Below are 72089 nucleotides of genomic sequence, written 5' to 3' on the forward strand. Positions count from 1 at the left end.
GAGGTGAAAGGCCTTTATATCTAAGTAGGAGACATTTAATAATTGTGTTGTTGTTAAATCAGTGACATTGATCAAATCTATAGTTTGCAAATATTACTGTTTGGCAAATGACTATGTTGAATAATACAGACAACATACAACACACTTCTCTGTCTTATTACCGCAAGAGAAAAAAAGCTTTTATGAAAGAAACTGTGTGTGTGTGCGTCCGTGTGTGTGTGAAATCTTCTGCCCTCTTCACCTCTTCTTAATGTAAAACATTTTTCACTTGTCCAACTCTTTCAGATCTTTGTAGTTCACAGGTGTCAAACTAATTCCATAGAGGGCCGGAGTGTCTGCCGGTTTTCGCTCATCCCTTGTACTTAATTGATCAATTATGGTAACTGAGCCGTAGTTGTCAAGGTCTTAATTGGAAATAACAAAAAACAGCAGACACTCTGCCCTCCATGGAGTTTTTACACCCCTGGTGTAAATGAAGGTAAGGAGACAAGGTGAGGAAGCCACTTTTGACGTGGTGGAAGATGAGTTGGGCAGGACGCCTTTTGATTGACACCCAAAGTGGCAAATAGCCGGTGTGGTGATACTGATGTTTTGTCGGGACTGATGATTTGAAGACAGTTGCAGAATTGTAGCTAATCCTAACCCAGGTATGGAGAGAAGTGAGTTTACATAACATGTTAGGAGAACTAACGCAGCAGGTTAGGAGAATTAACGTAGCAGGTTAGGAGAATGAGGTTAAGGTTAAGAAAAGGGGTAGGGTTAGGCTTGACTAAAACACTACAGTTGTCAACAACTGTTATCCCTGACATGACATCTAGATGGAGCTATACTCCATCTAGACACAACCAGACAAAACATCAGTATCATAACAGGATGCCCAAACCAATGCCCATTCTCCAAAACACTGAAAATGATTAACTAATGTTAGGCTGCTACATTGACAGGCACTGTGAAAGACATATAAGGAGAGGTATCTGCATTTTAACCCAAGTGCCATGACAGAGCATATCAGTAGATATGTTCTCTACAGTTAATATATTAGGCACAAGAATATTGCTAGGTTAAGAATATTGAATCTATAACAGTAGATGACAGATTAACTTAATAATTATGATTAGATTATTACGAACAGCATAAATAATACGTTTAGGCCTACATTTAAGATAATACACTTCAAATGATGTGACTAATTACAGTACCATCTTTTATGCATTAATATTACTTGTGATTTTGTTTCAAGTAATTTTAGCATCAGATTTTCTGGGGACTTGGACATTTTCTTTAACTTTATTTAAACACAATTTATTCAACATATTTTAATCTGATTAAAAAATAGCAACAACTAACATACGTGCTGATGAATGTAACATTATTTCATTCCATCTGGATGTTTAAAGGTCAAATACTGTACCTCACGTGACCTAATTTGAGCTGACAGGCAGTCAAGGCCACCGACACTCGCGTCATTGAAGATCCGTGCTGCGCGCTCTAGTTGGGTTGCCGGTAGTACCAGCGCGGTTTCAGTGTGTATGCTTACCCGACGGATTTCAAAGAAGCCTTACTATTTTTCCAATATTATAAATATTTCGAGGGACCTAATCATATTACGTTAAATAAACTGTGTAACCATGTTTTACATGTTGACGAGTGAACTATCCTCTAACCGAGCGCAAGAATGTGTTAAGTTACCTGTCCTCATTTCGAGTATCTGTCTGAAACGTGAGTAACGTTATCTTCAAGACTCTCCGTGTTTGAGAGTCATTTTACACGGAAATATGTAAATTAAATTTCGGAATATAAAATGTCGAGTGCAAGAATTAGCCGTCGAAATGCGGCGACTTTATTTACACTATTTGCTGTGTGTCTTTTGTGGGAGCGCTCATTTGCTCAACAGGTGTACAACCTCGGTCTCTCAATTGAAGAGGGACTACCTGCGAGGACTATTGTTGGGGATATAAGAGCGGGGTTACAGACTCCAAGCAGTGGATTTTTTATATCTGAAAGTAGAGATTCATATGTTTTTAAAGACTTGGAAATTGATGCAGACACTGGAATAATTTCAACAGCTGTGGTGCTGGACAGGGAGAGCAGAGACCAGTATGAATTTGTGGCAGCCACTCTCACAGGTGATGTGATTAAGGTAAAAATAGTGGTTAAAGATGTGAATGACCATTCTCCTTTATTCTCCACTGAAAAGGTGGAGTTGAATGTGTCAGAATTAAGTCCTCCAGGAACTCGCTTTGAATTTGAGGGGGCTAAAGACCAGGATGAGGGTGAGTTTGGAACTCGGGGTTACCGCATCACTGAAAGTGAGATGGGAAATATTTTTAAGGTGAAATATCGTGAGGGGGTTGGAAATGTATTCAACCTGGACCTCATCCTCACTGACAAATTGGACAGAGAAACAAGAGATCTTTATTCCCTGACCATTGAGGCATTTGATGGGGGTATCCCACCTAAAACGGGTCTGCTTAAGGTTTATATCCACGTCTCAGATGAAAATGACAACCCACCTGCGTTCAATCAGACTGAATACCAAGCTTCAGTGTGGGAGGATGCTCTGGTAATGTCACCTGTGTGTCAGGTCTACGCCACAGATCTGGACCTCGGAGACAACGGGCTCGTAACTTACGAGATCAATCGACGCCAGAGTGACCCGAATGAATTCTTTGTCATCAACGGAACTTCTGGTGTCATCCATGTTAACAAACCCTTAGACTTTGAGACACAGCCATTTTATGAGTTGATTGTCAGAGCGAGGGATAATGGTGCCCAGCCGGAGTATAGCAGCACCTTCGTAGCCTTGAGGGTACTAGACATCAATGACAACAGCCCCATTATCAACGTAATGTTTCTGAGTGAGACTGGGGAAGCCGAGGTGTCGGAAGGGGCAGGTATGGGGGAATACGTTGCGAGGATATCAGTCTCTGACCCCGACCTGGGAGAGGTCGGGAGGCTCAGGGTCACCCTCGAAGGTGGCGATGGGAAGTTCACCCTGAAACAGACTGATGACTTCCTGTACGCCTTGTGTGTGGATGGCGAGCTGGACAGGGAGAAAGATGGGCTGTACGAGTTAAAAGTGGTTGCCTCGGACTTCGGTAGCCCACCATTGAAGAGTGAAAGCACATTGTTGGTGAGGGTCACCGACACCAACGATTGGCGGCCGGTTTTTGACCAGGACATCTACACTGTGTCTGTATCTGAGGATGTACCCCAGGGTAGTTCCCTACTGAGTGTGCAGGCCAGAGACTCAGACGACGGGGTCAACGCAGCGATCCTCTACTCCATCCTACAGTCAGACCAAGACCACCTGGTCAACGTCGACCCAGAATCAGGCCTCATTACCACGGCAGCCAGGTTGGACCGCGAGAGGGAGACGGAGGTGCGGTTCCTGATGGTTGCGGTCGATGGGGGGTCACCAGCCCTGTCCTCCACAGCCACCATCACCGTTATTGTTGAGGACGTCAATGACAACGAGCCTGTGTTCCAGCAGCAGCTGTATAACGTGTCCGTCCCGGAACACACCCAGATTGGGAACTGCTTTTTACAGGTATGTTGGCTAGTTTAGTGTGTGTGTGTTGCATAAATGAATATGTGAAAAAAATATTCTGGGCAATTTCCATGTAAAATGACCCATGAGCACCAACGTGAAGTTCATAGGAGCACATAACATTTGTTGTCAAATTAAAGCTTTAAGGTATTTGAAATGCATCAAAACACAATGTTAAGGCCCTTGCCAACCAATATCAACATTTTAATATCTAATTTTGCAGAAATTATTTGCCTTCTGTAAGTTAAGAAATATTGCCTAGTGTCTTGTCATTCTGTTACAAAACCCCACATACAGTTGAAGTCGGAAGGTTACATACATTTAAACTCAGTTTTTCACAATTCCTGACATTTAATACTAGTAAATATTCCCTGTCTTAGGTCAGTTAGGATCACCACATTATTTTAAGAATGTGAAATGTCAGAATAATAGTAGTGATTTATTTCAGCTTTTATTTCTTTCATCACATTCCCAGTGGGTCAGAAGTTTACATACACTTAATTAGTATTTGGTATCATTGCCTTTTAAATTGTTTAACTTGGGTCAAACATTTCGGGTAGCCTTCCACAAGCTTCCCATTCCTCCTAACAGAGCTGGTGTAACTGAGTCAGGTTTGTAGGCCTCCTTGCTCGCACACACTTTTTCAGTTCTGCCCACAAATTTTCTATAGGATTGAGGTCAGGGCTTTGTGATGGCCACTCCAATACCTTGACTTTGTTGTCCTTAAGCCATTTTGCCACAACTTTGGAAGTATGCTTGGGGTCATTGTCCATTTGGAAGACCCATTTGCAACCAAGCTTTAACTTCCTGACTGATGTCTTGAGATGTTGCTTCAATATGTCTGCATAATTTTCCATCCTCATGATGCCATCTATTTTGTGAAGTGCACTAGTCCCTCCTGCAGCAAAGCACCCCCACAACATGATGCTGCCACCCTCGTGCTTCACGGTTGGGATGGTGTTCTTCGGCCGGCTTGCAAGCCTCCCCCTTTTTCCTCCAAACATATCGATGGTCATTATGGCCAAACAGTTATATTTTTGTTTCATCAGACCAGAGGACATTTCTCCAAAAAGTAAGATCTTTGTCCCCATGTGCAGCTGCAAACTGTAGTCTGGCTTTTTTATGATGGTTTTGGAGCAGTGGCTTCTTCCTTGATGAGCGGCCTTTCAGGTTATGTCAATATAGGACTTGTTTTACTGTGGATATATATACTTTTGTACCTGTGTCCTCCAGCATCTTCACAAGGTCCTTTGCTGTTGTTCTGGGATTGATTTGCACTTTACGCACTAAAGTACATTCATCTCTAGGAGACAGAACCCGTCTCCTTACTGAGCGGTATGACGGCTGCGTGGTCCCATGGTGTTTATACTTGCGTACTATTGTTTGTACAGATGAATGTGGTACCTTCAGGCGTTTGGAAATTGCTCCCAAGGATGAACCAGACTTGTGGAGATCTACCATTTTTTCTGAGCTCTTGGCTGATTTCTTTGTATTTCCCCATGATGTCAAGCAGAGAGGCACTGAGTTTGAAGGTAGGCCTTGAAATACATCCACAGGTACACCTCCAATTGACTCAAATGATGTCAATTAGCCTATCAGATGCTTCTAAAGCCATGACATCATTTTCTGGAATTTTCCAAGCTGTTTAAAGGCACAGTCAACTTAGTGTATGTAAACTTCTGACCCACTGGAATTGTGATACAGTGAAATAATCTGTCTGTAAACAATTGTTGGAAAAATTATGCACAAAGTAGATGTCCTAACCGTCTTGCCAAAACTATAGTTTGTTAACAAGAAATTTGTGGAGTGGTTGAAAAACGAGTTTTAATGACTCCAACCCAAGTGTATGTAAACTTCTGACTTCAACTGTATATACATTCTCTCAAGGACTTGTCCGGAAGCCACTCCAGCATTGTTTTAGCTATGTGCTTAGGGTCGTATTGAAAGGTGAACCTTTGCCCCTCTGGAGCAGGTTTTCATCAAGGGTCTCTCTGTACTTTGCTCCATCTTTCCCTCGATCCTGAATAGTCTCCCAGTCCCTGCCGCTGAAAAACATCCCCCACAGCATGATGCTGCCACCACTATGCTTCACCGTAGGGATGGTGCCAGGTTTCCTCCAGACGTGACACTTGGCATTCAGGCCAGATTTCAATCTTGGTTTCATCAGACCAGAGAATCTTGTTTCTCATGGTCTGAGAGTCCTTTAGGTGCCTTTTGACAAACTCCAAGCGGGCTGTCGTGCCTTTTACTGAGGTGTGGCTTCTGTCTGGCCACTCTACCATAAAAGCCTGATTTGGTGGAGTGCTGCAGAGATGGTTGTCCTTCTGGAAGGTTCTCCCATCTCCACAGAGGAACTCTGGAGCTATGTCAGAATGGCCATTGGGTTCTTGGTCACCTCCCTGACCAAGGCCCTTCTCCCCTGATTGCTCAGTTTGGCTGTGAGGCCAGCTCTAGGAAGTCTTGGTGGTTCCAAACTTATTCCATTGAAGAATGATGGAGGCCATTGTTTTGGTACCCTTCCCCAGATCTGTGCCTCGACACAATCCTGTCTCGGCGCTCTACGGACAATTCCTTCGACCTCATGGCTTGGTTTTTGCTCTGACATGCACTTTCAACTGTGGGTACTTTTATATAGTCGTGTGTGCCTTTTACAAAATATGTCCAATCAATTGAATTTACCACAGGTGGACTCTAATCAAGTTGTAGAAACATCTCAAGAATGATCAATGGAAGCAGGATGCACCTGAGATCAATTTAAATGGATTAAATGTGTTTGTCCATATGACTGATTCTGTTCGACAAACCTCAAATGCAAATAGCGAGTTGAAACTGCTTCTTGTCAGAGAGGAAGTTGTGATGGAACATCACGCTAAAACATGCATTCTAATTCATTAATTTGATATAATTGCCCAGTCCTAACTGTGCTGTCTATCTTGTGAAACAGACACCATGATTGGTTCAGATTTGGATTGACCAAATTTCAACGTCCATGGATGTCCGGTGTCGGTCGGTGCTCAGTGGGTACAGTAAATGGAAATAGTGGGATCATGGGTAGTCGTCCTTAAGAGCTGGGAGAGGTAATATTAAAGGTGTCCGCATACCTAGGCCTTTCCTCAATTGCGTACTCCTCGTGTCCTCTCCTCCTCAAACCCATTGGTTTTGAGAAGGAGATGAGGAGAGAGGACACTTGGCGTATGCAATTGAGAAAAGGCCATAGGTTCTGTTTGCTCCTAGTAGAACTAGGCAAAATGAATGTCTGTGCTCGCAGACTCTCTAAAGACCTTGGCTTGAAAAACGGACATGCAATATTCGTTTTTTCCCTCTAGAGCCACTGTAGCAACAACAGCCAGTCATAATACACTTCATGGCCAGAGGTATGTGGACTCCTGCTCGTTGAACATCCCATTCCAAAAATAATATGGAGTTGCCCCCCCCCCCCCCCCCCCCCCCCCCCTTGCTGCTATTATAGCCTCCATTCTTCTAGGAAGACTTTCCACTAGATGTTGGAACATTGCTGCAGGGACTTGCTTCCATTCAACCACAAGAATTAGTGAGGTCGGGCACTGATGTTGGGCGATTAGGCCTGGCTCGCAGTCGGCATTCCAATTCATCCCAAAGGAAATTTGACAAACTGACTTGTAGGAAAGGTGGCATCCTATGACGGTCCCACGTTGCAAGTCACTGAGCTCTTCAGTAAGGCCATTATACTGCCAATGTTTGTCTATGGAGATTGCATGGCTGTGTGCTCAATTTTATGCACATTTATAAATTATTCTATTTTATTCAAGTTCAATTATAGTCTTCTTACTGTAAATTCATAGCCCTAATATAAATAATGGCACAGCACTTTTAAGCTTGTCTTGTCAGCTAAATGAACAAACCTACAGCCTTAGGCATGGAACATAGCCAAGTAACATACAGTAGGCAAACCCATTCTATTCTTCTGACATACATCTTCTTCATATCATGTTTCTTTAGACATGACTAAAATAAATCATGGATTTATTGTGATTTGGTATATTAAATTGATTTAGACTTTTTAAATGTAGACGTGCCAAAGGCACGCATCAGCCACTTGTATGCAGGTTGTATGCGTGGAGGCCTGTAGTTACGAAGTGTTTGTTAATTAATGGTCAATTACAATGAGACCCGATCGACTTTTGCATGACAATAACCGGCTGAGAAAATGTCATAACCGCCACAGCCCTGTAAATAGATCAGATATCCTTAATTATGCATTTCTATATAGTACAGATCAGGCACCCATGATCAAATCAAACTTAATTTGTCACATGCGCCGAATACAAGTGTAGACCTTACGGTGAAATGCTTACTTTCAAGCCCTTAACCAACAGTGCAGTTAAAGAGCTAAGGAAATATTTACCAAATAAACTAAAGAATAAAAGTAACACAATAACGAGGCTATATATATATGTACATATAGGTAGGGGTGAAGTGACTATGCATAGATAAACGAGTAGCAGCAGTGTACAAAACAAATGATGGGTGGGTCAATGTAATAGTCCTGTGGCCATTTGATTCATTGTTCAGCAGAGTGATGGCTTGGGGGTAGAAGTTGTTAAGGAGCCTTTTGGTCCTAGACTTGGCGCTCTGCTTTTTGAGGATCTGGGGACCCATGCCAAATCTTTTCAGTCTCCTGAGGGGGAAAAGGTTTTGACGTGCCCTCTTCAGTCTTTGTGTTTGGACCATGATGGTTCGTTGGTGATGGGGACACCAAGGAACTTAAAGCTCTTGGCCAGCTCCACTACAGCCCCATTGACGTTAATGGGGGCCTGTTCGGCCCGCCTTTTCCTGTAGTCCACGATCAGCTCCTTTGTTTTGCTCACATTGAGGGAGAGGTTGTTGTCCTGGCACCACACTGCCAGTTCTCTGACTTCCTCCCTATAGGCTGTCTCATCGTTGTCGGTGATCAGGCCTACCACTGTTGCGTCATCAGCAAACTTAATGATGGTGTTGGAGTCGTGTTTGGCCACGCAGTCGTGGGTGAACATGGAGTACAGGAGGGGACTAAGTGTTGAGGATCAGCGTGGCAGACGTGTTGTTGCCGACCTTACCACATGGGGGCGGCCCATCAGGAAGTCTAGGATCCAGTTGCAGAGGGAGGTGTTTAGTCCCGGGGTTCTTAGCTTAGTGATGAGCTTCGTGGGCACTGGTGTTGAACGCTGAGCTGTAGTCAATGAACAGCATTCTCTCACAGGTGTTACTTTTGTCCAGGTGGGAAAGGGCAGTGTGGAATGCGATTGCGTCATCTATGGATCTGTTGGGGCGGTATGTGAATTGGAGTGGGTCTAAGGTATCCGGGAGGATGCTGTTGTGAGCCATGATCAGCCTTTCAAAGAGCTTCATGGCTACGGACGTGCGTGCTATGGTGCGGTAATCATTTAGGCAGGTTACCTTCGCTTCCTTGGACACAGGGACTATGGTGGTCTGCTTGAAACATGTTGGTATTACAGACTCAGTCAGGGACAGGTTGAAAATGTCAGTGAAGACACTTGCCAGATGCTTTGAGTACATGTCCTGGTAATCCATCTGGCCCCGCGGTCTTGCTAACATCTCCTACCAAGAGCGTTATCACATAGTCATCCAGAACAGCTGGTGCTCTCGTCAATGCTTCAGTGTTGCTTCCCTCGAAGTGAGCATTAAAGGCATTTAGCTCGTCTGGTAGGCTCGCGTCACTGGGCAGCTCGCGTCTGGGTTTCCCTTTTGTAGTCCGTAATAGTTTTCAAGCCCCTCCACATCTGACAAGTGTCAGTGTCAGAGCCAGTCCTGTAGCATCCGCGCCATTTGACCACTTCCGTATTGAGCTAGTCACTGGTACTTCCTGTTTTAGTTTTTGCTTGGAATCAGGAGGATAGAATTATGGTCAGATTTGCCAAATGGAGGGCTGAGGAGAGCTTTGTATGCATCTCTGTGTGTGGAGTAAAGGTGGTCTAGAGTTTATTTTTTATTTTTTTCTCCTCTGGTTCCACGTGACATGCTGGTAAAAATTTGGTAAAACTGATTTGTTTGCTTGCATTAAAGTCCCCGGCCACTAGGAGCGCTGCTTCTGGGTGAGCATATTCTTTTTTGCTTATGGCCTTATAGATTTGGTTGAGTGCGCTCTTTGTGCCAGCGTCGGTCTGTGGTGGTAAATAGACAGCTACGAATAATATAGATAGTGTGGTCTACAGCTTATCCTAAGGTACTCTACCCTAGGCGAGCAATACCTCAAGACTTCTTTAATATTAGACATCGTGCACCAGCTGTTATTGACACACACACACCCCCACCCCTCGTCGTACCAGACGTAGCTTCTCTGTTCTGCCGTTGCATTGAAAATCCCTCCAGCTCTATATTGTCCATGTCGTCGTTCAGTCTCGACTCAGTGAAACACAGGATATTACAGTTCTTAATGTTCCGCTGGTAGGATAATCGTAGGTCATCCATTTTATTTTCCAATGATTGCATGTTAGCAAGTAGAATTGATGGCAATGGGAGTTTACTTGCTCGCCTACGGATTCTCAAAAGGTAGCCTGATCTGCGTCCTCTTTTCCTCTGGATCTGGGCCTTTTCCCGGGAGAGCAGTATATCTTTCTCGTCAGACTCGTTAAAGGAAAAAGCTTCTTCCAGTCCGTGGTGAGTAATCCCAGTTCTGATGTCCAGTAGTTATTTTCGGTCATAAGAGACGGTAGCAGCAACATTATGTACAATATAAGTTACAAACAATGCAAAAAATAATAATAAATAGCACAATTGATTACGGGCATGTAACACGTCAGCCATCTTCTTGGGCACCATTTTAAATAACTGATGTCAGTTACCATCATTCTGTTATCAGATGTTAACGCACTCGACTTACTGTTGCTCAATAACAAAATCAAGTTGTCAAATCACAACGGGGACACAATTATTTCTGCAGACATTTTGTCATCTTAATTCAGAGTAGACATTTAAGAGTTTTTGGAAAACTTTGTCACAAATTGAGGGAGAATTTTATTTAATTCTGTTACAGAGCTTTACATTTGACCTGTTCAAGTATGTGTTTTTGTAAAATTCAGTGAATTTTTGTAAAACAATTGTCCTTGAGCATAGTTGGTTGGTTTAACTTTGCAACCAATGGCTTTTGTTTAGCATGCATTTTAAAGTGAAAAATCTCAGTCTCGGTGTCACTGTTACCATGGGATTACCCTATGCACAGCAGTATAACATAATTTTTTTTGAATTCCCATAAGTATGTTTCTATGAAATTAAATTATTGTTTAAATAATATGGCCCTTTATTTTAAAAGGTGAGGCCTATCAGCCCAAATAACATGACAAGATTGTGGACAAATTATCAACTCTTGCGGGTGTGCAGGTGCGCGCGTGCGCACTCTCTCTGAGGGGACAGTGGCATGCTTTCTCTGTGTTCACAAAGCCACCAGTGTTACCCTGAGGGGCCCAGTGTTGTCCAGGCTGGATCCAACACACTGACCCAGTCCAGCCCAGTGTTTATGTGATATGACAGATCTGATGCTTGGTACCACCTCCCTAGCTTGGCACAAGTCAAGGACCATGACAATGAACCATTAATCACAAAGTCTGTCTGTGTAGTTGCCAATGGGCAGGTTTGAATGGTGGAAGAAACAAGGACAACAAAAATTCAGTTTCAGCAATATTGGGATGCTATTAAAAGCACCGTCCTTAATTTGTTTTCAGCCAAACAGCACTTGCTTTGCTGAGGAATGGGGTTGAAGAAATAGACATTAACACAAATTGTGTTCAAAGATTGAGCAGTAAGACAGCAGTTATAAAGTGCCACTACTGGGCATGCTGATCCTGAGCCCATACTTATTTTTTGAATGGAGCCCTCATTAGAATTCTTCTGAGTAGGACAATCTGTAAACAAATTAACTTCCGAAACGTAATTGCGGAAGACTAATTGCTATCAGAGGGGAAGACCGTGCACAATAAGTAGAAAAACACACATTGGAAAAGAAATGGCAGTGGAACAGGGGTATTATGACAACTAGTAAGGAGTCCGTTTTGCCTGATTCAAGGTGCACTATGCTCGTGTGTATGTATGTATGTATGTATGTATGTATGTATGTATGTATGTATGTATGTATGTATACATGTATACATACATACATACATACATACATACATACATACATACATACATACATACGCACACACACACAGTGCCTTCGGAAAGTATTCAGACCCATTTTTTTGTTACAGCCTTATTCTAAAATGTATAAAATAAAATCCTCAGCAATCTACACACGATACCCCATAATAACATATCGACAAAAAGGTTTTTAGACATTTTAGCAAATGTATTTAAAATTAACACATACCTTTATTTACATAAGTGTTCAGACCCTTTGCTATGAGAGTCGATGGAATTGTCCATAGAGCTTCGAGACAGGATTGTCAAGGCACAGATCTGTGGAAGGGTACCAAAAAATGTCTGCCGCATTGAAGGTCCCCAAGAACAGTGGCCTCCATCATTCTTAAATGGTAGACGTTTAGAACCACCAAGACTTCCTAGATCTAGCTACCTGGTCAAACTGAGCAATCGGGGGAGAAGGGCCTTGGTCAGGGAGGTGACCAAGAACCCGATGGTCACTCTGACAGAGCTCCAGAGTTCCTCTGTGAAGATGGGAGAAACTTCCAGTAGGACAACCATCTCTGCAGCACTCCACCAATCAGGCCTTTATGGTAGAGTGGCCAAATGGAAGTAAAAGGCACATGACAGACCAATTGGATTTTGCCAAAACTCACCTCCAGACTCTCAGACCATGAGAAACCAAGATTGAACTCTTTGACCTGAATGCCAAGCATCACGTCTGTAGGAAACCTGGCACCATCCCTACGGTGAAGCATGGTGGTAGCAGAATCATGCTGTTAGGATCTTTTTCAGTGGCAAGGACTGGGAGACTAGTCAGGATCGAGGCAAAGATGAACGGAGCAAAGTACAGAGAGTTCCTTGATGAAGGACCTCAGACTGGGGCGACAGTTCACCTTCCAACAGGACAGCAACCATAAGCACCCAGCCAAGACAAGACGAGTGGCTTCGGGGATTGGTCTCTGAATGTGCTTGAGTGGCCCAGCCAGAGCCCGGAATTGAACCCGATCTAACGTCTCTGGAGATAACTGAAAATAGCTGTGCAACAACGCTCCCCATTCAGCCTGACGGAGCTTGAGAGGATCTGCAGAGAGGAATGGGAGAAACTCCCCAAATACAGGTTTGCTAAGCTTGTAGTGTCATACCCAACAAGACTCGTCTGTCATCGTTGCCAAAGGTGCTTCAACAAAGTACTGAGTAAGAGTCTGAATACTTATGTAAATGTAATATTTCAGTACATTTTTTTAATAAATTAGCAAACCTTTCTAAACCTGTTTTTGCTTTGATTATGGGGTTGTGAGTGTGTGTGTGTGTGTGTGTGTGTGTGTGTGTGTGTGTGTGTGTGTGTGTGTGTGAATTAAGGGGGGGAAAAACATTTTCATAAATTTTAGAATAAGGCTGTAACCTAACAAAATGTGGAAAAAGTCAAGCGGTGTGAATATTTTCAGAAAGCACTGTATATTTCCACCTCCACATTGTTTTTCATTTATGATAGCCCTGTCTGACACATGACTAGACTCACCAGTAAATGAACAACTTTATAGCTTATATACATTGCAACAACAACAAAAAGTCCCTGAACCAGCATTGGGAAACGCTTGTAGTATTTCTCCCTCATTCTCCTCAATTCTATGTATACAGTGTCCCAGCTGTCAACTGTAATACAGTTGGATACGGTCAAAGAAAAGAGCCATGCAATGTCACACGACATGAGGCAGAACCTCTGCTTGGAATTTTCAATGTGATTGCATTGTTGTGCGTATAGTGTTAGCTGGCATGTCAAACAATGGGGTAGTTCTCGTGCCAGTGTGCCCTCTGTGTACACACACACAGCGAGGGGTCATTACATTTGCATGCATATGAGTAAGTAACAACTAAAAACTGTTGCAGACCTTGACCTGTGTCTCTCACACCTCATCTCACAGTCAATAAAGCCCGGCATGATATCACTTTTATGGTGGGAAGGGAAGGGCACCATCAAATGGAGACGGTGAGATGAATCTGTCATATGCGTTCCGAAACGTACCTGCAATCTCCCATGTTTTGCGTTGGGTGTATGTGTAAGACAAACGGTCATAAACTCCCATCAAAGAATCCCCAGGTTCAAAGGCGTTCTTTATCTAGCTTCTTGGCTCCACTTGTTATTTTATGGCCTGTATGTGGAATCACACTAGATCTTTGCTGGTAGATATTTGCTGCAGACATTGCAAGTCCTTTATAAGTGATGTCTCACGTGGTCTTTGCTTTGATCCAGGTCTTCTGCTCATACTCTTTGCCCCTGGGATAAGGATGGCTATTTATAGTCTTGTCTCACTGTCTCCCACCAGCTCACTGTACCTAGCACCACCACTAGTTATGGGAGAAGAAACTTACGTACCTACAATATTTTTTAAATGCTTCATTCAGAAATGACATTTGTCAACCCACTCTGTGTGTGTGTGTGTGTGTGTGTGTGTTGGTTATAATTGATGGTGCCACATCCACAGAGATGATACAATAACCTCTAAGATGAATCGGTCAAGGTGCACCAAACACCCTGCCTTACGCCTGGGTTTTATCATTAACGAACTAATGTCCAGCTAATGAGATGTGCATACTTGTAAAGGAAAGGGTATCTGTAAAGTGGAGATTAATACTACGAGGTTTATGGGGAAAGAACATCAGATTTAGGCAGACCTGCTAAGTAGACACGTCATTGTCAAAGCCCTAGGGGATATCGTCAGACTTTGTCCGAGGTAGTAACACTGTCGTCATTAAAAATTAAATGTATAGCATAAGTTGCTAAAACTCTTTTGTACTATTCCTGAATGATGCTTTTTGTTGCAAGTGTTGCGGTGTCTTCCCCATTCAGGTAGATGTTAGTTTATGGGATGTTAACTTGATGTGATGCCATCCTCTGACCTCCATAATGTGACCTTACAAAACGTGTTGTGATTAGGGTCTTGGCACCATTCCACCCAACTCCCTGGCTTTAGCGCTAAACCCAAACTCCAAAGCGATTTGCAGGTAGAGCTCCTGGAAAAGGTGCTCTCATCCTCTACCTAAGCAACTTACTACATTTGCCAAAACCATAGAAAGCGTATTACGCACACCTTTTGTATGGCCACAGATTACTATAATTCCTCTGTCAGAGCCAAGTCGAGGTTCTCCTGAAGAGCTATACCGGCGTAAACACGATTTCGGTTACAACCACATGTTCAATCCCTTCACGTTTCCGCTAATGCACACGCAGACTCTGCTGAGGTAATCCTTGGTGGTCATGATCCTTAGGGTCATCATTATCCAATTGTTTTGTCATGTGTTTCCTGTGCCCCTTGCCACGAACCCTCCCCCATAGCTAATGTCTTAACGAGATAAAGGAAGCAGCCCAGATGGGCAACCTGGTATCTCTCGTCAACCAACATATGGCGTCGAGATTGAGCCCCATCATAAAGGTCATAGGCCACATAGGAGCTTATGGGTCAGCAGCTAAAATACTGGGCCCTGAATTCTAACCTGGTGGTCCTGTATGGGGAAAACAACATTTATGAGAAAAGCTAAAGGGCCTTACCTGGCCAACAAACACGTGAAGTTAATAATTGGTTTTGTTGTGGTGTGAGTCACGCCCCACTCCCCTTTTTGGTTTGCGACCACAAGCTGAATTGTTAGAATTGGTTACATTCCTATGGATGTTTTAAAATATTCAAATTACACAGACCTATATCAACCTGTGCTTAGAACTTTGACTTCCAACCCATGTGATGGAGGATGTTTCCTTACCTTCTGCAGGTTGTGGCCACTGATGTGGATGGCAGGGATTTCGGTACGGTGCGCTACTCCATCTCTGACGGCTTTGATAAACAGGACACGCACCCTCTCTTCCAAATCAACCCAGACTCTGGAGAGCTTTGCATCTCACAGGATATCGACAGGGATTCGGGCCTGGCGACCTATGATTTATTAGTGAAAGCTGAGGATCAGGTGAGTTGAGAATGATCAAGTAGTTATATTAGTAGTTATACACTGTGTACAAAACATTAAGAACACCTTCCCAATAGTGTGTTGCACCTCCCCAAACCTTTTGCCCTCAACAGACTCAATTAGTCCAGCATGGACTCTAAAAGGTGTCGAAAGCGTTCCACAAGGATGCTGACCCATGCTTCCCACTGGTGTCATGTTGGCTGGATGTCCTTTGGGTGGTGGACCATTGTAATATATACAGTACCAGTCAAAGTGTTGGACACCTACTCATTCAAGGTTTTTAAAAAACATATTTTTTTACTATTTTACATTTGTCTTCACTGTTATTCTACAAAACTATGAAATAACACACATGACTCGTGTAATAACCCAAAAAGTGTTAAACAAATCAAAATATATTTTATATTAGAGATTCTTCAAAGTAGCCACAATTTGCCTTGATGACAGCTTTGCATTCTCTGAAGCAGCTTCATGAGGTAGTCACCAGGAATGCATTTCAAATAACAGGTGTGCCTTGTTAAAAGTTAATTTGTGGAGTTTCTTTCCTTAATGCGTTTGAGCATATCAGTTGTGTTGTGACAAGGTAGGGGTGGTATACTGAATATAGCCCTGTTTGGTAAAAGACCAAGTCCGTATTATGGCAAGAACAGCTCAAATAAGCAAAGAGGAGGAAAATAACACTGGAACATGCATGAGAGCACCAGCTGTACCGGAAGACTGTGTGATCACGCTCTCAACCTTTAAACAGGTCAACATTCACAAGGCCGTAGGGCCAGATGGATTACCAGGACGTGTACTGCGAGCATGCGCTGACCAACTAGCAAGTGTCTTCACTGACGTTTTCAACCTGGCCGAGTCTGTAATACCAACATGTTTTAAGCAGACCACCATAGTGCCTGTGCCCAAGAACACTAAGGTAACCTGCCTAAATGACTACCGACCCGTAGCACTCACGTCTGTAGCCATGAAGTGCTTTGAAAGGCTGGTCATGGCTCACATCAACACCATTATCCCAGAAACCCTAGACCCACTCTAATTTGCATACCGCCCCAACAGATCCACAGATAATGCAATCTCTATTGCACTCCACACTAGCCTTTCTCTCCTGGACAAAAGGAACACCTATGTGAGAATGCTATTCATTGACTACAGCTCAGCGTTCCACACCATAGCTTATTGATGAGTTGAGGGAACTAAGGACCCTGGGACTAAACACCTCCCTCTGCAACTGGATCCTGGACTTCCTGACGGGCCGCCTCCAGGTGGTAAGGGTAGGTAACAACACATCCGCCACGCTGATCGTCAACACGGGGGCCCTCAGCGGTGCGTGCTCAGCCGCCTCCTGTACTCACTGTTCACTCATGACTGCACGGCCAGGCACGACTGCACGGCCAGGCACGACTCCAACACCATTAAATTTGACGATGACACAACAGTGGTTGGCCTGATCACCGACTACAATGAGACAGCCTATAGGGAGGAGGTCAGAGACCTGGCCGTGTGGTGCCAGGACAACAATCTCTCCCTCAACATGATCAAGACAAAGGAGATGATTGTGGACTACAGGAAAAAGAGGACCGAGCATGCCCCCATTCTCATCGACGGGGCTGCAGTGGAGTAGGTTGAGAGCTTCAAGTTCCTTGGTGTCCACATCACCAACAAACTAACATGGTCCTAACACACCAAGACAGTTGTGAAGCAGGCACGACAAAACCTATTCCCCCTCAGGAGACTGAAAAGATTTGTCATGGGTCCTCAGATCCTCAAAAGGTTCTACAGCTGCACCATTGAGAGCATCCTGACTGGTTGCGTCACTTCCTGGTATTGCAACTGCTCGGCTTCCGTCTGCAAGGCACTACAGAGGGTAGTGCGAACGGCCCAGTACATCACTGGGGCCAAGCTTCCTGCCATCCAAGACCTCTATACCAAATGGTGTCAGGAAGGCCCTAAAAATTGTCAGACTCCAGCCACCCTAGTTATAGACTGTTCTCTCTGCTACCACACGGCAAGCGGTACCAGAGCGCCAATTCTAGGTCCAAGAGGCTTCTAAACAGCTTCTACCCCCCCAAGCCATATGACTTCTGAACAACTAGTCAAATGGCTACCCAGACTATTTGCATTGCCCCCCCCCCCCCCTCTCTCCACGCCACGCTCTGTTGTCATCTATGCATATTCACTTTAATAACTCTACCTACATGTACATACTACCTCAACAGAACCGGTGCCCCCGCACATTGACTCTGTACCGGCACCGCCCTTTGTATATTATGTTTTTACTGCTGCTCTTTAATTACTTGTTATCTCTTATCTGTAATTTTTTGCAACTGCACTGTTGGTTACGGGCTCGTAAGTAAGCATTTCACTAAGGTCTACACCTGTTGTATTCGGCGCCTGTGACTAATACATTTTTTATTTGAATTGCACAAAGAAACCGCTACTGAAGGACACCAATAATAAGAAGAGACTTGCTTGCGCCAAGAAACACGAGCAATGGACATTAGACTGCTGGAAAAAATGTATGATTTTTTTGGTTCCAACCGCCATGTCTATGTGAGACGCCGAGTAGCTGAACGGATGATCTCTGCATGTGTGGTTCCCACCGTGAAGCATGGAGGTGGTGTGGGGGTGCTTTGCTGGTGGCACTGTCAATGATTTATTTAGAATTTAAGTCCCACTTAACCAGCATGCCTACCATAGCATTCTGCAGTGATACGCCATCCCATCTGGTTTGTGCTCAGTGGGACTATTATGTTTTTCAACAGGACAATGACCCAACACACCTCCAGACCAAGAAGGAGAGTGATGGAGTGCTGAATCAGATGACCTGGGGTCTCATTTATAAACGTTGTGTAGGCACAAAAGAAGGCGTACACCACTTTCTAAGCAAACTTTGAGATTTATAAAAAAAAAACTAGCTTGACAGGAGAATGTGCGGTCCTCCATGGACACTTTGACCCATATGTACGCACATAAACTGGAGAAATGAGAAACTGCAACTCCGATGGCAGAAGGTTGAAATTCGAAACGCTTTGAAATGGATACCATTGTGTAAAATAAATCGAAACATTACCTCTCACAAACTCAGCAAAAAAGAGACATCCTCTCACTGTCAATTGAGTTTATTATCAGAAAACTTAACGTGTAAATATTTGTATGAACATAAGATTCAACAACTGAGACAAACTGAACAAGTTCCACAGATGTGAGTAACAGAAATTGAATGTGTCCCTGAACAAAGGGATGGTCAAAAGTAACAGTCAGGTGTGGCCACCAGCTGCATTAAGTACTGCAGTGCATGTCCTCCTCATTGACTGCACCAGATTTGCCAGTTCTTGCTTTGAGATGTTACCCCACTCTTCCACCAAGGCACCTGCAAGTTCCCGGGCATTTCTGGGGGGAATGGCCCTAGCCCTCACCCTCCGATCCAACCGGTTCCAGACATGCTCAATGGGATTTAGATCCGGGCCCTTCGCTGGCCATGGCAGAACACTAACATTCCTGTCTTGCAGGAAATCATGCACAGAATGAGCAGTATGGCTGATGGCATTGTCATGCTGGAGGGTTATGTCAGGATGAGCCTATAGGAAGGGTACCACATGAGGGAGGAGGTCTTCCCTGTAACGCAAAGCGTTGAGATTGCCTGCAATGGCAACAAGCTCAGTCTGATGATGCTGTGACACACCGCCCCAGACCATGACGGACCCTCCACCTCCAAATTGATCCTGCTCCAGAGTACAGGCCTCAGTGTAACTCTCATTCCTTCGACGATAAACGTGAATCCGACCATCACCCCTGGTAAGACAAAACCGCAACTCGTCAGTGAAGAGCACTTTTTGCCAGTCCTGTCTGGTCCAGTGACGGTGGGTTTGTGCCCATAGGTGACGTTGTCGGTGGTGTCTGGTGAGGACCTGCCTTACAACAGGCCTACAAGCCCTCACTCCAGCCTCTCTCAGCCTATTGCGGACAGTCTGACCACTGATGGAGGGATTGTGCGTTTCTGGTGTAACTCGGGCAGTTGTTGTTGCCATCCTGTAACTGTCCCCCAGGTGTGATGTTCGGATGTACCGATCCTGTGCAGGTGTTACACGTGGTCTGCCACTGCGAGGACGATCAGCTGTCCGTCCTGTCTCCCTGTAGTGCTGTCTTAGGCGTCTCACAGTACGGACATTGCAATTTATTTTCCTGGCCACATCTGCAGTCCTCATGCCTCCTTGCAGCATGCCTAAGGCATGTTCATGCTGATGAGCGGAGACCCTGGGCATCTTTCTTTTGGTGTTTTTCAGAGTCAGTAGAAAGGCCTCTTTTAGTGTCCTAAGTTTTCATAACTGTCAGTAAGCTGTTAGTGTCTTAATGACTGTTCCACAGGTGCATGTTAATTAATTGTTTATGGTTCATTGAACAAGCATGGGAAACGGTGTTTAAACCCTTTACAATGAAGATCTGTGAAGTTATTTGGAATTTTACAAATTATCTTTGAAAGACAGGGTCCTGAAAAAGGGCCATTTCTTTTTTTGCAGAGTTTATTATATTTGAGGAGTTCCCTGGAGTGCATACAAAAAAAACACACAAAGAATATGATTTAGGACGATAAATGCAAACTGAGATCTGTTTTTGCAAAACAACCCCTCATATGTTGTACAGTTTAATCGGGATTCATATTTAATTGGATCTGTAATTAAACAATACTTGCATGTTATGAAATGTATTCTAATAAATTATGTTTAAACTGATGCCGTTTTCGATGCCTCAGGCGGGCAGATACGAGTGTACAGTTACATATTGTTTTCACATGTTTGTTGAGCAGAACTGTCAATGTGATAATGGCCCTGTCATTGTCAGTTACAATCAGGGTAATTACCATACCTGAAGGTGTTACGCAATTTTGTAGCTTTAACAATCAAATGGGTGGGTATTTAAAAGGCATGCAATTACAATGTGTAATGACGCATAATGGCTGCTTTGGCACTGTTGGAAGATTTGGCGAATGGAAGAATTCTGAGAGAGCGAATTTCCTGAGACCAAGATTTACTGGCCAATGATGATGAGTGGCTTATGTGCCATTTCCGATTACCAAGCGCTGTTCTCTTGGATCTCTGTGCTGTAGTGGGCCCAGCTTTACTGAGAAGCACCAGCAGAAACCAAGCTGTGCCTGTCCCACTTCAATCCTTGGCAACCTCGTTAATAGCATCTGTGAGGACATGGCTGCTGGAAGGTTGTGACACACAAGGTGCAGTGGAGACACCGAGGCTGGGCGCACTCAGCTCCTGCTCAGCTGCAGCATCACCGACCCCGCTGGAACACGCAGCGACTAAAAACAATAGAAATGTCACAATTGTGTAAATAAATGTTTAAACCGAAATTGAATGCATTTGGTTTACTCGTCTTCAAATGAGGGAATACTAATTACGTACCTGGATCATCCGGTGCATCTTGCATGTCCGTGTCCCCCTCCACCTCCGTCACTACTCCACTCAGGAGGGATTCCCCTATAATACTGGCATGTCGCTCATCAAGGGGGTTGAGCTCCGATGTCCCTTTTCCCCCACCTGTGGCACAAACACTTTGTCTGTGTAAGGCCTTTTGACCTCCACTTTTGTCGGACCACTTCTTATTTCTGAGAGGGTCCGACCTTCTGAGCCAGCAGCATTCACAGCATCCGCCACATGCTACTACTCTAATGCTTTTTTGCCATTTGTAATGCCCACACCAAACAATATATTATTTCTTGGTTCAACTTCCCCTACAAGAACTTCCATTTTACGCTGGGTGAAATTTCTTTTTTTTAGCCTTTCTGTCGGGATTTGCCGTCATTGTTGTCATGCAGTCAGTATGGATGAATATTAATTAGGGGGGTTTCACTGACTATAGGCAACTATGGGAGTTAAAAGGGTGGGACAAGACGCTCGTTCACTTGCGCCAAATTTCGAGTTGATTATGGTTTATAAAGGGAAACTGGCATTGGATGTGCGTGTGCACTGTTATAAATCAGAGTATTTTTGTGAGTAAGCAATTTGCGTTTCGTCCGTACGCCACCTTTTGACATGAATCCTCCGCACAGTTTTATAAATGATGCCACTGGCCTCCACAATCACCCGACCTCAACCCAATTGAGATGGTTTGGGATGTGTTGGACCACAGAGCGAAGGAAAAGCAGCCAAGAAGTGCTCAGCATATGTGGGAACTCCTTCAAGACTGTTGGAAAAGCATTCCAGGAGAAGCTGGTTGAGAGAATGCCAAGAGTGTGTGAAGGGTGGCTATACTTCGAATCTCAAATATAAAATATATTTAAATTTTTTTAACATGATTCCATATGTTTTAATAGTTTTGATATCTTTACTATTATTCTACAATGTAGAAAATAGTAAAAATGAAGAAACGCTTTTTTGACTGTGTCTGTGATATATAAAATGGTGTACTTTTTACCCCTTTTTCTCCCCAATTTTGTGATATCCAATTGGTAGTTAGTCTTGTCTCATCGTTGCAACTCCCGTACGGACTCGGGAGGGAAGAAAGTTGAGAACCATGCGTCCTCTGAAACCCGACCCTGCCAAGCTGCACTGCTTCTTGACACACTTCTCGCTTAACCAGGAAGCCAGCCGCACCAATGTGTCGGAGGAAACACCGTACAACTGGCGACCGAAGTCAGCGTGCATGCGCCCGGGCCGCCGCAAGGAGTCGCTAGAGCGTGATTGGACAAGGACATCCCGGCCAGCCAAACCCTCCCCTTATCCGGACGACGCTGGGCTAATTGTGCGCTGCCTCATGGGTCTCCTGGTTGTGGCCGGCTGCGACACAGCCTGGGATTGAACCTTTGTCTGTAGTGATGCCTCAAGCACTACGAAGCAGTGGCTTAGACCCTTGCGCCACTTGGGAGGCGGTGGCGCATTCTTGATACACACAGGAAACTTAAGCATGGAAAAACCCAGCAGCGTTGCAGTTCTTGACACAAACCAGTGCGTCTGGCAGCTACTACCGTACCCCGTTCAAAGTAACATCTTTTCTTGCCCATTCACCTTTTGAATGCCACACATACACAATACAAGTCTCAATTATCTCAAGGTTTAAAAATCCTTATTTAAACTGTCTCCTCCACTTAATTTACACTGATTTTGAAGTGGATTTTGAAGTGACATCAATAAGGGATCATAGTTTTCACCTGGGCAGTCTGTCATGGAAAGAGCAGGTGTTCATAATGTTTTTGTATACTCAGTATTACCTCATATTTACAGTTTCACGTATCCCTTAGATTTTGTTCCTGTCACTGAATCTGCAGATAGTGTCTATTTTGAAAAAGGGTCAACTTGCAATAACTGTGGTATCAGTTTTTTTTTCTTCCCCTTCTTAACTAAGTTCAATGTGTTCACTGTAAGTCACTGTGGATAAGCGGTTATGCTAAATTACAGTACATGTAAATATCTTTGAATATTGTTTGTCTGATATTGAAACATTGTACAAGATTGCTGGTGTTTGTCACTGTCCTGGACGGTCTTACTGTTTTGTTAATATTCTACCCTATAATATTCTTCTCTCCCTCTTTGCCCAACAGGGAGGTTTGAGTGCCCAGACGTATGTCCACATAGAGGTGGATGACTTGAATGACAACCCACCGGTGTTCAACCCAGAGAAGTACGTGACCAGCGTCAGCAGCCACGCACAGCCCGGCACAGAGGTCCTCAACGTCATCGCAACCGACAGGGACTCTGGGGACTACGGTCACGTTACCTACCAGATCCTGGCCGGGGACCTGTCCTCCCTTTTCTCAGTGGATAAAACTACAGGTAGGATGACAGCAGAGATCTCTGGGATAAGAATGAAACAGGGTTGTGGTCAAATATTTTTTTCAATTCAGTGAATTAAGTCCTCGTAGAAAACCATGGGCAATTTTCAATACAGGAAGTAAATTAAAATTCACTTCTTGAATTGAAAACTGAATTGACCACAACTCTAGGTCTTGGTTGTTGTGTCGTGGAGGAACACAGTGTTAAGGGTCTGCTTATTGTAGTACTATGTTGTCAACTTGTGTTTACGAAATCCCCTCCCGTCCTCCATTGTATACCCAAACCACTTAGTGTTCTTACTGGACTAATTGTGCCACAGCCCAACCCCACATCACAAGCACAGCATAGGTAGTTGATGTAGTTTTACCAAGTGCTAATCAGGTTTTGCACTGAATTGTGTCTATTACATCAGGTGTCTTTAAACCCATTTTGAGGTGAATATTATTGCCTTGCTGTCAAAATCCACGAAATACCATACTCCTCTGTACATAATCTTTTGAAAAAATATTTATGCTCCCTGACTGTCTAGCTTGTGGTGATTAGCTTTCTGGACACAATGTTAACTACGATTACTGAAAGATTAAATTATTACATGGTCCAATATCATTTCGATAATTTGGCTCACGGGCTGCATCTTGCTCATGGGCTGCCAGTTTGAGATTCCTGTACTACACCTGTAATGTCAGTCTTATGTCAATGAATTCAAATTATTAATTTGTACACTACTTGTAGGTATGACTTGTGTCAACCTTCGAGCTTTCTAAACTCCACCACAATTTTTTTTCAATACAAAATTAAGAAATACATTTGTGGATGACTTTGACAATGGAGTATTTTTCTTGCTTCATTTACTGTATTCACCTCAATTCCTTCACGCAGCTGGTCAGTCACATTGACCATGCACGTATAACATATAACCTGCAGCTAGAAGTCTCACTTGCACCCTGGCATCATTTGATGCCAGCAGCCACATTGCGATAAACAAGTGCTTACTCGGCATAAGCCCCCAGTAGTGGACATGATTGCTATTGTCACCTCACAGCAGGGATGCTGCAGATTTAGGAAGGCCTGCCCTTGAAGTCTGCAGTAGATACCATTGTCCTAAATGATGGCACACTACCATGATTAAGACAATTGAATGCGTTCATAATGGTACAAGCCGGTGACCATTTGAAAAGCAACATACAGCCGTGGTATAGTAGAGAGAGTTATTGCAGTTTAACATGTTTGTGTCATGGCGTCAGAAAGCACATGATTTTTACAGAGCCGAGTGAACTCCTACAGATGACGTCGTAATGAAAGCATTATAATAATTCTGACCAATAGTTTCCAGAACAATGTCTATTTGCGTTTTACTATGACGCAGGCTCATAAAAATAGTTTGAGGGTAAATTAATTAATTAACTACTGCTAAGCTAATTGTTACCATTGCTATTTCTCCAGCCATCTGTGCAGGCCCTGTGGGAGCCCTTTTATTAACTGAGGCTTTCCAGTACAATACTGCCTGAAATCGGTGAGATTTGAGGGTGAATTCAGGTGACAAAATTAGCTGACCCCTGGGCCATATGTCCTGTGTCTGTTGTGCTCCACACATAATCTACCATTCAAGAGAAGCCCAATTTTAAAGGTGCAATATGCAGAAATCATTCTGCCATTTCCTGATTGTTAAAATTCTAATAGTTTGCCTAGTTTCAGTTTGTGTGACAAACAAGCACTCGGTGTAAAGAATCATTGTACAATCCAGACCGCTGTGAAATATCTTTTCAATAACCAAAAATATTTTCAGCTGTTTGAAGCTGGTGTACAAAACCGAAAGTAAAAGACGCAAAACCAAAATTTAAGACCAGGACGCATAGAAGTAGGACACATTGAACAGATCTACCGCTTCATAACTTGCTTTTAATGAGAGTGACAGATCTATAACTCACATTTCCATGTGACTTTGGTCGGGTCGCCCAAAAAGTTACATATTGCAGTTTTAAGAAGCCCAATCATGATGTGAATAATCCTTCCCTACCATGGCAACAAGTTGAATATAGATTTATACCCCTGATTTAATTAATAAAGAAATTGATATGTTGATTTGAATTCTATATTTTTTTCTCCAAATTTACAAAATGACAAATGTAACTCTAGCAATTGATTTTCCCCTGTTACTTCGAACAAAAAAATCCAAAATGTTGACCGTTCTCATCCTTTTGCCTCTACAGGTGTGGTCTACCTGACCTCCACCCTGACCCACCTTGGCACTGCGAGCATCAAGCTGGCTATTACCGCCCAGGACAGTGAGGGTGTGACGTCGGCCCGACCCGCGGAGGTCACGGTGAACGTCCTGCGCAGTGCCCAGGCCCCAGCAGTTTTTCAGAGGTCACGCTATGCCTTCACCGTGCCCGAGAACGCCCTGCCTGGTACCCCGGTGGGCCTCGTGGAGGCCCTCAACCCTGCCAGTGAGTAGTGGATGGACGGGTGTGAGATGTTGATGGGGCTCTTATTGTGTGGGTTGTATCAGTGTAAACCAGATGGTAATGTCTCTTTCTTGTCCACTGAAAGACTAGGTGCAGTTCAACTATGTTGCTTACAACTATCTAATCCATTCAGATGCGAAATGAGTCTAGTGGCCCAGTCACTAGTAGGTGAAAGTAATCCATGACTTGTTTGTTTTGTCTGTTAAAGTGACAGACTTCTGTCACTCCCCTTTTTTTAACTGTCCCTCTTCTTCCTGACCAGGCTTAGTGCAGTTGTCAGCTGAGGTGGATGTAGGGTGAAGTTGCTCTTAGACGCTAATCTCGGTCAGTTTAGCATTTTCCCCACTAATGGTTAAGGTTAGGATTGGGGAAGGGGAAGCTGATCATAGATCTGTACCTAGGGGGAAACTTCACTCCGGAGCGCTTAGGTGAGTGCTGGGCTGGTGGGAGGCGGGGGTGTGTGTGTGTGTATGTGTGTGTGTGTGTAAGTCTCTCTCCCCCCTGGATGATCACACAAAGGGGATTTGGATGGCTTTGGTGCTCTTCAGCACCTGCCAGGGCCATAAGTGTATGTGCAAATGATTGTGACACAATGTGAATTTTCTTGCCTCCTGTTAACTTCTCACCACCTATGGCTCACAACACTTTGCTATTAAAATATAAACACAGGGATATTTTGGTATTACCCTTTACTGTGTTCTACCTTGTTTTGATTTGTCTGCTATGCAGGTGTATTAGTCTGTTAGTGGATTGACTATATAAAGACTACAATATACAACTGGCAATGAGGTATTTGCCAACAAAGGCAATGAGTATTAGGCTGATATGAAAACCTGCCGTTTTGTCCTGTTAATGCTGCATGACCAAACTGAAATGGACAGAATGGCACATTATCCAAAGTGAATTCCACTGTACTGTAGGCTACTGCAACTTCTTTCCATGGACATTGTATTGTTTAAGAAAAGTTGCAACATAAATTGTAAAATGCAATGTTTAGAATCGCCTCCATAATGTGCCATCACATCTTTTAAAAAATATGATTTTCTCACGTGACGTGTTTTTCACTTCTTATCATTTAGCTGTACGTGGGTAGCTGACAAGGGCCCATATTCAAGCGTCTCAGAGTAGGAGTTAAGATAAAACTGATCCTACTCTGAGATTCTTTATGAATACGAGCCCTGATCTTCAATAATCCAAGTGAACTAGCTTTTCAATAAGACCTGTACTTTTTCCTGGAGGAATTCCTTTGGGGATTCCCTTACTGTGGAGAGTTTCCCACTTTTCGATTTCCCTGGTTTATCCCGTCACTGGCAACTCAGAGCAGTGTCACTCCTAGCTCTGGTCCAAGGCGTTAGTGTAGCTTGCTAACACCTGAAGGCTCAGGAGCTATGTCACTCCTTTCAGTGTGTCTAAACGACTAAGCCTTTCTTCTGCAGTAGACAGTCATTTAAGGTTGTCTCGTTGGTTAACAGATTAACCCCTTGGAGATATTCTTGATGTTTCACAGTTTTGTCTGCTTTTAGGGAGGGGAGGGAAAGCCCCCTCTTAAGCCCCCCTCAAAGCTTTACTGTTCCCCTTGGCTGTTAGGGTATAGTTACTGTTAAAACACGGGGGGAGGATTCCCATTATCACATTTTGTGAAAGTTGAATTGGTTGCTTGATGAGTTATTATGTTCATTGTTTGACTAAATAGGAATAATTATACAGGTCAGCCAAAAATACCTGATATTGTGGGGCCTAGTTTTATTTCAATATTTATATCCATTCATAAATGTTTTTCTTGTCATCCCAGACTCAGTGGACTCGTTGTCGTACCGCATCTCATCGGGCGACCCCCACGGTCTGTTCTCTGTCCACTCCAGTTCGGGCCTGATCAGTACCAGCCACCCGCTGGACCACGAGTCCCAGCCCTATGCCCTCCTGGTGCTCCAGTGCCATGCGGGCACCGCCTCGCCCGTCTACAGCAGCACCCAGGTCAACGTCACCATCGCTGACATCAACGACAACGCGCCTGTCTTCCCCAAAATGGCAGACACCGTCGCCGTGTCCCAAAACACGCCTCCCGGAACGGTTTTGTTCATAGCCCATGCCCACGATGCAGACAGCGGCGCAAATGGGAGGGTGCGGTATTTCCTGTCACGTGGTAGTGCTAGTGGGAGTGTGCCATTTTATGTGGATGCTGACCAGGGTACAGTGTACTTAAACCAAAGCTTCTCTCGGGACCCACGACCAAAGTACACCTTCGAAATACTGGCAAAGGACATGGGCGAACCTTCGCTCACCGCCACGCTGATGCTCACGGTCAATGTGGCACGCAGTGCTACTGAAGACACCCTGGCCTTCGAGACACTAGTCTACCAGGTGGAAATGGGCGAGGGCACCCAGATAGACACCCGGGTCATCCAGGTGAGGGCACATCGAAGCCGAGGAAGCAGCAGCCACCAACAGGGGTCCAACCCCAATCCAGTCCTCTCCTACTCCCTGGAGCCTGACCCAGACTTTCCCCCTCCGCCTCTCCGAGTCCACCCCGCGAGTGGGTGGCTCTTTCTTTCCCAAAACCTCGACTACGAAACAGAGCCCATGTTTCGCTTCAAAGTCCTCGCCACTGTTCAAGATGAAACAACACTAGCTATGGCTAACACCACCGCTACAACCAATGTTATCGTGCTTGTCCTAGATGAGAATGACAATGCACCAGTGTTCACCAGCCTGGCCTACTTCTTCACGGTCCAAGAGGGGCCTTCGCCCCAGGGCCTGGTGGGGACGGTGCAGGCGGTGGACCGAGACTCCAGGAAGAATGCGCAGCTGTCCTACATCCTGCTGTCGGACGGGAAACACTTCCGCATCAACACCAAAACAGGTAAGAGGCCCTTTCCAAAGACTTGTGCATACTTCCTTTCATCCCTTCATTGAAGTAATCCCTGATCTGACATGACTGGATGTGTTAAAGCTATGATGTGGGACCTTTGCTTTCACCAATCCATTTGTGATTTATTTCTCCTAGGAATGGAGCAGGTAAGGATTCATTTTAACAGCATTTCAAACTGGGCAGAGTGATCATAGATCATGTTTAAGCCTATGATAGAAGTGGCATTAAATGGTAGTTTCCCTAGAATATGGAGTAGCCAGTCAAATTGAAAGAGTAGCCTGCCATGGTGGTCCGGGCTGTCTAGTATGAAATCAAATGTGGTGCCCTCTGGACCACTAATACATTGATTTCACCCCAAATACACAGCTAAATTCTCCGGTCTATGATTTTTACATTTAATTTTCATTCTACTAGTCAAGTCAGTTTGGAACAAATTCTTATTTACAATGACTGCTTATGACCAGCGCTTATGGAAAACACTGATTTTAAAGCTGAAATCAGTAATGGTTAAATTGCCACATCTGTTTGCAATATTACAACAGATGTCAACAGTCGACTATTACGGATTCCAGCTTTAAGAATCTCATACAAGATTGCAGATACTTATATTTCCCAATGCCTACCCTATCTATGGTAATGGGGTTGCAGGTAGCCTAGCGGTTAGAGTCTAATAGTTAGAGCATTGGGCTAGTAACTGAAAGGTCGCTCGTTCAAATCCCAAGACAACCAGGTGAATAATCTGTTAATGTGCCTTTGAGCGAGGGACTTAACCCTAATTGCTCTAGGATCGCCGTTGATAATGTCAGACCCTGGCCGTGACCGGGGGTAGTTAGTATATGCAAAAAGACACATTTCAAATTCATATTAATACACACTTGTACATGTAAATAGGACAAATATAAGCACCCACCAAATGATTATTTCTAACACTAATGCTTTCTCACTCTCTTGCCCATCCTGCTCTCCCAGGGGAGATAATCAACTGGGTGTCTCTGGACCGGGAGCAGCACGCTGGACACACCCTGAAGGTGATGGTGACGGACCAGGGCCAGCCCCGCCTCAATGCCACTGCCACCGTTCACATCCTGGTCACCGACATCAATGACAACCCGCCCCAGTTCACCCACCTACCCGCCTCCGGCAAGGAGCTCAACGTCCAGGTAGAGAGACACACACACATTTTCACCAGGCAGCACGTCACATGAGCTGAAACAAGTAACACTTAAAATTGTACTTTCTAACTAATATTATTCGATTATAAATGGCTGTGATAACATGATGATGATGATGATTATTCATTTGTACAAGTTAACTGCAGATTAACAACTGATGGAAATTATAATTTTGAAATGTGATAAAGAAAAGTAACTACACTGCTCAAAAAAGTAAAGGGAACACTTAAACAACACAATGTAACTCCAAGTCAATCACACTTCTGTGAAATCAAACTGTCCACTTAGGAAGCAACACTGATTGACAATAAATTTCACATGCTGTTGTGCAAATGGAATAGACAACAGGTGGAAATTATAGGCAATTAGCAAGACACCCCCAATAAAGGAGTGGTTCTGCAGGTGGTGACCACAGACCACTTCTCAGTTCCTATGCTTCCTGGCTGATGTTTTGGTCACTTTTGAGGTGAGGGAGCTTGTTCCACCATTGGGGTGCCAGAGCAGCGAACAGTTTTGACTGGGCTGAGCGGGAACTGTGCTTCCTCAGAGGTAGGGAGGCGAGCAGGCCAGAGGTGGATGAATGCAGTGCCCTTGTTTGGGTGTAGGGCCTGATCAGAGCCTGAAGGTACGGAGGTGCCGTTCCCCTCACAGCTCCGTAGGCAAGCACCATGGTCTTGTAGCGGATGCGAGCTTCGACTGGAAGCCAGTGGAGAGAGCGGAGGAGCGGGGTGACGTGAGAGAACTTGGGAAGGTTGAACACCAGACGGGCTGCGGCGTTCTGGATGTCTGTCAGCGTAGTGTCCAGAGCATGGAGGCGCTACCAGGAGACAGGCCAGTACATCAGGAGACGTGGAGGAGGCCGTAGGAGGGCAACAACCCAGCAGCAGGACCGCTACCTCCGCCTTTGTGCAAGGAGGAGCAGGAGGAGCACTGCCAGAGCCCTGCAAAATGACCTCCAGCAGGCCACATTTGTGCGTGTGTCTGCTCAAACGGTCAGAAACAGACTCCATGAGGGTGGTATGAGGGCCCGTCGTCCACAGGTGGGGGTTGTGCTTACAGCCCAACACCGTGCAGGATGTTTGGCATTTGCCAGAGAACACCAAGATTGGCAAATTCGCCACTGGTGCCCTGTGCTCTTCACAGATGAAAGCAGGTTCACACTGAGCACATGTGACAGACGTGACAGAGTCTGGAGACGCCGTGGAGAACGTTCTGCTGCCTGCAACATCCTCCAGCATGACCGGTTTGGCGGTGGGTCAGTCATGGTGTGGGGTGGCATTTCTTTGGGGGGCCGCACAGCCATCCATGTGCACGCCAGAGGTAGCCTGACTGCCATTAGGTACTGAGATGAGATCCTCAAACCCCTTGTGAGACCCTATGCTGGTGCGGTTGGCCCTGGGTTCCTCCTAATGCAAGACAATGCTAGACCTCATGTGGCTGGAGTGTGTCAGCAGTTCCTGCAAGAGGAAGGCATTGATGCTATGGACTGGCCCGCCCGTTCCCCAGACCTGAATCCAATTGAGCACATCTGGGACATCATGTCTCGCTCCATCCACCAACGCCACGTTGCACCACAGACTGTCCAGGAGTTGGCGGATGCTTTAGTCCAGGTCTGGGAGGAGATCCCTCAGGAGACCATCTGCCACCTCATCAGGAGCATGCCCAGGCGTTGTAGGGAGGTCATACAGGCACGTGGAGGCCACACACACTACTGAGCCTCATTTTGACTTGTTCTAAGGACATTACATCAACGTTGGATCAGCCTGTAGTGTGGTTTTCCACTTTAATTTTGAGTGTGACTCCAAATCCAGACCTCCATGGGTTGATAAATTGGATTTCCATTGATTATTTTTGTGTGATTTTGTTGTCAGCACATTCAACTATGTAAAGAAAAAAATATTTAATAAGATTATTTCATTCATTCAGATCTAGGATGTGTTATTTTAGTGTTCCCTTTATTTTTTTTAGCAGTGTATATAGTTTCTGTGAAGTCACGTATACTAACTCAAAATATTTAATTTGACTGACTGCATGTCCATCGGTATAGTATTTTAGAATGACCCACTATTATGAATGTTATTAATTATGCATGCAGTAGCATGTACATGTTTTTAGCAACACTTGTTTTGTTCATTCATTCTCTTGTTGGTGTTCTTTCAGGTTTGGGCAGGCCTCCCCACAGGCTCATTGGTGACCACCATGTTTGCCAAAGACCTCGATGCAGGAGAAAATGCAACAGTCAGGTTTTGTCTCACCACAGGTAATGTTTTCAAATCTTAACACAGAATTGTTTTACATAAACTCAGCAAAAAAAGAAACGTCCTCTCACTGTCAACTGCGTTTATTTTCAGCAAACTTAACGTGTAAATATTTGTATCAACGTAACAAGATTCAACAACTGAGACATAAACTGAACAAGTTCCACAGACATGTGACTAACAGAAATTTAATAATGTGTCCCTGAACAAAGGGGGGGTCAAAATCAAAAGTAACCGTCAGTATCTGGTGTGGCCACCAGCTGCATTAAGTACTGCAGTGCATCTCCTCCTCATGGACTGCACCAGATTTGCCAGTTCTTGCTGTGAGATGTTATCCCACTCTTCCACCGAGGCACCTGCAAGTTCCCGGGCATTTTTTGGGGGAATGGCCCTAGTCCTCACCCTCCGATCCAACAGGTCCCAGACATGCTCAATGGGATTGAGATCCGGGCTCTTTGCTGGCTATGGCAGAACACTGACATTCCTGTCTTGCAGGAAATCATGCACAGAACGAGCAGTATGGCTGGTGGCATTGTCATGCTGGAGGGTCATGTCAAGATGAGCCTGCAGGAAGGGTACCACATCAGGGAGGAGGATGTCTTCCCTGTAACGCACAGCGTTGAGATTGCCTGCAATGACAAGCTCAGTCTAATGATGCTGTAACACACCGCCCCAGACCATGATGGATCCTCCACTTCCAAATCGATCCCGCTCCAGAGTACAGGCCTCGTTGTAATGCTCAATCCTACGACGATAAACACAAATCCTACCATCACCCCTGGTGAGGCAAAACCACGATTCATCAGTGAAGAGCACTTTTTGCCAGTCCTGTCTGGTCCAGCGATGGTGGGTTTGTGCCCATAGGCGACGTTGTTACCGGTGGTGTCTGGTGAAGACCTGCCTTACAACAGGCCTACAAGCCCTCAGTCCAGCTTCTCTCAGCCTATTGCGGACAGTCTGAGCACTGATGGAGGGATTGGGTGTTCTTGGTCTAACTCAGGCAGTAGTGCTGTCTTAGGCGTCTCACAGTACGGACATTGCAATTTATTGCCCTGGCCTCATGCCTCCTTGCAACATGCCTAAGGCACGTTCACGCAGATGAGCAGGGACCCTGGGCATCTCTCTTTTGGTGTTTTTCAGAATCAGTAGAAAGGGCTCTTTAGTGTCCTAAGTTTTCATAACTGTGTCCTTAATTGCCTACCGTCTGTAAGCTGTTAGTGTCTTAACGACTGTTCCAGAGGTGCATGTTCATTAATTGTTTATGGTTCATTGAACAAGCATGGGAAACAGTATTTAAACCCTTTACAATGAAGATCTGTGAAGTTATTTGGATTTTTACGAATTATCTTTGAAAGACAGGGTCCTGAAAAAGGGGCGTTTCTTTTTTTGCCGAGTTTATTTTAATTGGTCTTACTCGGATACCATTTGACTTAAAGGGACAGTTCATCACAAAGTTAAGATTTAGGTTAGTTCAGGCCCTTTAGGGTTAATGTTTTTAGAGCGCAAAGTTGGTCTTACGTTGCCCTCATTCCAGGCCATTGTGTAGATCCAGCTATACTCATCAATCCAAAATAAGGAAGATGAGCAACATATCATTTTTATCTATGTCTGTATGTGACGTGTAGTTTTCTTTCTTTCCTTCTTTCTCTCTTTCTCTCTACCTTTCTCTCTCTCAGATGAGGAACAGGGCCACTTTGAGATAGACAGTCAGAGCGGAGACATTCGGAGCACGGAGGAATTCACCCAGAACGCCAAGGCCCAATACACCCTGACAGTGGTTGCCACCGACAATGGAGCTGTCCCCCTAGAGGAGACAGCCGTCATTCACCTCCAGGTGCCCTGACCTTCTTTTGCATAATGGGATTGATATTGGCCCAGTTCTCACTGAGTACTACTATGACATGCCTCTACATGTTTGTAATTTACCTTTACCAGTTTCTCTTGTCTAGGGTATCATGCAATTAAGATACCTTATCTTATAATATGTAATAGACAACTGATGATTACTGTGGATGGTTTGGAATTCTAGTGTAATTACTTTAATTTAGTTGCATTTGTAACATGATTTGCACTACTTGAGTCTGCGTTGGCAATTAGACATTTAATGGTTTGAATTGAAGTTGAATTCAACCCATTTCCAGGTTCAAGCTGCAGAGAAACAACACGGCGGCACCCACCCCCAAAGTGTGCGACTCTTCTCCGTGAGGGAGGACGCCAAACCCGGCACTGTCATCGGCTCCGTCCACCTCTCCCCATCCCCAACAACCAATGGCAGGCTGCGTTACTCCATCGCCGAGAGCGACGGGGTCCTTCACTTCGGCCTGGACAGCTCGTCCGGCGACCTGTACCTCAACCAGCCGCTGGACTATGAGTCTACGTCACGCTACTTTCTGGTTGTACATGGCGAGGACGCCACCAGACCAGGGACGAACATGACTGCATTTGTGAGCGTAGCGGTGGAGGATGTGAACGACCACGTGCCCTGGTTCCCCTGCGAGGTGATCACGTTGGGGTTGCTGGAGGACGTAGAAGTCGGAACGCGTGTGATTGCCTTCAATGCCAAAGATGGCGACGGGAGCCTGGCCAACAGCGGCCTGCGTTACTCATTGACCTTTGATCCTGAGCTGGGCAGGTCAAGAGGGTCATCGTTGTCATCCACATCATTTCCTTTCCGCATCCATCCACTCACCGGCACTCTCACCACGACCACTCCCCTGGACCGCGAGAGGACCGTGAGCTTCACGTTCATGGTCACCGCCACCGACCAGGCAGCAAGGGCGGTCGACCGCAAGTTTGCGACTGTGACTGCTCAGGTGTTCTTGCTGGACGTGAATGACAACCGTCCGGCGTTTGTCTCCCAGGACACGGTCCTCGTGATGGAGGACGCAGAGGTGGGGAGCCTGGTGCATCGTGTGGTGGGCGTGGATGATGATGTGGGTGAAAGCGGCCAGGTCACCTATTGTCTTGTCTCTGGGAACAAGGAAGGGTTCTTTACTTTGGAGGAGAAAACAGGTATGCTCTTGGTAGTATTTTGATGAATGACGAAAGTAGGATTCTGGAAAATGTATGAGGAATCATTTACCTCACTACAGTCTTTCCGTAGTTTAATTTCCAGTCGAAGCACAAAGGCCCCCAAAGCAAAGCATCCAGGTAGTCTAATGAATCACACTAAATTCTTCTGCTGCTCTATTGTTCGCTACATACTTTAGTCTGAGACTGCCATTAATGAAGTCGTTTGTGGTGACAAGGGGCATTGTACAAAAAGTCCTCAGAGATTGGATCGTCTCTAACCAATCAGAATATCAAAGCCGATGATGAATTTTCAAACCGCCGCTTTACCCGTGTGCTCTGGCTCTGGTCCGACCAACCTAATTGGTGATTGGACCAATCATACGGCGCTGAATGTGTTTGCATTCGGTGAAGCGGTACTCAGATCCAAACTCATTGCGAAGAATAAAACCAATGTCCTTGGGCGTAGCGTTTGGCCAGAGCAAGGAGCCTGGGTAGCCAGGCAAACATCCAGATCCTCTGACATCAAAATTGTCAAATGAATCCCTGATCTATGAATCACTTTGCATCCTAAACAACTGCTCATTATGTGATCATGGCTCGATTCTGCGCCTTGCCTTGCTCTAACTGATCCCTTCAGACACACTGAATCTCTTTAGGTGGGGGGGTAGCAGCGCTAGGTAGTGGCCCGCCCTATCAATACAATGGCAGGGGAACACTGCCACAGTACATCAGTCTCAACTCGCCTCTTCTCCCCCCGTAGGTCTGCTGTACCTAGCATCCCCTCTGGACTACGAGCTCCAGACCTCCCACTCCCTGACCATCCAGGCCTCGGACCAGGGGCTCCCCTCCCTCTCCTCTATCCAGACCCTGATGCTGGAGGTAGGGGATGTGAACGACCAGCCTCCTCTGTTCCAGCAGGACGTCTACACAGCCAGCGTTGCCGAGAACGGAGAGCCTGGGGAGAGCGTGGTCACTGTGTCCGCCACAGACAAGGACTCCGGTACGTACCACTCTGGATACTGTTATTTTTTTCAAATTGTGTTTCATTGTTCAGTTCAGATGGAGAATACAGAGCAGAAAAACAAGTCGCACAGTTTTCTCTCCATTTGCAGTGCTTCAATTATTTATAGGAGATATTGTTCTGCGCTAGCTAGCGCCTCATCTCAAAGGAAGAAGTAAGCTTTGTCTGAGCCAAAATGGTCCATAGGGAAGAAGCCTCATGTTTCTGTAGCATAAGGCAGTTTGGTGTAAAAGTACACCACCTGGAGATCACAAGGCCTTACCTACCCCCTTACCCCCAATATATCTCCTTAATGCGGCGTGCCAAGCAGAGGCAGCAGGTCCCATTTTTAGAGTTTTTATGAATCAACCTAGGATCAAACCCCCAACCTCAGGGTGGTCAGGACAAAGAACGATAAGCAGAATAATTCTGTAGGTAACCTAGAGCCCACATCACTCATTGTAGACAAACCCATCCACAGTTTAGATGTAGACAGTGGTCACATTACAGTATATCAGTTTAGGCTCTAGGTGGCAGCATCAGCATATGAATTCTGCTTTGAGAGACCCTATCTTACTGTGGTTGTGCCGAGTCCGATCTGTCCTGTGATTTAGTGGTCAACAAACACTGTTGATTATTCTTTCTAACCCAAAATCCTGACCATAAAATTGCATTTGATAAAATAACCAAGTTGGCTATGGTTTGGATTGCGGTTTGGGACAATTTTTTTATACTCACATTTGATTCTTATGTTGCTCTCTAACTGTTCACTGTCCAATGGTAGTTTAAATTACTTTTGATATGACATACTGTATCTATAGCTTATGGAAACATTTGAGATTCCTGTATCTTTTCTGCTATCTCAAATAAGTATTAAGCAGGTGCAACTATGGGGTAACCTTGTTCCCTGAAAAGCCACACAAGTCTACCATAACCCCCCCCCCCCCCCCCCCATTTTCCCTTTCGCCCCCCTGTCCATATATGGTTCATGTCAATCACCAGTATATCACACTGACAGGGGCACCATTAACTGACAATCTGCCTCAATCTGTGAGTTTTCAGTAGAGCCCTAGAGGCCTGACAGGTCAAGAATTTCTACTTCTCCTTTGGTCCCAAATGGCACTCTGTCCTCTACATAGTGCCCTATGGGCCCATGGCACCTTATTTCCTATGGGCCCTGGTAAAAAGTAGTGCACTACATAGGGAGCATGGTGCTATTTGGGATGCATCCTTTTGGGTTTGATTGAAATTGAGGGAGAGCCGCAGTGCGCTCCCTTGATCTTGTCTTCTACTGTTTGTTTTCGCTCTGCACAGGCTAGTTCAAGCATTCATCCCACCGAATTACACTCACGACCCAACTTAATCACGTTCGCACATCCACACGTTGGCCCTTGTTTATTGTAACACTTTTCCCCGCAGTAGCCCGCCGTCCCCCAAATCACATTTTCTTAATTGCTCTCCCAAATATTGAAAGTTGAGGAAGAAGGTGAAGCGAGGGAGGGTGTGTGCTCTTTTTAAACACCAAGGAGGTGTGTGTGTCTGTGTCTCAGCGTGTCTCACTGTGCGTCCATATGAGTGTGTGTGAGATATTCTTGGGGGTGAGAACAGTGTCTAAAAAAAGCAAGCAGACAGAAAGCCCCCGCTCCTCCAGGAGATGTGAAAGGTCCCACAGACGATGAGTCCATAATCCCAACCATCTGTGCTAATAGGCCTTGAGTGTTCATCTGTCTCCTCCAATCACATATCTCCGGAGTGGCCTGAATATATATATATATATATATATATATATATATATATATATATATATATAGATATATATATATATATAGATATATATATAGATATATATATATATATATATATATATATATAGATATATATATATAGATATATATATAGATATAGATAAAATAAAATTGCCGTTGATCTTTGTCTTCTGCTTCAGTGTTGGAGAAATTGTGAGGAGAGAGAGAGAGAGAGAGACTGGTTGTTCAGTACTTCACTCCAAACCTTGCTTTAGGTACAACTGGAGTCTGAAGTTTACATACACTTAGGATGGAGTCATTAACTTGTTTTTCAACCACTCCACAAATTTCTTGTTAACAAACTATAGTTTTGGCAAGTCGGTTAGGACATCTACTTCTAGTAAATTTTCCAACAATTGTTTACAGACAGTGAATTATAAGTGAAATAATCTATCACAATTCCAGGGGGTCAGAAGTTTACATACACTAAATTGACTGCCTTTAAACAGCTTGGAAAACCCCAGAAAATGTCATGACTTTAGAAGCTTCTGCTAATTGACATCATTTGAGTCAATTGGAGGTTTACCTGTGGATGTATTTCAAGGCCTACCTTCAAACTCATTGCCTCTTTGCTTAACATCATGGGAAAATACAAAGCAATCAGCCAAGACCTCCAAAAAAATTGTAGACCTCCACAAGTCTGGTTCATCCTTGGGAGCAATTTACAAATGCCTGAAGGTACCACGTTCATCTGTACAAACAATAGTACGCAAGTATAAACACCACGCAGCCGTCATACCGCTCAGGAAGGAGACGCGTTCTGTCTCCTAGAGATGAACGTACTTTGGTGCGAAAAGTTGAAATCAATCCCAGAACAACAGCAAAGGACCTTGTGAAGATGCTGGAGGAAACGGGTACAACAATATCTATATCCACAGTAAAACGAGTCCTATATCGACATAACCTGAAAGGACACTCGGCAAGGAAGAAGCCACTGCTCCAAAACCGCCGTATAAAAGCCAGACTACGGTTTGCAACTGCACATGGGGACAAAGATCGTACTTTTTGGAGAAATGTCCTCTGGTCTGATGAAACAAAAATAGAACTTTTTGGCCATAATGACCATCGTTATGTTTGGAGGAAAAAGGGAGAGGCTTGCAAGCTGAAGAACACCATCCCAACTGTGAAGCACAGGGGTGGCAGCATCATGTTGTGCGGGTGCTTTGCTGCAGGAGGGACTGGTGCACTTCACAAAATAGATGGCATCATGAGGAAGTAAAATGATGTGGATATATTGAAGCAACATCTCAAGACATCAGTCAGGAATTAAAGCTTGGTCGCAAATGGGTCTTCCAAATGGACAATGACCCCAAGCATACTTCCAAAGTTGTGGCAAAATGGCATAAGGACAACAAAGTCAAGGTATTAGAGTGGCCATCACAAAGCCCTGATCTCAACCCCATAGAACATTTTTGGGGAGCACTGAAAAAGCGTGTGCGAGCAAGGAGGCCTACAAACCTGACTCAGTTACATCAGCTCTGTCAGGAGGAATGGGACAAAATTCACCCAACTTATTGTGGGAAGCTTGTGAAAGGCTACCGAAAACGTTTGACCCAAGTTAAACAAGTTAAACAAAGGCAATGCTACCAAATACTAATTGAGTGTATGTAAACTTCTGACTCACTGGGAATGTGATGAAATACATCGTTCTCTCTACTATTATTCTGACATGTCACATTCTTAAAGTAAAGTGATGATCCTAACTGACCTAAGACGGGAATTTTTACTAGGATTAAATGTCTGGAATTGTGAATAACTGAGTTTAAATGTATTTGGCTAAGGTGTATGTAAACTTCCGACTTCAACTGCGTGTCCATCTTTTTGGTAATAAAAACAATAACATAGTTGTTTTTATTGGTGGAAAATACAAAATAATTGTAAAAAATCCTCCGAGTTTACAATCTTTCACTGACATTTTGCTTGACAGAGTTTTTCCTTGTTTCTCTTCACTTTATTGTACAATTTATAGTTTGGCAGAAATATGTTTTTCAATGTATTCCCACAAGTATCTTTTTATGTATTTCAACAGTGAAGAGGCGACTCCGGGATGCTGGCCTTCTATGCAGAGTTCCTCTGTCCAGTGTCTTTTGCCCATCTTAATCTTTTATTTTTATTGGCCAGTCTGAGATTTGGCTTTTTATTTGCAGCTCTGCCTTGAAGTCCAGAATCTCACAGTCGCCTCTTCACTGTTCACTGTTGACGTTGAGACTGGTGTTTTGCTGGTACTATTTAATGAAGCTGCCAGTTGAGGACTTGTGAGGAGTCTGTTTCTCAAACTAGACACTCTAATGTACTTGTCCTCAGTTGTGCACCGAGTCCTCACACTCCTCTTTCTATTCTGGTTAGAGACAGTTTGCGCTGTTCTGTGAAGGGAGTAGTACACAGATCTTCAGTTTCTTGGCAATTTCTCTCATGGAATAGCCTTAATTTCTCAGAACAAGAATGGACTGACAAGTTTCAGAAGAAAGTTATTTCTTTCTAGCCATTTTGAGCCTGTAATCGAACCCACAAATGCTGATGCTCCAGATACTCAACTAGTCTAAAGAAGGCCAGTTTTGTTGTTTATTTAATCAGGACAACAGTTTTCAGCTGTGCTAACATAATTGCAAAAGGGTTTTCTAATGATCAATTAGCCTTTTAAAATGATAAACTTGGATGAGCTAACACAACGTGACATTGGAACACAGGAGTGATGGTTGCTGATAATGGGCCTCTGAACGCTTATGTAGATATTCGGTATAAAATCTGCTGTTTCCAGCTACAGTAGTCATTTACCACATTAACAATGTCAACACTGTATTTCTGGTCAATTTGATATTTTAATGGACAATTTCTTTGCTTTTCTTTCAAAAACAAGGACATTTAAGTGACCCTGTACTTTTGTGTGTGTAATAAAAACTGTACAAAACCATCCACTGTAATCACCAGGGCCACTAGACAGGGAAGAGAATATACCCCACAGTCACCCCTGACAATTAGTGGTTGAGTTATAGTTGTCCCGTGAAAGTGTGGTGATGTGAACCACATGTGAAGACCTGCGCTGGCTGGGTCCTGATGGGGCTGCTCTACCACTTGACCTCTATGTCGGGAGGGCTGGAGGGGCTATAACTCGGTCAGGGACATCAGTCTGTATCTGTTTGGTACTCTACTAGCAGCACTTTCCCTACTACCACCTCTCCCTGTTCTTCCTCGAAACCACCAACCTGGGTTGTGTTCATTAGGGCACGCCGTAGCAAAATGTTTTCCAATGGAAAACAAGTGTTTCCTATTGGACATGTACCTACCCATGTCCCCATTTTTCATCCGTTTTGTGCCTGGGACTAGGGGGAGGCGAGTGAGATGATTGGGGGGGGGGGGGGATTTCGAGGTTGTGTGCATGGGTGATCCACTAGCATTGAATCATACCGTATCACTTGGTGGGGCTCATGTGAAGGTTAGCCAAATATTTTCATTTGTTTTTTTCCTTTATTTAAGTGACAGATCATATCTCGAGGTGATTTACCCCTGTTAGCACTGGTTTCAATCTGGGAATCAGATAAGGCCCCTTGTCCCAAACGCCTCTTTCTCTCCAGACAGGCCCCTAAACATGGCACCGTATTCCCTGCCATTTGTGACGCGTACATGGGCTGACCTAACGTGATGCTAAACAGCGACGTCAGAGCGGAATGTTTATTAATGCACCCCTAAACTTCAAGTGTGGTTGTGTCCCAAATGGCTCCCTGTTCCCTATGGTGTAGTGCACTTCATTTGACCTGAAATGGCACCCTATTCTGTGTATATAGTGCACTACTTTTGGTCTGGTCAAAAGTAGTGTGCTATAAAGGGAATAGGATGCTGTTTAGGACACAGCCCCAAGATGTCTAAATGGAGCCAAGTGGAATTTGCTGGGTTATCATCCATCATATTGCCAGAAGAAAAAAGTAGTTCATTGGTTTTGATGGAAAGCATGAGTGAATTTTGGTGGGAAATGTTGGAGCGCTAGACTAGTCGTAGCAAGGGTTGTTAATATTGAAATGGATGGTTTTTATGCGCATACCTGCCATTTATTGAACAATGTCCTATTTATTACATGTTCCTTGTTTTGAATGCCTTTGATTCAAACCATGAGCTGGACGGATGGTGCCATGGCTATGTGCCCTCAACCTTTATACTGTTTTCGTGTGTGTGCCGGACCAGAGTTCAAATTATGTTTTCTTTCAAATACTTCATTTCTGCTTGATTGAGCATGTGTGGCACAATGGAACCACAAGTCCAAACCCTGCCTATCTGGCACTCAAGGCAGGTTCAAGCAAACGCTGAAAGTATTTGAAATATTTAATTATTTTGTGTACCATGCATCTGATATTGATGTGAACAGTACTCTAGCTGTAACCAACTGTCCATCCATCTCTCTACCACAGAAGAGAATGCTGCAGTGTGGTACAGCCTGTTGCCCGGGCCGGGCTACGACTTCTTCTCCATCGACCCCCATTCTGGAGAGATGAGTACCACCTCTCAACTGGACAGGGAGCTGCACCAGCACTTCACCCTCAGAGGTTATACACATTACACACAGAAACTCATTACTGTTGAATGTGCAGTTTGTCACTTTCATTTCCGGTAGCCTCCATTTACAAAAAAGTAAATGGAGGCTTTTTTGTAAATGGAGCCGTTGAGTCAATCTTGAATGATTATTTTTGTGTGTGTAGACTGGCTTGTGGTTGGTTCATTGAGTCTCTGGGAAAGTTGAAGTTGCACTGCACCTTTCAACAACTGTTGAATTACCATGAAAGAACTACAGAAATATACTGTAACTGTCATGGTGCATTTTGTAAGTCAACCAATGCTCATCTCAATTACACACACACAGAGTATATAAGTAACATAAATAATTAGACACACTCACTTTAGTTGGTCGATATTTACCAAATAGTTTCTCTGCAGTGAGAAAGTTCCACCCAAAGACTGTATAAGGGTGGATTGCAGTTCAGCGATGTCCAGAGTTGGGGGGGCATATCTGGGAATATCAGCCAGAGAGTGGAATTATAGCCCCATTTTCAAATCAAATTGTTTTTGTCACATGTGCCGAATACAACAGGTGTAGTAGACCTTACAGTGAAATGCTTACTTACAATCCCTTACAATGCAGTTTAAGAAAAATAAGTCTCTTAAAGTATTTACTAAAATAAACTGAAGTTAAAAAAATTATTAAAGAGCCACAATAAAGTAACAGTAATGAGGCTATGTACAGGGGGAACTGGTACAATGTGCTGGTTAGTCAAGGTAATTGAGGTAACATGTATAGTACCAGTCAAAAGTTTGGACACCTTCTCATTCCAGGGTTTTTCTTTATTTTTACTATTTTCTACATTGTAGAATAATAGTGAAGACATCAAAACTATATGAAATAACACGTGTAATCATGTAGTAACCAAAGAAGTGTCAAACAAATCAAAATATATTTGATATTCTTCAAAGTTGCCACCCTTTGTCTTGATGACAGCTTTGTACTCTTGGCATATATTTTGATTTGTTAAAAATAAATTGGTTTACTACATGATTCCAAATGTTATTTCATAGCTTTGATGTCTGCACTATTATTCTATAATGTAGAAAATAGTAAAAATTATTAAAAACCCTTGATGGAGTAGGTGTGTCCAAACTTTTGACTGGTACTGTACTTCACGATATCTCTGTCTCTTCATGCAAATGATGAGGATTTTTGGGCCTTGTCTGGTGCCTGAAGTTAATCCTTTGCATCCGACTCAGTAATATTTAAAACCCCCACCATGCGATATGTGGAGACAGTTATCCCATACGACAGTCCTCTCTCATTTAGGGCATCGTTTAGGGCTTGTCACATCTGTTTCCACCATAGGGCTTAATAAAATATCTAGAATTTTTTTCCCCTCTTGCTCCTTCTCTCTCCCTCTCTTTGTTGCTTTCTTTCGCTCCTTCTTTCTCTCTTTCTCATGTTCTCTCTCGCTCCCTCTCTCATTCTCTCTTTCTTGTGCTCACTCCTTCCTCGCTCTCTTGCGCTGTCCCTCTCTCCCGATTTTTGTTCTCTCACCACCACTCTCTCTCGCCCTCTTTCAATCTCTCTTTTTTGTGTTATGGTTCACAGCCAGAGTCATAAAGAACTCGGTCTACCCACTTTTTGAAAGCAACATTATTCACCAGATTTGATTGATGTTGAGGCTAGACGTTACAAGGGTACGTCCAAAATGGTACCTGATTCCCTAGTGCACTGCTTATAGGGAATAGGGTGCTATTTAAGACTCTTTTATGCCTTGGACTAGGGTATTTTTTTGTGCCCCCCCCCACAAGAATACAATTACATCCAAAATATGCAATAATATTTTGTGATAAACTGCCTTCAGATGTGCACATGACGATATTTGTACAGTCTGGAGGGAGTTTGAACAATTAAAATCTAAGGAAATATAATCACAGGAAAGCCGTGATTTGAAGTCGTGCCAGAATCGACCCGGTGATGATTGTGAAATACCAAGAGACGTCGGGCCAATTTTCCACTGGTACGGTCAGATTAAAACAAGGGGGAAAATGAACCCTGAAAAAAAAATCTGTTTCATATCAGCATTTTTGGGGGGAGGGGTGGGTGGGCAATATAAGATGTTGATACAATGTAGAGAGAAGCTGTGAAAGAAGTACGTCTTCAGTTATGACTTTCAAAGGACAGTCTATTTTTTGCTAAATTGTTGGTCTGTTAAATCTGTGAAGGATGCAAAACGTAGAACTCATGAAATAAAGAAAATCTGTGAAGGAACCGCTGTTTGTTCATGCCAATGTTTGTGGGGGAAAAAAGAGCATTCGAATCAAATTCAAATCAAATCAAATTTATTTTTATATAGCCCTTCGTACATCAGCTGATATTCTCAAAGTGCTGTACAGAAACCCAGCCTAAAACCCCAAACAGCAAGCAAAGCATGTGAAAGAAGCACGGTGGCTAGGAAAAACTCCCTAGGAAAAACTCCCTAGAAAGGCCAAAAACCTAGGAAGAAACCTAGAGAGGAACCAGGCTATGAGGGGTGGCCAGTCTTCTTCTGGCTGTGCAGGGTGGATATTATAACAGAACATGGTCAAGATATGAATGACTTGAAGTGGTGAAAACCACAATGATCCCTTGCTCCCACCTTTCCAACTGTTAGTTCAGCTATCACATCAAGGAGGGGTGGCACACTGTTGCATTTTTATTCTATTGTCACTAGTACTAACGGAACTATCTATGCATCAAACCGCAGCTATTCTCGAGCAATGCTGTACTTGCAATGATCGTGATATATGGCCGTCTTACCTACTTTTGTCAAATGCACTGATTGCATGTCACTCTGGATAGGTCTCCAAAATGACACAAATTTAATGAAGAAAGTTTGAACAATATTCAAACAAAGGATTTCCAAAATTCCTATTTTCTTTTTTTAATCCTGGTTGGGGGATTCTGGATTTCCTTATCGTTTCTGTATGATTCTGGGAATCTTCCAACTGGGATTTCTGAAAACGTAGGAATTTTGCAACCCTATTCAAACAGGACCTAAACCCTCAACTTCCTCTCCCTGTTGTCCCTCTGCATCATCTCCCTCGTCCCCCTCACCAGTCCAGGCTCGGGATAGCGGCGTCCAGCCCCTCTCCAGCACGTCCACGGTGCTATGCTCGGTGCTGGATGACAACGACAACGTCCCCGAGTTCATGCAGGCCTCCTTTCAGCTTAGCCTGCCAGAGAACCTGCCCCCCGGGGTCATCCACACATCCCAGGCCTCGGACCCAGACCACGGAGCCAACGGCACCATCACCTACGCCATACAGGGTGAGATTCCTAAATGGAGCACCTCAGTGTTTCAGTGGAAAATTACTTGGTGGTTTCAACAAGATTTATTCTAACCAGAGTGTATTGACTTATCCCACCAGGCGAGGACTACGGCGGGCGTTTCACCATCCACGCCACCACGGGCGCCGTCAGCACCACGCGGGCCCTCGACCGGGAGGAGCGGCCCAGCTACACCCTCTGCATCCAGGCCAGCGACGGCGGCCAACCCTCCCCACTCAGCTCTTCCACCCAGCTCCTGGTGCTCCTGCTGGACCAGAACGACAACAGTCCCTCATTTCACCGCAAGAGTTATCGCGCTTCCTTGGCTGAGGGGCGCCCCGCAGGGGCAGAAGTGCTGCGTCTGGAGGCCCGAGACCCGGACCAGGGCCCCAACGGCGAGGTGACATTCTCTCTGGCTGAGGACACCCTGGGGGCCTTCTCGGTAGAGCCCGCCACGGGTGTGATTCGGACCACCCGGCCCTTGGACAGGGAGAGCCGTGCTCAGTACACCTTCAGGGCCGTGGCCACCGACAGCTGTGCCAGAGGTCCACGGAGCTCCGCCACCGCGGTTACCGTGCAGGTGGAGGACGCCAACGATAACGCGCCCGTCTGCACGGAGAACCCCATTATCGGCTGGGTCGCCGTGGAGACGATCCCAAACAAGATTGTCGCCACTGTGACGGCAGTGGACGGTGACCGTGGTGAGAACGGGACTGTGTGGTTTAGCTTGGTGGAAAACAACCCTTTTTTCACCATCAATGGTCAATCAGGAGACATACGATTGAATGGTTCCATTAGTCAGAGTTTCTTGGGTGCTAACCTGCAGGTGTTGGCTGCAGACCAGGGGAGGCCAGCTCTCACCTCTACCTGCCTGGTCCTTATTCACTTGAAGGGAGAGGACGAGCCACTGCACTTCACTGAGATGCTCTACGAAGCAGTTGTGGTGGAAAACAGCAAAACTGGTACAGAAGAACTGCTCTAATATCAGTATATGAACAACTATTCAAGACAAGTGCATTGATATGTACCAGATCTGGTTTCAACTAGTATTTGTTTTCTATCATATATGTGCTTGATTGAACTTGGCTGCTGCAATGGAGCCAATTGAATAGTCCTAAAAGTTGGAACCCAGCCCATCTGGCGCTCCAGTCAGGCTCAATCAAACACTTAAGTCTGCTGTGTATGTTCAATACTTTATCCAAACTCTTTACTGGCGTCACGCTATCTATCAAACCCTTTGAGTTCAGGTTAGGGCTAAAAGCCATTGAGAGTTATCTTTTTTTCCATCTCTTCTCCTTTCCCCTCCAGGCGCGTGGGTGGGAAACGTGGTGGCTCACGACCGGACCGATGACAGACGGCGAATCGAGTACAGCATTTTCAACGGCAACGAGAACAGCGCCTTCGCTATCAACCAACACACGGGTATGAACCAACCTTTCCAATACTAAAAAAAAAACATATTTCTCGTGTGGTCCAGTGGTTAGTGCCACCATCCCCGGCACACATATACCAGAGTCAGAATGTGTTTAAACCCACCTTTTTGATTCATAATCTCTCCCACCTTTTTGTCTCCTCTTCACTGTCCTAATCTTCAATAAGTATGTTTAAAACCCTAAAATAACTTGTTCTCCTCTCCAAAACACTTCTCTGAGGCTGGAATCATAGACATAGCTTAGGCTCCAGTGTGCTTGTTGGCATAAGCCAGCTAGGATTCTTTCATTAGTTGCCTGCAGCAGGAACTTAAAACCATGCTTGTCTTTTCTTCCTTGTTCGTTTTTCAGGTCATTTTTTGACTCCAGGGACACACCAAAGCCAGAACCTCCGCCTATCCCTGCATCCATCTGTCTAGTTTTCCGTATCTCCATCCAGGCTAATAACCCCGGCATTCCAGACTCCTCAGATCCCTTTCCCAAACAAGACTTTACTCCTTTTTCTTTCAATTAGCGCGACTAGCATCTCAATACCTTTGGACCATCGCTCGCTCTCGCACGCTCGTTCATTGCCATGTAACACATTGGGGGCAATGAAACAAAGGAAGGAACTGAATAGGGCGGGGGGACCGTTGGGCAATGCGAGCATGGGCGATGGAGCGTGAATAGGGTGTAAAAACGCCAGTGAATCAGCTCCAGGTGACTTATTAAAGAAATCTATTCCCACGCACAATAGAGACTTGATCGTATACAAGGTTTGAAATAAAAATAGTTTTAGACAAACATATCTGTTTGCAGTCTACAAATACATTTTTTATTGTCTTCTGGCCCACGGCTGAATCTAGTTGATGATTCCTGCACTATAGTTTCCAGCCCCTACTGGATTGGCTGTAGATACCTAGCCTGCTTGCTTGTGTAAACAACGTCACGCTGCTTAGCGAGTCCCACTTCCTCCTGATTCAGACCATACCTGGCACGAACTCGGGACCTCTGCCTCACAAACACACATGACCGTCCTCCCTCAAGCATCTTAGCCGATCGCGCCACCTCAAAAGCTAGCTAATGAGGCTACACAAGCGGGACACTCAAGGCTGAGGAGTATGTGTCTCACATCCCCATGTGTTACACTAGCACGCACATGAGGGCGACGCTAGAGTGGCTATCCAAATTATCGTGTGGAAATCCCCTTTTAGGATTATTGAAGGCATTGTCTACTACAGCAGTCGAGGTTATTTTCCCATATCCCCCTGTTCAGAAAACAGGCATTGTATCCCAAATGGAACCCTATTCCCTATGTAGTGCACTACTTTTGACTAGGGCCCATAGGGCTCTGTTCAAACAAAGTGCACTATATAGGGAATAGTGTGCCTTGAGGGACGCATACACAGGCTTTTCTGTGGATTATGGACTGCTTGCCTTAGCCAGCATGGATTCATTATGGCCCAAACTCTCCCTGAGCCCCTATATATGCAGTGTGGCTGAAGTGGAACGGGTGGGGGGGAACATCAAAGTCCAGATTACATTCTTGTTTGGAGACTGAGAGGAATCAAGTTGTTAATGGAATGTGTACATATGTTTTGAATGCACAACTGCAAAACATGGATGCAACATGGTGCTAGAATACACGCACGCTCAACATAACTCCCTGTGAATTCTATGAACTTTTTATCGTACATCCATCATACAATCTTTCTTATTTGCACTCTCCATCTCTTCTCCCACATTCCTGTCTCTCTTTCTGTTCGTTCGCTCACTCGCTAAATCCCTATCTTTCTGTTCCCTCTATTTCTCGCTTTCTTTCTCTTTCCACCCCTCTCCCAGGTGACATCACAGTGTGGGACCAGGCCAGTCTAGACTACGAGGCCAACCGGAGGGTCCACCTGGTGGTGCTGGCTGACGGCGGCCCCCTGCGCACAGCCCACTGCCGGGTCACTGTCACGCTGCAGGACGTCAACGATAATGCGCCGGCCTTCGAGCAGGGCCACTACCGCACGGCCGTGTGGGAAGGCCAGGTACACAACACCTACGTCATGCAGGTATGGATTGGAGGCCAGCCAATCGAGTTGTTACTTTGTCATTTTGAGCTAAGGCAGAAACATAATTTGTCGTTACCAATCAGTTTCTTTTGAGCTATGTTCCTCTCAAGGTTTCTTCCATCTCGGGAGTTTTTCCTGGGCACTGGGCTTTTGCTTTGATTGATTGATTGAAACATGGCTGTAAAAAAAAAAGCATTTACAATCCATTTCAAATACCAAATGCATAGCATTATTGCGTATTTTTTCCATTAAGTGTTGTGCGGCCTGTAACAGTCTGAACTGACTCTTGCGAATGTTATTTTTACATTTGCCAATGTGCCATGCTTACGCTGGGTATTGGCTATGTAGAAATAGGCTTCCTAACTCTATAATGCCTTTCTTCCTGTAGGTGTTTGCCTCTGACGCGGACAGCGGTGTGAATGGTCAGATTGAATACTCCATCTTGTCCGGTAACCAAAACCAGGCGTTCATCATCGACTCTGTGCGCGGGATCCTTGCCACCAACACTGTTCTAGACCGGGAAATCACTTCCTCTTACAAGTACGCTAGCTTACATTACACTTTACGCTACTGTTAGAGTTGTCACTTGCTATGGCAATGTATTGTGAGTTGTGTGCGTCTAATCCTACATGCTAGACAAAAGATTTCAGTGTCCTTGAACAGGGTATGGTAGTAGGTGTCAGGCACACCGGTCTGTGTCAAGAACTGCAACGCTGCTGGTTTTACATGCTCAACAGTTTCCTGTGTGTATCAAGAATGTTCCACCACCCAAAGGACATCCAGCCAACTTGACATAACTGTGGGAAGCATTGGCGTCAACATGGGCCAGCCTCCCTGTGGATCATTTTTAAGGTTGTTCTGAGGTCAAAAGGGGTGCAACTCAATATTAGAAAGGTGTTATAATGTTTGGTATACTCTGTTTTTCTATACTGAACAAAAATATAAATGCAACATGCAACAATTTCAACAATTTTACTGAGTTACAGTTCATATAAGGAAATCAGTCAATTTAAATAAATTCATTAGACCCTAATCTATGGGTTTCACATGACTGGGCAGGGGCGCAGCCATTTGTGGGACTGGGAGGCCATAGGCCCAGCCACTTGGGAGCCAGGCCCAGCCAATAATAATTTGTTTTTCACCACAAAAGGTGAAGACAGAAATACTCCTCAGAATAGACAGAAATACTCCTCAGTTTCATCAGCTGTCCGGGTGGCTGGTCTTAGACGATCCCGCGGTTGAAGAAGCTAGATGTGGAGGTCCTGGGCTGGCTTGGTTACACATGGTCTGCAGTTGTGAGGCCGGTTGGATGTACTGCCATAGTCTCTAAAACAACGTTGGAGGCGGCTTATGGTAGAGAAATTAGCATTAAATTCTCTGGCAACAGCTCTGGTGGACATTCCTGCAGTCACCATGCCAATTGCACGCTCCCTAAAAACATGAGACATCTGTGGCATTGTGTTGTGTGACCAAACTGCATATTTTAGTGGCCTTTTGTCCCCAGCACAATGTGCACATGTGTAATGATCATGCTGTTTAATCAGCTTCTTGATATGCTACACCTGTCAGGTGGATGGATTATCTTGGCAAAGGAGAAATGCTGATTAGCAGAGAAGTAAACACATTTGTACACAAAATTGGAGAGAAATAAGCTTTTTGTGCATATGGAACATTTCTGGGGTCTTTTATTTCAGCTCTTGAAACATGGGACGAACACTTTGCATGTTGCGTTTTATATATTTTTTTCAGTATATACAATATATGTCTATCGATCTCTACGTCTTCTACCTACACTGGCTAGTTGGAGTCCTAGTAATGTAATGGTGTGCGTTTCCTTGTGGTGTTGTGTTCCCAGGTTGGTACTGCAGGCGTCAGACAGGGGTAGCCCTCCCCTTAGCAGCACTGCCACCGTCCGGGTCCAGGTGGTGGACATCAACGACAACAGCCCCGCCATTCCCCCCATGGAGCCTGTGGTCATAGCAGAGAGTAAGACACCGCCCCTCTCAAATGGCACCCTTTTCCCATTACAGTACATTACTTTTGACCAGGGCCCATGGGGTAACCATTTTTGGTCTACATTTTCTAATCACTTAATTTTTTTGGGTATATTTATTTATTTAAAGCATCATCACAGAAGGCCAACATTTGGTAGCTGGCGCTGAAAGGATGAAGTCCCTCTTTGTAACAGTCCCACAGGCTGTTGTGCCTGAGGCACAGCTCTATCCTTATGCCACTGTCCTGAAGGAGTGAAGAGCACTTCCTGAAACAAATTGCTTGGGAGACAAGCCCACCCAATGAGCAAAATTAGTTGAAATCGGTATTTACAACGTCTTTCCAATGTATTTTGCTCATAGGGCAGTTCCCAGCCCCTCACTGACACACTGATTCAGCTAACCAAGGTTTTTATGATTAGTTGAATCAGGTGTTATAGCAGAAGATTTTATTGATTGACAAAGATTTCCAAGAGAATTGTCAACTTGAGATAATGTTTCAGTTTAATTTGTAATACTAAATACCTGTAGAGATGAAGTAGGACCAGTACACACAATTGCTCTTCGGCTCAGGCCAGGCCAGTACCCCCTAACAAGTTGTGTGCGTTTGACTACATAGACTATTTGGTACTAAATACTTCTTACGCTGTTATCTTGTCGGTCACCAGACCTCCCAGCGGGCTACATGGTAACCCAGGTAAGTGCCAACGATGTGGACCTCAGCTCCACCGTGACCTACAGTTTTTCGGACAATGCCAGCGCTGCCGGGAGCTTTGCCATCGACCGCTACACGGGCGTGGTGACCCTGACGCAGATGCTTGACCATGAGGAACAGACAGCGCACAGGCTGGTGGTGTGGGCCTCGGACTCCCTCCACCAGACCACGGCCGAGGTCCTGGTTCAAGTGCTGGATGTAAACGACAACGTGCCCGTCTTCTCCCAGGACTCCTACCAGGTAGCTAGAACTGCAATCGGTTTTGTATTTCACTAATGATGCATTACAAGACACAGTTATGGTTATGGAACACAAATCCCTCACCACACACACACATCTACTTTGTGGTGAGCCTTTCCACATTAGCAAAAAAATATTATATAGGAGGCAGAAATGAAGTTGTTTAAAATGTAAACATGACTGACTAACTGAGAGGATGAGGGGATTTGAATGTCAAGTTGGACAATGTCTGATCTATCCATTTGACACCATTGTACTCCCTCAGTGATGTCTTGTGACTCCAAGGTCTCCTTGAGTCCTCAATGAGATGTTTATAAATGTATTTATTTTTTCCTGGAAATTGACATGAGACTTTGTTTGTTTGCACCACCAGGTGAAGTTGCCAGAACTGTCTCCTGCCAACATGTTGATCCTGACTGTGGCTGCCACGGACCGAGACTCTGGGCTTAACGGCAAACTCGGCTACAGACTCCTCTCGTCACCTCTACACGGCTTCTACATACACCCAGACAATGGTAAGCACTATTAGATTTACCAATTAGATTAAAGTTAAATGATGTAAAACAGTGCATGAATAGCTTTCATCAGAATTAGCCAGATATAGTGAACTTGCCTGTTCTAATTACAAAATATATTTACTTTTGTGTTTTTACTGAAGAGAGACATTGTGACCGAGATTGGAGGGAGAATGTGTCATATTGAAGAATGTGTAGGCCGGATATTACCCAATGCCGACGTGTACATACAGTATGCGTACCACATTTTAAACTACTGTACCATCCAGTCCATTCTAAATCAATTTTAATCAAATTGAAGGGTAACAATGGAAGAACTTATTTAGGCACGAAGTCTCTAAAGTGCGAACTCTTGGCAGAGGCCACGTGAAAATGTTTTTAATGGACCCGGGACCATTCTCCCAATCATACCCAGAGTCCAAGGACGAGTCAATCAGAAATTCCAAGGCTGAATCTATATAGCTGCTGCTAGGTCTTGAAGAAATAGGCCTAATCCTCCCGTGATGCTACAAAATGTGCTTCTCTTAATTCCTACGATTCAGCCTGTCAAAATGTAGTAGGAGAAGAAAAGTTACCGCCACATGCTTTCCAAGGTTCACGTCTTAAGACTGTCTGGTAGCCCGGTTTTCATATTCATCTTTTATATTCCCTTGTTTAAAGTCAAATTTTTCTGGCTCGACGTGCTTATTTTACACGTTGGCCAAGAAATGGGGGTTTGCGCCAACAGTAAGTATATGCCCAGTTCTGCATGGTTCTACACATCAAGGGTTATTCAGAGTATTCACACTGTCAGTAGCCTCAGTTTCTCCATCCATCCATCCATGGTTTCTCGTTTTACGGACTTGGATGTGTGAAGGAGTGCAGTGGAGGGGGGGAGAGAGAGAGAAAAAAGAAGGGCTGAGTGGGAGAGATTGCTGATGAGAGGTCTGCTTCAGAGCTGGGTCTGCCCTGTTATATCCAGTCTCGGGAAGCACAGTTAAGTCTTCGCCCTCCCCAACCCGACAAGTGAAGAAGACTAATTGAACCCGACGAGGCTAACAGAGACCACTACATTCTCAAAGCTCTGTTTTTTTCCTTCTTGAAACATTTTTTTGGGGCCACCTTGTTACTTTCGAGGGCCAGCGACTTTAATATCTGAGAAATGCGTTCTCCATGTTTTGTGGTGCAAGTAACTAATGGGAAGTGAAATTTGGATTGGCGTCAATATTAGAATTGAGCCTCTCAGAATCGTGTCTTAATCCTAACTCGAACCAGAAACTAGATACTGGCTCGTTCTTTTGTGTTTCCTCATGTTTCCAGCACTCATATGTTTTAACTTATGTGAATTATGTGTTTCAAGATAAGTTTCAATTTTACACGAGGCCGGGCGATATCCAAAACTGATTTGACTATACAGTAGTGTTCGATTTTATGTAATGAAAAATACCAATCTTGCTCATTTTCAGTCTCAATTTACTGTGCTCACGTCAGTAAACTCATTCGATAGTTCAACATTCTCAAAATAAACTTCAGCAAAAAGCCCACAGAACGCACTATAGAGAGCATTAAAGACACAATCCTGAATGTGGGTTTCAGTCAAAAGGCGGCCCCGCCACTCGGTTTGCTATAAAGCTGAGGAGTGGGGCTGGAGAAATATAATTACGCTCAGATTCCTAGACTAAGCTATGGATGCAACCCATGAGGTAGTGAGTGATCTTATTCTACTGTACAGGTTTTGCGGTTGCCAGGTCTCCCTTGTATTAAAAAAAAAATAAACTTTTAATCACCAGGGACTTTCCTGGTTAAAGGGGCATTCCACCAACGTTGCTCTATTTGATAGGTTGTTCTTTACCATAATAACAGCTAGAGAGCTGTGCGTTGTCGACAGTCAGCATGGTAAAGCCTCCCTCATAGTAGCTGTAGACTGAGTGGACACCTGAAACCCTACATTAGACAATGTTAAAATAGATCAGCTTGAGTGTTTGTCTAATAATTATGATAACATATTTATTTTGATAGCACTTTTAAATTCTGCATAGGAATAAAGCAATTTCTAAAGGACCTGCAGCACTTTCAGTTGATTAAAAACACTAGTAAGATGTTTTTCACTGTTTTCAAATCGGAGACGATGGCTAACTCCAAACCCATTTGTCTTGTAGGGTCGGTGTTCACCAACAAGCCCTTGAAGTATGTCACCAACGGTAACGTGATCCAGCTCCTGGTGGAGGCCAGAGACTGGGGCGACCCAGTCCGCTCTACAGTCACCTCCGTGGACATTGTGGTCCTGGACGCCAACGACCACACCCCGCTCTTCCAGCATGACGATTACACGGTCAGCCCCCTTGAGGATACCCCCGTCGGCACAACCCTGCTGACCCTCTGGGCAGAGGACCTGGACTGGGAGTACGAAAACACCCACCTGGACTTTGTCATTGCCAGTGGCAATGAGGACAGGAGGTTCTGTATAGAGGTAGGTGCGGTCCAAACGGAGAACCAGCAGAGGACCGCTGGGAGTCTGGTTCTGTGCCAACTGCTGGACCGCGAAACCACTGAGGGCTACATCTTGACAGTGATAGTTTCTGACCGTGGCTTGCCTCCGCTCAACAGCTCGGTGGTCGTGGCGGTGACCGTAGCGGATGTCAACGACAACATGCCGGCTTTTGTCAGCGCGGAGTACCACACTCAGGCCAGCGAGAGCAGCCCACCAGGCACCAGGTTGGTTCAGGTGACCGCCCAGGACCCTGATCGAGGAACCAACAGTCTGGTCCGGTATGACATCATCTCAGGCAACAGCAAGGGTCACCTCAGGTTAGACCCCCACACCGGCGCCCTGGAGGTCAACCACAGTCTCGACTATGAGGAAGACTCCAAGTACGCACTGACCGTCCAGGCTTCCGACGGGGGCGAACCTGGAAACCGTAAAGTAGCTTTCACCGTGGTCTTTGTCATGGTGTTGGATGAGAATGACAACTCACCCTACTTCATCTTCCCCGTAGTCAACTGCTCGGTACCGGAGAACCTTCCAGCCTTCACCCCCACCTGTTCAGTCCATGCCATCGACCAAGATGCCGGGACCTATGGACAGCTCACCTACTCCATCCTGTCCTCCTGCTTCATGGACTACGGCAGTGGCAGCCCTGACAGGAAGGAGGCCTTTGCCATTGACAGCCTCACTGGGGACATCCACACACGGCAGACCTTTGACTTCGAGCGGGAGAGTGACTACTGCTTCATAGTGGAGGCCAGGGACAAAGGCGAACAGGCGGCCACCGTACGGGTCCAGGTGGCCATCGAAGGGGCGGACGAATTCAGTCCCGTCTTCACCCAGAGGCAGTACCGTTTCATTCTCCCAGAGAACGCCAAGGCGGGGCAGACGGTCGGCCACGTTATGGCCATGGACCATGATGGAGGCCTGGATGGCATGGTGGAGTACTCCCTGGTCAACCCCTCACAGTTGTTCTCCATCAACAAAACAACAGGCGCAGTGTTCGTCTCTGGCCCAGTGTACCGCAAGACAGGAAGTTTCTCCAACGACGTGGTGGAGCTCTTGGTGACAGCCGGCAGTCCCAGAATGGACTCCAGGTCCACCACCAGCCTGGTAACAGTCAATATCTCCAATTCGGCTGAAGCTCTGATCGGGGTGGCCCTTGGTGTCCAGACAGTCACTCTGGGTGTGTCGCTGGTCATCTTCCTTCTCCTACTCGTCAGTTTCGTGGCCCTTGTTCTGAGGTACAAGACCAAAGAGGCTGCCATCAAGAAGGCCGCTGCCCTCGCAGCCAACCTAAACACTGGCACGTTCGGCAGGACTGGCGGTGCCCAACAGCACAACGGCATCGGCTTGCGGGAGCTGAGGGCACCCATCACCATCCGAGTGAAGAGGGACATATCCCTCCCTATCCGGAACTCTGACTCAAGCGGCCGCGGCTCGGCAGAAGGTGAGACGGCCGAGGACCATGAGATCAAGATGATCAACGAGTACCCGTGCCGCAAGAGGGCCGACTCATCTCAGAGCAGAAGGTTCCCTGACTCTGGCGTGCCCAAGGACTCGGACCAGCTTTCCTGCCATTCAGAGGATGGAAACCCAGGGACGGTCGTAACCACGGTCTCCAGCACATGTCTGGCCACAGAGATGCAGAGCTCTGAGAGCCTCCACACCTTCAAAGAGGAGGGAGGGGGGGAAGGTATGCTGCCACGGGTCAGGGTGAGAGACATGGAGGAGAGCATGAGGGGCTACGTCCCTCTCTCGGACAGCCAGGCCTCGGTGGACGGCTCCTTCAGCTCACTGCTGTGTCCGGAGGAGCAGCTCCGGGGCAGCTACGGCTGGGACTACCTGCTGGACTGGGAGCCGCGCTACCACACGCTGGCCTCAGTCTTCACCGACATCAGTCTGCTGCCCGACGAGGACCTCCAGGGGGGCCATGAGGGCCTGGCGTCTGAAGCCTGCTGCCTCATGCATCCGCCACCCCTCATCACGGGCGTAGCGCAGCCAGGCCTCAGGGCCGTGCCCCCCCGGATGCCCCTGCGCAGCATGCACACCCTGACCCGGAGGCCCTCCTACCCCAAATACGCTTACGAGCCCCTGGCCAGGAACACAGGGCTCACCCCGTCTGCCATGACACCCAGTTTCTCTCCCTCGCTGTCGGTGCTCACACTGCGGACCCCCAACGCCTCCCCGGTGGTCTCGGAGACTGGGCTGGGGTTCTTCAGGCTAGACGCCGGCAGCCTTCTGGAGGGAGAAATACAGGTGTAGACTTGCGGACCTTTTGATATTATGATAGATGCCAAACACTAGCATTAAATCATTTGGTTCTCAAGCTTATTTTAAGTCTTTTAACATCTCTATTCAATTAGTTTCTACAATTAGTTTCTCAACATAAAGGATCTACAAATCAATATTGGCTCATGTTGGACAATATTCTGTCATCTGGCACATCTATTAGTAAGGACATTATACAATGCAGATGCATGGGTGAAATCAGACATTTATTAGATGTCTTTGTACAATTAATGATTTGCATTGTGGCGCATTTAATATTTTCATAACTTGCTTTTGTAATAAAGTTATATATGCAAAAGCCTGAACTCTGGTTTGCATTGCAATAGCACAACGCAGCACTCTGTACACGAGTGGATGTTTGAATCCACAATTAATGAACACATGTATGGTCGTAAACATGTTTGCATGCTAAAGAAAATGAAACGCATTGTTATTTCAGTTGGCTATAGCTTTTTGACTTGGCAAGTATTCTTGTTGTTCTGTAATTGTATTATGTCAGAGTACCACGAGCCCATATTCTGTGAACAACTACATTTCAAATACCTACAGTATTTGAAATGTCATTAACAGCTGCACAAAGAGCCAGGGCAGTTGGTGTGGGACCAGTCTTTTGATATTGCTGTGTGCGCCGATTGTATACTATAGATACTAACGGCACTTATGTATGTAACATTTCAAAATGAAAAAAAAGTGTTCTCTCAATTGTAAAATGTATATAAACTAAGGTCAAATTTAAGTAGGTTAAACAATGTCCTGCTATCTTTTAGCTCTATGGGGCAGTTCTAACTAACTTGAACAACAATTAGTGTACGATTCAATTCCACAATGGTTTGTGACTTTCTCGTCATTCCTTTTCATCGTTGAACTGATTTGTTAATGTGGTTCATAAATTAAACAATTCCAAAGGAAAATGTGTGTTGCTTACGGAGCAATAATTTTTCCAGACTCCCTCTGCAATTAGTTTAGTCTTATTTAGAATTTCCTATCACATTTCAGAAACCTATTGATACCACATGGAGAACAAAACCCCCATAAGCCTTTATTGTTGTTCTTCACATGGTGGATCATGCTTGTTAAGAAACTGGAAGTCCCACTCTTTAGAAATGTCTTGGAATCACGATAGAATAGCATTTTGGTTCCATCCAACATTCTTCCACAAACCCATTTTCCACATGGCCACCCTGAGTGTTTCCTTTAACCCAGTGTTGGAGAAGGTCTGATGCAAAACAATTGTTTGAATCAGTTTCAAATGGAATCCAGATCCCCCCAAAAAGTGCAACCATTCCCTGGCTAATAGAATAGTTGCATTTTTAAAGGGTGGAATAAAAACAAGGTTTGCTTGTGGCTCTCTGAAAAGGTCCAACGTTAGAATCCCAAGCTTCAGAGGCTGGTATCGTTCCTCGGAGGTTATACAGTAGAACATGTTTTCCATGATACTAGATCTCGTTCCTCGCACTGTTTGAGGTCTTTGTAAATTTTCCTCCTCACAGCTATGAGGAAAGTGCCAGATGAAGATACAGTATGCTTCTCTCTTTCCAAGGGTTTAGGCCGTGGCAGCGTAAACAGTGTCTGAGCTCGGGGGACCTAACACTCCTCTGCTTGGCTTAGCTTGAGAGCATCCTTTAATGTTGATCAGCTGTTTCCTCACATTCTGGTCACAGCGACAGAGATGATGCATCGATTGTTTTTGGTTGGAGAGCAAGAATCTATTGAAAGACCTTTGGTCTGGTGTAAAAGCTAGTGTGGTAATGAGGGGTCTCTTACTACCCCAGAGGTCCTTGAAGCGTCCATACACTTCTTCAGAGCCTCAGTCTCAAGATTAACATATGGATTTACCATCCATACATTTGGCCACTAGGATGTGAAAATATGGAATTGCTTTTGGCCTTGAAACCCATTTTGGGGAAAAGTGTAGAATTTGAATTAGCCTTTTTCAATGTGTCTTTTTACTCATTTTCAACTCAAATGAGACTGCACACGATTTTACGTCAAGAGGCTATAAAATGGCGTCAGAAACTGCTGGTGAAAGACTCATGGAGAAGTAATAGGCCCTGACATCCAAGTCTAATAAGGTCTGATGACTTTCAGCCATTTTTCCCTTGCGCCCACCCAAGCGTCCCTTACTGTCCATAACGGCCATCTGAACACCCACGCATTCCTTTGCTCCAAAAGCAATTTTAAAAAGCAGGGCGATTTGACACTGCTTCACTTGGGCTGGTGCTAATCCCCCAAAAAGTGTCGGCAGAGGTCTAAAACTGAGCCATTATCAGGTAGCTTAATTAAGGATTAGAAACATTTGCGTGGCTAGTCAGCTAGCTGTGCAAGCTTCATGCGTTCTGAGTATAGGCCATGATAGGCATCTTATTTATTGACTCAGTTCTGGGTCACTCCTTCCTCCCAGGTTGGTTTGGACTACAAGCTCTGCTCGCTGATATTTGTGATTTCGGTGGGTATTTGGCTTTGGGAAGCACAGACGATGGAGAGATCTCTCCTGTGTCATGTGATCTGGTAAAACAAGCATCTGCATGTCTCGGCACACACTAGCTGGGCGAGTCAGGAGACCCGGACAGGAATATAGAGCTCCTCTGAGATGTTCCATCACCACTCCTTCAACGTCTGTCAGTCAGTTGACAATGTTTTGGACAGAGACCGGAGAGGAAGCCCGTTTTGGTAAACTTTCACCTTGTGGTATTTCTTCTGGAAATTGATGGTTTGCAGATGTAAAACATCTTTTCATCCTTGAGTTATCAGACAGACTAGGCCAAACAGCCTTTAGTATTAACGTTTATTTAAAAATAAAAAAATAAAGCACTTATTTATCCCCCCACTACTGTCATAAATGCGCTGTTACCTGCCTAATGTCAGTACTGGTCTGCTCTCTCATATCGTAATTTGAGAAGAGATCGAGCTTCCCCAGAGGTGCCTTGAGTTCGGAGCACAGTAAAACAATCTCCTTGCGTCAGACACGAGCAGTTCATGCTCATGATTATGCAGGTCCGATGTTCAGTTGGACGGGGATGCGTGTTGGTAAATTCAAGACAGCTGCACTCTAACCTGGCTTAGATTTCATTCTACTTCGCTTGATATTGAAATGTGCATTGGCTTCTAAACAAGTCCTACATTGTTGTCTGTTTTCTCAGCGACTGAGCTCTGTAACGTCTCAAGGTTCGGTGGGGGCTGCTGAGTCATCCGCTGCAAAATCTAGATTGCGTTTGGATTTGGCGGAGCAACACTCACTGAAAGGGGGGGGGGGGGTGTACAGTCCGGGTGACAAGTTGTTTTATTCGGTTTCTGGAGCGCGATTGAAAGGCAGTGGTAAAATATTTAATCCAACGCTAAATCTGATCATGTTAACACAGCTCTACATATTTGAGCAGGCAGAGCAGACTCTTGCCTCTTTCAATGTTTTAAAGTAACAGTTGACCGCTGTCACCTTTAAACTGGTATTCTATATTTGGAAGCCAACAGACTTTAATATGTGACTCATTTGTCAGTGTTCAACAAAGACTTTAAAAGCAGTTGTTCCAACATGCGAAACACGAAAATATAATTTTCTGTGGGCCCGCGTCCAAAAGGTGATGCTGCTACAGAGAGGTATACTACAAAGATCAATGAGTTAGTCAGCAAACTTGCCTAAATATTCTGAAATAACATTTTTTTTAAATAAAGATAAGCTTTAAATGGGCATCATCAAATTGACTCAACAACCAAAAACAAATTAAGATTAACTATTGATTTTCTGATTAGTTGAAAAAGTTATTTGTTGTTTATCAAAGTTAACAGGCTAACTCATTGATCCTAAATAAAGGTTAAATCAAAATAAAAATCATGCTTCGTGGTATACCCCTCTTGAGTCTTCTCACGTCACCCCGCTCCTCCGCTCTCTCCACTGGCTTCCATTTGAAGCTCGCATCCGCTACAAGACCATGGTGATTGCCTACGGAGCTGTGAAGGGAACGGCACCTCCATACCTTCAGGCTCTGATCAGGCCCTACACCCAAACAAGGGCACTGCGTTCATCCACCACTGGCCTGCTGGCCCCCCTACCTCTGAGGAAGCACAGTTCCCGCTCAGCCCAGTCAAAACTGTTCGCTGCTCTGGCACCCCATTGGTGGAACAAGCTCCCTCACGACGCCAGGACAGCGGAGTCAATCACCACCTTCCGGAGACACCTGAAACCCCACCTCTTTAAGGAATACCTAGGATAGGATAAAGTAATCCTTCTAACCCCCCCCCCCCCTTAAAATATGTAGATGCACTATTGTAAAGTGGTTGTTCCACTGGATATCATAAGGTGAATGCACCATTTTGTAAGTCGCTCTGGATAAGAGCGTCTGCTAAATGACTTAAATGTAAAAAATGTAATGAGTAGCCTACACAGTGTTATGGAGCATAAACTGTTCATTACTAAGTATATTTTGGAAATAATCCCCAGAACATGAGTTAATTTGAGTCGCCTTCAACCGTGTCTGGCTTTATTTTGCAGCCATCTAAGCAGCTGGCTAGCTTTCGTAAAGAGATCAGTTGGACACTAAGGCTACATTTCTTATGTCATGATTATGGAAAATAAATATCCCCAAACTAACTTTACTGGCGATTCTAAAATAAACACGGTTACACTGCCGGCTCTTAATGTCTTTGTTTTCAAACACGGGCGACTAGAGTGAATTTTTGGGGCTAGACCATATAGAAAGTTTTACTCAGCCTTTGGAATCAAAATGGCTACCTCAGCGCTTGCATTTTATTATTTACTTAACTAGGCAAGTCCGTTAAGAACAAATTCTTATTTGCAATGATGGCCAAACCCGGATGACACTGGGCCAATTGTGTGCCGCCCTATGGGACTCCCAATCACGGCCGGTTGTGATACAGCCTGGAATCGAACCTGTAGTGACGCCTTAGACCACTGCGCCACCCTGTGACCAATTGAATCACTCTAAACAAGCTTTTTACCCCTAGTTATTAAAATGCTCAACTTTAGTCATATGCTGTATTAAATCATAATTATGTAAATATAATAATTCCATTGCCTGTGGGAAAATATTGACATGCACTTAAATTCAACATGGTCGCCTATACTGTAGAAATACTTCCCTGTGCAATTTAATCAGCTTATTTCTTATAGACTTCAGAAAATACAATCTGAGTAAACCATTGAAAGTGTACACATCTGCAATGGATTGAATATAAAATGGTAAAACACATTAAACGCAGATAATGACAGTCTAGATTTACAGCAGACCCTGTAATCTGTTTACTGTCTTTCAACACTACTGTAGTGAGGAAAATAAATGAGGTCTGCTCTGTCATAAATCAACGCTAGGCCCTTTTAACTCCAGACACTCAGCATTTGGGCAAAGAGTCAACATCGTTGCCTTAAATCTGTAAGTTGGCCTTCCTCAGCCCTTTTGCCCTCATTGAAGATGTATAGAAATATGTTATTCGGGGCATGCTTTATGCTTCATATGCGAGCTGGCCACATTCCTAAGGTTGAATGTTTTCTTTCATTTGTCTTTTTCTCTCTCCTCCCCCAGCTACCAAATAAAAGCAACATCGTTGACAAACAGCTTGAGAAGAAAATGTTTACTCTGTGAGCGTGGAGTAAAAGTAATAGGTAGCATTCTCATACCACTGAGGCATTAATGAGAGAAACATTGTATACATTTTTCATAAATTTTTTTAAATCTTGGAATGACATCTTATTGTTGTGCATGATTTAAATGTACCGTCTCGCAGTTACTAATTTCAACTACAAGTACATATCAAATATTAGATATAAAGGAGATAACATAGCATTGTCCTTATTTGAATACAGTATGTACTTACAGTATTCGTTATAATCATTAAAACGGGTTACATGAAACCTGAACAGGAAGGGCACCAGTACTGTAACAGTTCCATGGAGAACTTATTAGAACAGTAGAGAGCGCTTCACTCGGTGACCATAGCTCACCTCCAGTCCTTATCGAAACCATGTGGAACATCCTCTCTATGGCTTTCAGATGTTTGACAAATGTGTGGGGAGATGGATGCCAGAGTGCGTGGCAGTGCCCGTACCTGGGAGTCTTGAGGAAAATGAACACAGACGGGATACGAGTTGGAGAAGTTTGAAAACAGTGAACAGGCCCCATGCTAGAGCTGCAGTTCACTGTGTTTCACAGGGTAGTCATGTCCTTTTTTTATCTACTGACCAAAACAAGATGGATTTTCCAACTTGAATAAGTGTCTGGGGGCCCAGATAGTTTGCTACTATACGCCTCACGTGTGCCGCTCGCGTGGGGTGCAGTTTCCCTTAAGCACTGATCTGAGGTCAGTTTTGCTGGTTTACCATCTCATACTAATCATTTATTAGGTTATATGGGGCACTGAAAACAACATGCTTAGAGGCAACTTGTTAAATGAGCCCAGCAAATACGGCTGTGACCAATTCAAAGATGTTGCTGAAGGGACTCTCGAACAAGACCGTTTGGGAGAGGGAGTGAGAGGTGTGTGTGTGTGTGTGGATGGATGAAGCGTCACATTTGCATCTAATCACCCCAGTGATGTTTTTGTTGGCCACCATATGTAAAACTGATGTACAAATAGATGGAGGGGGTTCTTCAGTATGTAGCCTCTTTTTAGAGCACAAAGCAGTTAGATGTATTGAATACCCTGGTCTCTTTTACTGATTCAGATAATATATTGCTTTTCTGGATCTGAATATTTAGTAGGATGAGTTGCTTTTTTCACACACTGTGGAATAGCGGTTGTAATCTTTTTAAATCATTTACCCTCTTCTAAGTCCCAAGTCTTTGATATTGGATTGTTTTAAGATCAAAATAGGTGAAATCTGAAGATTCATATTGATCTCTTTTGCCTTGGGTCTGCAGAATGTGTGGCATTGCGGTAACAAACTCGGTCCGTCTCTACGCCGTCCTAATGGATTAACCACAGAGCACCGAGTGAACGTGTCTCAACGTGAATGTCGGACAGGCCGAGTTTGCCTGACTTTGCCTCCCACCCTGCACTGTGGAGTTGCCCGACTCCTGGGCTTTACAAGAGGGGGCTGAGGCCAGGAGCGGGGGCTAGCTGAGAGGTGAGGTCCCCTTGAGGCAGGTGTTCGATCCTGGGTGTTCTCTTGACAGCTGCTCCCCCAGTGACGGATGAATCTGGCTGGGGATGCCTGGCCCCCATGTGGCGGGATCACCCAGCAGGGGAGGACCTCATCTGGGAATAGAATGTCAAGGCTGGCCCTAGAGGGAGATTTACACCCCCAAGCCCCCAACCTCCGGTTCAAATGGCCGTCTGTGTCACACCCTAGGGAGGGTGACACCGACGAACCAGGACCTACGGGCCAACCATAGGGCCTGGTTCTCTTTCGGCTCTCCCTCTCTTCCACACCCAAAAAAGAACAAAGAGGACATCCATTATTGTCTCTGGGTGCATCTGGAGGTCCATGGAGATCAAACATCCTGGGGTCAGGTTTTTCCAACCCCACTCTTTGCTACGAAGCAACAGACGTGAGCCATCAATCTATCAAGCTATAGTAGAGAGACCACTGTTTATACATGTCTAGTGTAGCTAAATTACTCTGCTTTCTGACTATGGTTGACAGTCTAGTTGAGAGTCGATTTAATGGTTGTCTGATGGTGCAGTACGTAGCAGTGCTCTACACTGTACAGTGTCTTCAGAAAGTATTCACAACCCTTGACTTTTTCCACATTTTGTTATTACAGCCTGAATTTAAAATGGATTATATTGAGATTTCTACAGTACACACAATACACCATAATGTCAAAGTGGAATTATGCTTCTTAGAAAAGTTTACAAAAGCTGAAATGTCTTATGGCAAGCCTAAATAAGTTCAGGAGTAAAAATGTGCTTAACAAGTCACATAAGTTGCATGGACACTCTGTGTGCAATAATAGTGTTTAACATAATTTTTAAATAACGACCTCATAGCCTTCCCTGTAGCTCAGTTGGTAGAGCATGGTGTTTGCAACACCAGGGTTGTGGGTTCGATTCCCACGGGGGGCCAGCACAGAAAAAAAAAAAAAAAAAAAAAAAAAAAAATGTATGAAATGTATGCATTCACTACTGTAAGTCGCTCTGGATAAGAGCGTCTGCTAAATGACTAAAATGTAAATGTAAAATCTCTGTACCCCACACATGCAGTGCAATGGTCTGTAAGGTCCCTCAATCGAGTAGTGAATTTCAAGCACAGATTCAACCAAGACCAGGGAGATTTTCCAATGGTTCGCAAAGGGCACCTATTGGTAGGTGGGTAAAAAATTAAAAGACATTGAATATCCCTTTGAGCATGGTGAAGTTGTTAATTACACTTTGGATGGTGTATCAATACACCTAGTCACTACAAAGATACAGGCGCCCTTCCTAACTCAGTTGCCAGAGAGGAAGGAAACCGCTCAAGGATTTCACCGTGAGGCCAATGGTGATAAGAGAACTGAGGATGAATCAACAACATTGTAGTTACTCCACAATACTAACAAATCACAGAATGAAAAGGAAGTGTGTACAAAAATCTACTGAATACAAAGAGTTATGTTTGTGGCAACTCCAACACATCGCTGAGTACCACTCTTCATATTTTCAAGCATGGTGGTGGCTGCATCATGTTATGGGTATGCTTCTCATCGGTAAGGACTAGGGAGGTTTGTAGGATAAAAAGAATCGGAATAGAGCGAAGCACAGGCAAAATCCTAGAGAAACTTGGTTCAGTCTGCTTTCCAACAGACACTGGGAGACAAATTCACCGAAAACACAAAGACAAAAATACACTGGAGTTGCCTACCAAAACGACATTGAATGTTCCTGAGTGGCTTAGTTACAGTTTTGACTTAAATATAGGGCAAGACTTGAAAATGGCAGTCTAGCAATGATCAACAACCAACTTGACAGAGCTTGAATAATTTAATGAATAATGGGCAAATATTGTACAATTCAGGTGTGCACAGGCTCTTAGTCTTACCCAGAAAGACTTTGGCAGCTGTAATCGCTGCCAAAGATTCATCTTTTTAATTTTACCCCTTTTTCTTCCCAATTTCGTGATATCCAATCTCTAGTTACAGTCTTGTCCCATCGCTCCCGTACGTACTCGGGAGAGGCGAAGGTCAAGAGCCATGCGTCCTCCGAAACACAACCCTGCCAAGCCACACTGCTTCTTGACACACTGCTCGCTTAACCCGGAAGCCAGCCGCACCAATGTGTCGGAGGAAACACCATACAACTGGTGACCGTGTCAGCGTGCATTGCGCCTGGCCTGCCATAGGAGTCGCTATAGCGCGATGGGACAAGGACGTCCTGGCCAGCCACATCCGCCTCTAACCCGGACGATGCTGGGCCAATTGTGTGCCAACACATGGGTCTCCCAGTCACGGCTGGCTGCGACACAGCCTAGAATCGAACCAGGGTCTCTAGAGACACCTCAAGCACTGTGATGCAGTACCTTAGACCACTGCGCCACTCGGGAGGCCAGCCAAAGGTTATTCTAACATGTATTGACTCAGTGGGTTGAATACTTATCTAATCAAGACACATTAGTGTTTTATTTTCCATGAATAAAATAAAAATGTTAGAACAATGATAATTAAATGCATTGTAATCCCAATTTGTAACACAACAAAATGTGGAACACATTTTAGGGGCGTGAATACTTTCTGTCAACGGAAGAAGAGACCTATCTGGAGACTTTCTTGTAACCGTTCTCATACATTCGACAGCTTGCCTTTCCCAATCCACCCCTCCTCGACACACACCACACCCCCGTGCCAGCGGTGGAAAAAAACCCAGGTGGCGGGCGGCAAGAGTTCAGAACCGCTGACCAATGAAATTTCCCATTGGTTAGCCCATGCTAACGAGACTCTGAGGCCTCTGCGGTCTTTGAAGGGCTTATTAGTGCTTTGGCTGCACTGGGAGGTTGGAGGGAGAGAGGTATCAAACAATTAGGGCCGCCGACCCAGATGTGGGTAGAGAGGAAGAAGGGGAGAGGGGGAGGAGAGAGCGTTGGGGCTTCACAGGCCTGAAGAGATGCTTATAATGGGGCTGAGAGCATAGCTAGCTTTAGCTTCATGTGGCACTCATTTTAGTCTTTCACTGTTCTCTCTCTCTCAGAGTATCTGCAGGCATCAAATGCACAAGACCTGGGTGCATTAACCAATACAAATGTGGCATATCCTTTGAGGCCCCAGTTTGGCCCTCAGATAAGGCTGTTAAAGAGTGGAAAAGTGTGTGCTACTGTATGTGCTATTGTTACAATGAGCTAGCTACAATGTTTGTGGGCCCTAATCGTGTTTTGACAGGACCAGTTGCGAGCTGTTTGGGAAGCCTCTTGTGACAATGACTGTAACAAACAGAGCACTTATGTAATTAGCATTTGATTTACAACCGAGAAGTATTTTTATTAATATTTCAGCTTTAGCTACAGAATGATAGTATCTGCTAATAACAGTTGACTGTAAACAAAAGGTTTTCAAAGGACCAGAGGAAAATATTCCCTCGTCTACTTCCCCTGACGTGAACTTCCTCCTATAAAGTATTGATTTGTAAACGTATTTGATGTACAGTACTGACTGACATTGGCTGTTACTCATCTTTCTCACATATTCACAATACTGTATCACTTCCACTCTAAATTGACAATGAGTGGTTGAGATGACAATGAGATTAGGAGATAGTTTGGAATCAGTAAAGACCATTCGTCTTAGGGGAGAACACGTGAGACCCAAAGTGAACCATGGCTTTTTGTTTTTGCATTCCCTCGCCACACCATCTACAGAAATACAAACAATACCTCAAGATTCCTGCCTCGCTAGCAGCGAGATCGGGTTTCTGCTGAACTATGTCCACTCGTTCTTTAATATATTGTTTACGAACAGAGATACTTTCCATTGGAGTGCGACTGAGGCGTGCTTTGTGCAACAGATCATAATTCTCCCTTTGAGAATAAGGCGAATGGATGAAAGCCCCATTGTCTTGAGACTGAGTAAGTTTGTCACTTGTTATTTTCAATTTTGAGCAGCCCTAAAATTCAGACACAGTCGTGAACATGGAATGGATTAAGATAACAACATGCGTCAGAGCTTTCTGTAAAATGGTTATGTCATCTTGAGAGAGCAACTAAGGTCTACCGAAGGGTAGTGTCAGGGAAAGTGTTTGGTTGGGGCCATCGTAATCTAAACATTATTATGATGTACTGTACAATAATTCATTGGATTTGAATATAAATCCAATGTTCTGATCATAGTCATAAGGTTTGTTTGAACACCAGTTGGAGAGAAGCGGGCCTACCACAGCCTAGCGAACACTGATCACATTGGTGCTTCTTACCTTGACTAGCTTTTACCAACCCCGGTGCAGGTTTTGTGTGGGCCTACCCTGGGTTTGGCCAGGGTAGGCCGTCATTGTAAATAAGAATTTGTTCTTAACTGACTTGCCTAGTTAAATAAAGGTTACACTACCTTGATCTTAACACTAACCTTGATTTGTTCAGTGCTATTTCGAGTGTTTTCTTGGTTGGAACAAAAGCCTGCACACCCTGCAGCACTACAGAATCAGGGTTGATGACCAACTAACCAAATGTCGTAATTAGACAAAATCTACAAACAAAGTCAACTTAATTGGATTTCATTTATTGTCGAAAAGAAAAACGGTAAATGCAAGCAAACAGTACTTAATTGTTGTTTAGAGAAGCCTAGCTACCATCCTACCTCTTTAAAAACGAGACCAAAATGTCAAACAATTAGCTTGTAGGGACTTTGGAGGTCGTCTCATCAAGGTTTTGGAAATGCCTTCAGCGTTTACAGGAGGCCATCATTTAGTTAATGTGCAGCGGCGTGTCTCCCAAATAGGTTAAGGCTAATGCCTGGTCTCTTTCTGCTGCTCCCAGCAGGACTCTGCAGGTATAATGTGCAGTGCCTTGGGCTTGTTCCATCCAAGCACAATTCCAAGTTGGCACACCCTCCTCTTGGCACGGTGGATGAAGGTAAAATAAAATACTGTAAGTCAACGCAAAGAAGCTGTGTGATGTATTAAGAAAGGATAGGAATTTGGGCTATTCACCTAAAGGTCTATGCTATCTTATACTAGAAAGCAAGTGGAATTCATTTTTGTGGTTTATCTGCAGACAATGTTCTCCACTTACTTTGAGAGGTACAAAACTGTCTTCATGTAGTCAAATGGAGTTGAAATCAATGATATATTACAACTCTATATCAATTGTTGTTGTTGTACTGTGGACCAGGAGGAAGGTAATCTCCTTTGGAACAATATCAATGTTTCAAATGTCAATGTATCCCATGCCGGGTGAGACAAAGACCTTCTTTATCCTTTAATGTAGTGCCTTGCTTTGGTCCATAGGTGCTGAATAATGATTCATTCCTCAAGTTTGCATTAAAAGTCTTGCAGACATGAAGACACAGGGTCTTTTAAATCCATTTCTATTTGTTCCTAATGAAATACTCAGGCATTTGGATAAAAGGTACATTTTGCCTGGCTCTATTAAAAAGTGTAAATTTGGATGGTAAAGTGTGTTATAAAACTGCTATTTTCGCCATTGGAATTTTAAAAACAGTAAAAATGGCAGGGGAAACCACTTTTAGGCATGGTTAAAAAGCCTAAGCAACCTACGCTATGGAAAGTTCTCTTCAATATAAAGCAAAACTCCCTTTCAATATAGACCGTATTCTGACATTAGGAACGCCCAACCTTTACAGCAAAACAGTACACGCGATCCCATGAAAATGCATCTTTCTGAAATGTTTAGCTAATTCATTCTTGTGGTCACAATGGTCCAGTTCTGTGAGGGAAAAGGACAGGATGTTCCTCAAATGAGATGATCCAACTCGCCAAGGGAATTATCGCATTGGTTTCTACATGCTCTAGAACGTATTTGAAGTGGCTGCACACAGTCATCCATCAAGCATTGTCAAAATAATTGGACATCTTGGCGAAAAACGTCAACGTACCAGAGCATGGGGATACTGGTGATGAACGCACACTGACTGCATAGTGCGGTTCAGTTAGCAAATGGGCAACAACAAGTGGATATTACCCTCATAATTAAATTCTCCTTAACAAGGTTGCATAAGAGTTAAAGGACATTTTGACATATGGACGTTCTGGTGCAATCTTTTGTCATGTTAGACTACAACACCCAATTGTCCCATTTGAAACATGGATTCTAAATGGAAATCGACCCTTTCCCTTGATCTCTTGTTGTGACTATTTGAGCACGTAGCGATAGTATTCGTGGATACACACACACTAACACAGGTTCATGTCAACACCCCCCACACACACACACAATAACACAGGTTCACGTCAATACCCTCATGTACTGTATGTAACTAAATCTGTGTTAGATGAAATATTCAGAAATTATTAATCATTTGATTTGCTGCAATCACATTTTCGCTTGTTTCTCATAGATTCTTATCAAGTGGTTTGCGTTCCTACAATTTCCATGTTTCCAAGAAATCTGTGTTATACTGTATGCTCTGTTTACATACCTCATACCTCAACACAATCTGCTTCATATCAATCAATGGCATTTCAATGAAATTACGTTCAATTAACTGCTTACAACTAGAGTAATCTGGAAAATCCAAAACCATCTCAAACAGACCAAAATGGAAACAAGACCTTATCGCAAAATACATCTGCAATAAAAAAAAGACAATTACCTAGCGAAAATAAATGTTAGTTTGTAGGCCTACTATAGTGTTCCTTTTGGATAATTATATTTTGATAGTGACTTCAGAGACGGACTACAGGTCACTTCACGTTTCACATTTACGGGCTGGCGGGGATTGTTTGTGATATGATGGAGAGCTTCCGCGATGGTTGCTCTCACGTCTGTTTCTGCTCAAGTAAAACCTAATGGGTCTCAGCTGATCCCTGTAAACGAATTCCGGCCTTGTCGCTGTGGCTGCGACTTTCCGAGTGGGAATGCCGGAGCTTTATTTACACAAGTCTGCATCTGGTATTCCAGGGTCACTCCAGGTCACTTATAACACCCACAGTCATGTTGGCAAAAATTAAAAGGGGGTGATGAGGGTTTGTGGAAACTGTCAAATGACACCCAATGTCAAATGATCCATGACTGGGGCAAGAGCAGTCATTTGTTCATGTCACTGAGACTACCGGTGCTTGTCTTGTAAGCACTTGCTTTTAGATAAATACTTTATGGTCCATGTTTACATTGCCTGGAAAAACATCCTGACTTGTTTTATGAGCTAAGAAGTATTTTTGTTTTGGGAGTATTTGGGATTTAGTCTCATTCCTCTACAACGCTTAATCACTGATAGAGCCTGGATCATTGATATCAATAAAATGTAGTTGAAAAAACAGCAATAGACTTATTTTCGAGTGTCCATCTAACAGCTTCAGAACAAAAAGGTACACTGTGCACGTCAGACCGTACCTGAGGTCTTGAAGTTTGATAAATGTGGCGCTCCATGCCAACCTGTGCATGATTTCAAACTTTGAGTCGGTTAATTAGATACCAAATGCAATCTCTTTATGAACCTCTTAAGCTACCTTTTGTTTTTGTTCCAGCATTTTACAGATGGAGCTAAACTCAGACCCTTTCCCTTATCGCTTATGGAGCTTTTATACAGACTCCT

General features: G+C 44.5%; 1 protein-coding gene across 1 annotated transcript; it reads left to right on the plus strand.

Moving 5' to 3' along the window:
• The first annotated feature begins 1446 nt into the window (after positions 1-1446).
• On the plus strand, positions 1447-58379 carry dchs2 (dachsous cadherin-related 2). Its single transcript, XM_014195589.3, has 20 exons — positions 1447-3550; positions 15431-15622; positions 23169-23400; positions 25611-25847; positions 27658-28725; positions 29704-29894; positions 32067-32166; positions 33841-33998; positions 34306-35176; positions 35937-36176; positions 42382-42516; positions 45576-45785; positions 45887-46747; positions 47094-47207; positions 49037-49251; positions 49640-49791; positions 51107-51237; positions 51911-52197; positions 52571-52712; positions 54851-58379. The coding sequence occupies exons 1-20, from the start codon at positions 1802-1804 to the stop codon at positions 57439-57441; spliced, it is 9876 nt and encodes a 3291-aa protein (XP_014051064.3). The 5' UTR covers positions 1447-1801; the 3' UTR covers positions 57442-58379.
• Positions 58380-72089: the final 13710 nt, after the last annotated feature.

The sequence above is a fragment of the Salmo salar genome, chromosome 04, assembly GCF_965601325.2.
Source record: "Salmo salar chromosome 04, fSalSal1, whole genome shotgun sequence".
NCBI lineage: Eukaryota > Metazoa > Chordata > Actinopteri > Salmoniformes > Salmonidae > Salmo > Salmo salar.

Bases quoted from the DNA above. Each gene is read 5' to 3' on its own strand.
- dchs2 (XM_014195589.3), top strand. From the start codon at position 1,802: ATGTCGAGTGCAAGAATTAGCCGTCGAAATGCGGCGACTTTATTTACA. The intron at 15,623-23,168 runs GTGAGTTGAGAA...TTTGCCCAACAG, and splicing joins TAGTGAAAGCTGAGGATCAG to GGAGGTTTGAGTGCCCAGAC. The intron at 36,177-42,381 runs GTACGTACCACT...TCTCTACCACAG, and splicing joins CGCCACAGACAAGGACTCCG to AAGAGAATGCTGCAGTGTGG.